Source organism: Glycine soja, chromosome 12 (assembly GCF_004193775.1).
Source record: "Glycine soja cultivar W05 chromosome 12, ASM419377v2, whole genome shotgun sequence".
Classification (NCBI taxonomy): Eukaryota; Viridiplantae; Streptophyta; class Magnoliopsida; order Fabales; family Fabaceae; genus Glycine; species Glycine soja.
Genome location: NC_041013.1, coordinates 19,060,952 through 19,133,040, shown reverse-complemented (window position 1 = coordinate 19,133,040; position 72,089 = coordinate 19,060,952). Strand labels below are relative to the sequence as shown.

General features: G+C 37.9%; 2 protein-coding genes across 2 annotated transcripts; both read left to right on the top strand.

Annotated features, from left to right (window-relative positions):
• The first annotated feature begins 38,630 nt into the window (after positions 1-38,630).
• Positions 38,631-42,599, top strand: LOC114380529 (G-type lectin S-receptor-like serine/threonine-protein kinase At4g27290). The gene is made up of 7 exons (XM_028339630.1): positions 38,631-40,082; positions 40,443-40,553; positions 40,857-41,032; positions 41,109-41,319; positions 41,441-41,678; positions 41,765-41,915; positions 42,013-42,599. The coding sequence occupies exons 1-7, from the start codon at positions 38,819-38,821 to the stop codon at positions 42,313-42,315; spliced, it is 2,454 nt and encodes an 817-aa protein (XP_028195431.1). The 5' UTR covers positions 38,631-38,818; the 3' UTR covers positions 42,316-42,599.
• A 15,068-nt stretch (positions 42,600-57,667) lies between these two features.
• On the top strand, positions 57,668-61,273 carry LOC114380531 (G-type lectin S-receptor-like serine/threonine-protein kinase At4g27290). Its single transcript, XM_028339631.1, has 7 exons — positions 57,668-59,146; positions 59,526-59,633; positions 59,754-59,911; positions 59,987-60,197; positions 60,314-60,551; positions 60,630-60,780; positions 60,864-61,273. The coding sequence occupies exons 1-7, from the start codon at positions 57,871-57,873 to the stop codon at positions 61,152-61,154; spliced, it is 2,433 nt and encodes an 810-aa protein (XP_028195432.1). The 5' UTR covers positions 57,668-57,870; the 3' UTR covers positions 61,155-61,273.
• Positions 61,274-72,089: the final 10,816 nt, after the last annotated feature.

Here is a 72,089-nt window from a genome sequence, read left to right as displayed (position 1 = left end):
TCTCTCCCTTGTAGGTCCCTTAAATAGGGGCACGAAGCAAACACGCTGCGTGCCATTTTTCACACTGCCATGCATGAGTATCATATACCCTTTTGCTTATGTTCGGTAAATATTGTCATACTGTGCACATTCCCGCATTGTGTCTTTTACATAGGCATTGCATATGGGTTCTGTCTTGATCCCTACTGTAAACAAACCAACGGAGGGTCCGTGTCGCCTTCTTAAAAACGTGCGTTGGGGCATTTCGCTACCCCTAGACGTCGTATCTAAGAAGGGGACAAATTCCCCGGACCCCCGCATTCCTAGATTGCATCTGTGTCATATGAATTCCATCATGCATTCATCCATCCCACCCATGAGATATCGGAGTTTTGATTTGCACCAGCTTTTGTCTCACTTTAGTAAGCATGGGAACAAATCAAACCGGCAAGAGGTTCTACCAAGTCAAGGTCAAAAGCCTAGATACCACCAGCATCAAGGAATTAGGGCGGTTGATGGAACCCCTCCAAATGCAAGCCTTCCGCAAGACTTACGGAAAGATCTTAGAGTTGACCATAGCAGAGGTGTCCATAGAAGCCATTGCATCACTTACCCAATATTACGACCAGCCTTTGAGGTGCTTCACATTCGCAGACTTCCAATTAGTACCAACCATTGAAGAATTTGAGGAAATTCTAGGATGTCCTCTCGGGGGAAGAAAACCATATCTTTCCTCCGGGTGTCTCCCCTCTTTGAGCAGAATTGCAACTGTGGTCAAGGATTCAGCAAGAGGTTTGGACCGCATAAAACAGACTCGGAACGGCATAGCGGGCCTACCACAGAAGTACCTAGAAGACAAGGCGAGGGGTATGGCCAATCAAGGAGACTGGGTCCCGTTTATGGATGTGTTAGCTTTGCTAATTTTTGGGGTCGTCCTCTTTCCAAACGTGGATGGTTTGGTAGACCTAGCAGCAATCGACGCTTTCCTTGCCTACCACCATAGCAAGGAAAGTCCGGTGGTAGCTGTCTTGGCAGATCTATTTGACACATTTGACCGAAGGTGCGAAAAGAGTAGCGCACGGATCATCTGTTGCTTACCCGCCCTCTGTGTTTGGTTGGTTTTACATTTGTTCCAACAAGACACAAGACATCCATGTCCGCTCCTGAGCCATCGCTCGTGTACTGAAAAGAGGAGAATAGATTGGGACCAGCTCTTGGCCGGGATAGGAGGTAGAACAATCAGTTGGTTCCCCCGATGGAAGGAAGGAAAAGAAGGAGTCCTTTTCTCATGTGGAAGATACCCAAACATTCCGCTAGTAGGAACGAGGGGTTGTATTAACTACAATCCCGCGCTCGCTATAAGACAACTAGGGTACCCCATGAGGGGAGCACCGACGGAAGAAAGCATGTCTCCTTTCCTTGTGAGGGATTTCGGCGCACAAAATTCCAAGACTATACAAAGAATCCATAAGGCGTGGGAAACCCCGTTAAAGAAAGATCAAGAGCTTAGAGGCATTCGTAATGGCATCATTGGTGGGTACCACGAATGGCTGAAAGTTCATATACGAGGTTTAGATTGGCTCGCCAAGTTAAAAGTCGTCAGCAAAGAGAGTTTTGAAGCACCGGAAGAGGACGAAGAAGTCCAAGCTCTCAAAAGCGAGTTAGGAAAGGCAAAACTTGCCAAGGAGAATTTCAAGTTGGCCGCTACACACGTTCGGAAGGAGTGTGCCGGGTTACGGGAAGAGAATGCAATTACCGCAAGAGCCCTTGAACAAGAGACCAAGAGGGCTCGCAAGGAAGAGTATGGCCGGAACAAATTTCGCGGAGCTCTATGGGGTAGCAATAGTGAACTCAAGTTGCGAAAGGAAGAAAGGGACCAGTCGCGAGCACATAGCATGGTTTTGAAAGAGGAGTTAGTTGCCTGTTCAAGGTCCAAAAGAAGCTTGTCTCAGCGTTTATGCGAGACGGAGACCAACATGCTAGCTATCATCGCCAAGTACCAAGAAGAGTTAGGTCTAGCTGCGGCCCACGAGCATAGGATTGCGGACGAATATGCCCAAGTATACGCGGAAAAAGAGGCTAGAGGAAGGGTGATCGACTCTTTACACCAAGAGGCAACCATGTGGATGGATCGGTTTGCTCTTACCTTGAACGGGAGTCAAGAACTTCCCCGATTGTTAGCCAAGGCCAAGGCGATGGCAGACACCTACTCCGCCCCCGAAGAGATCATGGGCTTCTCGGCTATTGTCAGCATATGATAGACTTAATGGCCCACATAATTAGAAATCGTTAGGAAACTTGTATGGTCTCTAAGACCTTGACTAGATACGACTTCCTTTTTGAAATAAAATGAGTTGGTCCCATGTTTCTACTCCAAAAAGCTTTTGCAAATCAAATCACTCCTACATTTCATCTCTAGCATGCATTTTCTTTCTTTACCCACTCCTCATGTTTGGTTTTTTAGGGGAAAAACACCATAACTAAACGCGCCGCAAGGGATCCCTATCGCACCAGATCCAAATCTAGAACGATGGGTGATCAAGAGGAGACGCAGGAACAGATGAAAGCCGACATGTCGGCTCTGAAAGAACAAATGGCCTCCATGATGGAGGCCATGTTAAGTATGAAGCAGCTCATAGAGAAGAACGCGGCCACCGCCGCCGCTGCCAGTTCGGCTGCCGAAGCAGACCCGACTCTCTGGCAACTACGCACCATCCTCCCTCAAACATAGTAGGACGGGGAAGGGACACACTGGGGCACGATGGCAGCCCTCACCTGGGATACAACCGAGCGGCTTACCCTTATGGATTGCCGCCCAACTATTCACCACCCGTCTTGCAAGAAGATGCGGGCCACATTGCTTCTCCCGTCCATGAAAGAGAGCCTCCTCAGCAGCCCGACGAAGTCCAAAAGACCCTCAAGATTATGCTCGGAGGGATGTCGAGTTCTATCCCCCGATCCCCGAAGGGCCGGCACCAGGCACGTTGCCTCAACCCAACATCGCAGCATCCCAATAGTTTGTCCATGGAAGGGCCGCCCCCGGCAACTGAAGAAAGGAGGAAGCTCGATCTCCTTGAGGAAAGATTGAGGGCTGTGAAGGATTTGGGGACTATCCGTTTGCAGACATGACGGATCTTTGCTTAGTACCCGATGTTGTTATTCCCCCGAAGTTCAAAGTGCCGGACTTCGACAAGTATAAAGGGACGACTTGTCCCAAAAACCATCTCAAAATGTACTGCCGTAAGATGGGCGCCCACTCTAAAGATGAAAAGCTGTTGATACACTTCTTTCAGGATAGCTTGGCCGGAGCTGCGGTAGTGTGGTACACTAATTTGGAAGCTTCCCGTATCCGTACTTGGAAGGATCTGATTACCGCCTTCCTAAGGCAGTATCAGTACAATTCTGATATGGCTCCTGACCGTACTCAACTGCAGAATATGTTCAAAAAAGAGGGTGAAACCTTTAAAGAATATGCGCAGCGATGGAGGGATTTGGCGGCACAAGTAGCTCCTCCCATGGTTGAGAGAGAGATGATCACCATGATGGTAGACACTCTGCCAGTGTTCTACTATGAGAAGCTAGTGGGTTACATGCCGTCCAGCTTTGCGGATCTGGTGTTTGCCGGGGAAAGAATCGAGGTTGGATTGAAAAGAGGAAAGTTTGATTACGTTTCCTCCACAAACGCGAATGCCAAAAGAATCGGGGCAACAGGGGCAAAAAGGAAGGAGGGAGATGCCCATGCCGTCTCTTCAACACCTGCGTGGGTCAAACCCAGCAAACACCTCATGGTACCCATCAGTACGCGCAACATCACCCAAGCTTCTCGGCTCATACTGGGAAACCTCTAGTTCAACACCCGTGCAGCCTAAGGCACCCACCCAGAGGGAAGCTCCCCAAGTTCCAACTCCGAACACGACTCGACGGCCGGTAATTCCAACACGACAAGGAACTTCCCTCCGAGGCCATTTCCAGAATTCACCCCACTCCCAATGACGTACAAAGATCTTCTCCATCCCTCATCGCCAATCATTTGGCCGTGGTAACTCCCGGAAGGGTCCTCGAACCCCCTTTCCCGAAGTGGTATGACCCTAACGCAACTTGCAAGTACCATGGGGGTGTCCCGGGGCATTCCGTCGAAAAATGCTTGGCCCTTAAATACAAGGTCCAACATTTAATGGATGCTGGATGGCTGACTTTCCAAGAGGATCGGCCCAATGTGAGAACCAACCCGCTCGCCAATCATGGAGGGGGAGCAGTTAATGCAGTTGAATCCGATAGGCCGCACAGGTCTAAACCTTTAAGGGATGTGGCAACCCCTAGGAGGTTTATCTTTGAGGCCCTACAAAAGGGAGGTGTGATTCCCCATAGTGGGTGTAAGGAGGATTCCTGTCTGCTACATTCCGGCGAGATGCATGACATGGAGACGTGTTTGGAAGTAGAGGAATTGTTACAGCGGATGATAGATCAAGGTCGACTGGAAGTCGGCATTGAAGGAAAAGAAGAGCAGCATATATGCATGCAATCTACGGAGGGGAGCGGTGTTGCGAAGCCCAAACCCTTGGTGATATACTTCACTAAAAGCGCAGCTTCGCAAAAGCCCGGACACCCCTTAATGGCCAAACCTGTTCCTTTCCCGTACCAAAATAGTCACGCGGTCCCGTGGAGATATACACCTCCGGGGAAGAAGGAAGAAGAAGTCACTGACGTCAGCTCGCTGTCAGCTAAAGTAACAAATATCACGGGACTGAGTGGTGTGACCCGTAGTGGTCGTGTGTTCGCACCTCCGGACCTACCAGTCCAACCCGCCGACGTCAAGGGAAAAGGAAAAGTGGTGGAGGAACAAGATGGCGAAGCACCCCACGCTTCGAATAAAGATATTCCAGCAAAGGGGCCCCCGGAGAAAAAGGATGGTAGAAAGGAGGTGTCGCTAGAGGAAGCCAGCGAGTTCCTTCGGATAATTCAGCAGAGCGAATTCAAGGTTATCGAACAGCTCAACAAAACCCCGGCTAGGGTCTCGCTGTTGGAGTTACTTATGAGCTCCGAGCCTCATCGGGCTCTGCTAGTAAAAGTGCTGAACGAGGCTCACGTGGCCCAAGATATCTCGGTAGAAGGTTTCGGAGGGCTGGTCAACAATATCACTGCCAACAACTATCTTGCCTTCGCCGAAGAAGAAATCCCCGCCGAGGGGAGAGGGCATAATAAGGCTTTACACGTATCAGTCAAGTGTATGGACCATATCGTAGCCAAGGTGCTCATCGATAATGGTTCCAGTTTAAACGTGATGCCTAAGAGCACTTTGGAGAAGTTACCATTCAATGCTTCCCACTTAAAACCAAGTTCAATGGTGGTTCGGGCCTTCGACGGCACTCGCCGAGAGGTTAGGGGAGAGATCGATCTCCCAGTACAAATAGGCCCTCACACCTGTCAAGTCACCTTCCAAATAATGGATATTAACCCCCCCTACTGCTGCCTGTTGGGGCGCCCGTGGATCCACTCAGTGGGAGTTGTGCCTTCTACACTCCACCAAAAGCTGAAATTCGTAGTGGAGGGGCACTTGGTCATCGTGTCAGGCGAGGAAGATATCTTGGTAAGCTGCCCATCCTCCATGCCTTATGTGGAAGCCGCAGAAGAATCGTTAGAAACTGCTTTCCAGTCTTTTGAGGTGGTCAGCATTTCCTCCGTGGACTCCCTCTTTGGGCAGCCTTGTCTGTCCGATGCAGCGGTAATGATGGCCCGAGTTATGTTGGGGAACGGTTATGAACCCGGGATGGGTTTAGGAAAAAACAACGGCGGCATAACTAGCCTGATAAATACCCAAGGAAATCGTGGGAAGTATGGTTTAGGCTATAAGCCCACTCAGGCGGACATGAAAAGAAGCATCGCGGGAAGGAAGAACAATGGTCAAAGTTCGCGTTGGAGACAAGAAGGTGAAGGAAGCCCGCCCTGCCACATAAGTAGAAGCTTTATAAGCGCGGGTTCGGGAGACAAAGGTCAAGCGTTCGCGATATGCGAAGATGATATTCCGAGTACTTTGGATTTGGTACGACCATGCCCTCCTGATTTCCAGCTGGGAAATTGGCGAGTGGAGGAACACCCCGGCATTTACGCAACAAGCATAATGTAAACCTTTACGGTTTTAAAAGCTCTATAGTTGGGCCTAGGCTTTAGAGTTTTTCCTTTTGTTAAGGCTTTGTGTCTTTTGTTTTTGAATTTATAATACAAGGATCTTTCTTCATCTGTTCCTGGTCTCTACCCATTCTCATTCATTTGCATGTTTACTTCTTTTTCTGAAACGGCAGATCCGATGACGAGTCCCCCGAAGGTACTAATACCTGGGACCCGTCTATCGACTTCGAGCAAGAAATGAATCAAACGGAAGATGAAGGAAATGAGGATGTGGGACTTCCCCCAGAACTAGAAAGAATGGTCGCCCATGAGGACCAAGAAATGGGGCCTCATCAAGAAGAAACAGAGCTAGTAGACTTAGGAATTGGCAGTGGAAAGAGGGAAGTAAAGATAGGTACAGGTATTACCGCACCTATCCGTGAAGAATTAATAATCCTTCTAAAAGACTACCAAGACATCTTTGCTTGGTCATACCAAGATATGCCCGGTTTGAGTTCTGACATTGTACAGCACCGATTACCTCTAAATCCCGAGTGTTCCCCGGTAAAACAGAAACTGAGGAGGATGAAGCCCGAAACATCCTTGAAGATAAAAGAAGAAGTGAAGAAGCAATTTGACGCTGGATTTCTGGCCGTCGCTCGGTATCCAGAATGGGTTGCCAACATCGTACCAGTTCCTAAAAAAGATGGGAAAGTACGAATGTGTGTAGATTATCGGGACCTGAATCGGGCCAGTCCCAAGGACAATTTTCCTTTACCACACATCGATATCCTCGTAGATAACACGGCCAATTTCGCTTTATTTTCCTTCATGGACGGTTTCTCTGGTTACAATCAGATAAAGATGGCGCCCGAGGATATGGAAAAGACTACTTTCGTCACCCTGTGGGGAACGTTCTGTTACAAGGTGATGTCCTTTGGACTCAAGAATGCCGGGGCAACTTATCAACGGGCCATGGTAGCTTTGTTCCATGATATGATGCATCAAGAGATCGAGGTCTACGTGGACGACATAATTGCTAAATCTAAATCCGAGGAAGAACACCTTGTCAACCTGCGGAAATTGTTCGAAAGGCTTAAGAAATATCAATTAAGGTTGAACCCCGCTAAGTGTACCTTTGGGGTCAAATCAGGGAAATTGCTTGGTTTCATTGTAAGCCAGAAAGGGATAGAGGTAGACCCCGAAAAAGTGAAGGCTATCCTTGAGATGCCAGAACCCCGTACAGAGAGGCAAGTCCGAGGTTTCCTGGGGCGCTTGAATTATATTGCCAGATTCATATCGCAGCTCACCGCCATTTGTGAGCCGTTGTTTAAACTCTTGCGCAAAAACCAAACTGATCGGTGGAATGAGGATTGCCAAGAGGCTTTTGGAAGGATCAAAAAGTGCCTAATGAATCCTCCCGTGCTTATGCCACCAGTACCTGGAAGGCCTCTCATTTTGTACATGACAATCTTGGACGAGTCAATGGGGTGTATGCTGGGGCAACATGATGAATCCGGGAAGAAAGAGCGCGCTGTTTACTACCTAAGTAAGAAGTTCACGACCTGTGAGATGAATTACTCCTTGCTTGAAAGAACGTGTTGTGCTTTAGTATGGGCATCCCATCGCCTAAGGCAGTACATGCTGAGCCATACTACCTGGTTGATATCCAAAATGGACCCGGTTAAGTACATCTTTGAAAAGCCAGCTCTCACAGGACGAATCGCCCGGTGGCAAGTCTTGCTATCTGAGTTTGATATAGTCTACGTCACCCAAAAGGCGATAAAAGGAAGCGCTTTGGCAGATTATTTGGCTCAACAGCCTCTTAACGACTACCAGCCCATGCATCCGGAATTCCCGGATGAGGACATCATGGCCTTGTTCGAGGAAAAGTTGGACGAAGATCGGGACAAATGGACTGTATGGTTTGACGGAGCGTCAAACATTCTAGGTCATGGCGTTGGGGCAGTGTTGGTCTCTCCGGACAATCAATGTGTACCTTTCACAGCCAGGCTAGGATTCGACTGCACCAACAACATGGCCGAATATGAAGCATGTGCCCTAGCCGTCCAGGCAGCAATTGACTCCAATGTCAAACTACTCAAGGTGTACGGCGACTCAGCGTTGGTAATCCATCAGTTGAGAGGGGAATGGGAAACTAGAGATCCCAAGCTGATACCCTACAAAGCCTATATCAAGGAATTGGCTAAGACTTTCGATGAGATCTCCTTCCATCATGTTCCCCGCGAGGAAAATCAAATGGCGGATGCACTTGCTACGTTGGCGTCTATGTTCCAGCTAACACCGCACGGGGATCTACCCTACATTGAATTTTGGTGTCGTGGCAAACCCGCACATTGTTGCCAAGTGGAAGAGGAACGGGACGGAAAGCCTTGGTATTACGACATCAAGCGATATGTCGTAAGCAAAGAATACCCGCCAGAGATTGCCGACAACGATAAAAGGACATTGAGGAGGTTGGCAGCCGGTTTCTTCATGAGCGGAAGCATACTGTATAAAAGAAATCACGACATGACACTCCTGCGGTGTGTGGATGCCAAGGAGGCAAATCACATGATCGAAGAAGTCCATGAGGGCTCGTTTGGAACGCACGCCAATGGACATGCTATGGCCAGGAAGATCCTAAGAGCAGGTTATTACTGGCTTACCATGGAAAGTGATTGTTGTGTCCATGTGAGGAAGTGCCACAAATGTCAAGCATTCGCAGATAATGTCAATGCCCCACCACATCCTCTGAATGTCATGTCCGCCCCTTGGCCTTTCTCCATGTGGGGAATAGATGTCATCGGGGCCATTGAGCCCAAGGCCTCGAATGGTCATCGCTTCATCCTCGTAGCGATAGATTATTTCACCAAGTGGGTCGAGGCGGCTTCATATACCAATGTCACGAGGAATGTGGTGGTCAGGTTCATTAAGAAAGAGATCATCTGCCGATATGGTTTGCCAAGGAAGATTATCACGGACAACGGCACCAACCTGAATAATAAGATGATGGCAGAAATGTGCAAGGAGTTTAAAATCCAGCATCACAATTCCACGCCCTACCGGCCAAAGATGAATGGAGCCGTGGAAGCGGCCAATAAGAATATCAAAAAGATTATCCAAAAGATGACCGTGTCATACAAGGATTGGCACGAGATGCTCCCATTCGCGTTACACGGTTACCGGACTTCAGTGCGAACGTCAACTGGGGCAACGCCGCTCTCATTGGTATATGGGATGGAGGCTGTGTTACCGTTTGAGGTAGAAGTCCCGTCATTAAGGATCTTGGCAGAATCCGGATTAAAGGAATCAGAGTGGGCTCAAACACGCTACGATCAGCTCAACCTCATTGAGGGTAAGCGCTTAACGGCCATGAGTCATGGGCGCTTATACCAGCAAAGAATGAAGAGTGCATTCGACAAGAAAGTACGCTTACGCAAGTTCCATGAGGGAGACCTTGTGCTAAAGAAAATGTCCCATGCTGTCAAGGACCACCGAGGGAAATGGGCCCCGAACTACGAAGGGCCTTTTGTTGTGAAGAGGGCTTTTTCCGGAGGAGCCCTGGTGCTTACCAACATGGATGGCGAAGAGCTACCTTCACCCGTGAGCTCTGATGTCGTCAAACAATATTATGCTTAGAAGCTGGGGCAATTAAGGATGTCGCTGCATGTTCTTTATCTTTATGCGTTTTCTGGATTTCCCCCAGGGATTTCCTGTCTGTTGTATCTCTCGTTACAATCTTTCAAAGAAATGAACGTGGATTCGAGGCTTTTAGTCCTCACGTTAGTTTCACACCTTGCGTTAATCTGTGATCACCTGAGCCCTTCCGCTCAGTTCATGGGATCCCCCAAGCGCTTAATTAGAATTGAACCTGAACCAACTTTCCCTAAATTTTCTGCGTTTGAAAACATTCATGCATACGCATACGCATACGCATGTATATTGTTGTGGTAAAACAGGGGCAGGATCACCTTGGGCTACCTTCTGGAGTAGAGACGAAACATGAACGGCAGAAACCAATCAAGGTAGGGTAATGACGCGGTCAAGATTGGCCATACCTGGTTGTTTATTACTTGCAGGTACTTAAGGACGAACGCAAGTGGGGATGGGGTCACGACCGACCGATCGTTGCCCTTCTCTGTGCGAAACAAGCAGAGAATGTCGCTGCAAGGCAGCCCCGTATCCTTTGTATTTTGCAGCTTTCTTTTACTTTTTGTTTGTTTTAAAAAGTAAAAAAAAATAAGTAATCAACGCCTAATTCTAACCTAAGTAAGTTCAAGTTAGGCAAGATGCTAATCCATGAGAAGGGAGGGGACATGGTTAATATTCCCCCCAAAAAAAAAAAATAAAAAAAAAATAAAAAATAAAAAATGTGCAGGTTAGCTCGCCTGGGCGACCTGGGCTCGCCTGGGCGAGCCACCCCTGCACCAAATTATAAGAATGATGAAAGGGGGGGCGTTTTAACATTCAAAAACTTCTTTTCCCCCCTTTCAAAAGCCATACCCACGGGATTGACGAGTTTGCAGCCCTAGGGCCATCCTTTTTCGCATTTTTGATTCCGTTTTGCGCTTTTGTTCATCACCAACAAGTAAGTGTTCCATCCCTAAGCTTTCTAGCTTTTCATTGGTGTATTTTGATCTCCTTTTGGTGCTCTAAATTATGGGAGTATGCTCAAATATATAGGGCAATTTTGGTTTGTTTTCTTGCTTGATTAGGTTGAATTAGGGGTGTGTATGGGATGGCCCTAGGCCTATAATGCATTTTTGAACAATGGGACATGCCACATTGTCCCCGTTCTCTTGCTATTGACGCCTAAACGCGCGCCCACCAAGTGTTCGGTGAAATGCCTCAATGGCATTAGCGCGTGACTTTTGTAAGGAAACAACCCATGGGGCATTTTGGTTTGTACACATTTTCTTTTTTTGGAATATGTATTCATTCCTGAAAGAGGCTAGAGTAATTGCCCCGCATATATCCTAGGCCTAGGAACTAAAATTTTATGCAAAAAGAACACAAGAGGAGGTGCATATTGGGTAAAGTTATCCTTTTTGGCCAGCAATCGGCTCTGGGCCACACTACAATATTTTCCCTACGCCTAGATGTTTAGGAATTGTGCTCGTCATGAATGTGTAGGTTTAGAATAGGTAGCAAGATACCTTTGGCAATTTACACTTTGGGTATGATAGCAAAATACTTGGATGTATGTATATATAATTTTTGGTAGTCAAAATGTCTCACAAAAAATATATATAAATGTGTTGCATGTTATGTGAAGAAAACATATTACAAAAAAATATATACCTTCTAATTTGAATACAATTTTAGTCAGCAAAGGAAAATATGCTTGAATTTGCATGTGGCTTTAGGTAGCAAAAACTTGAAAAAAAAAAAAAAAAAAAAAAGAAGCATGAAATGTAGCACCTTATTGCGTAGGTAGTCAAGATTCATCATGAAGTTTGTATATGTATAGGTATTAGAAATACCAAGATGAGCGCATGTGCAATTTTTGGTACCCCGAAATGCTTTGAGTATGCATGTATGTAAATTTAGCCAAGGAGGCGTGTGTGATGTAAATAACAAATACACCTTGGAAGTACATGTAAATAATCTAGGTAATGAAGCTACCTTGATTGTATATGGGTGCATTTTTCTTAGTTAATAGGATGTCTTGTGCAAGTGAACGTTCGTAGGGAAATATGCGCATAAGCTTGCTCTAAATTTACATTGATGTTTGTATTTATGGGAGGAGGTTGTATGTCATTTTTGTTTTAAGAGTAGTGTCCCACTGGTAAAACTAACTTTCCAAATGTTTGCCTTCGCAGGAAATGGCCCCGAGGAAGCTTGCCTCAAAGAGGTCCAGGAAGGACAAGGCAGCCGAAGGAACTAGTTCCGCTCCGGAGTATGATAGTCACCGCTTTAGGAGTGCTGTACACCAGCAGCGCTTCGAGGCCATCAAGGGATGGTCGTTTCTCCGGGAGCGACGCGTCCAGCTCAGGGACGACGAGTATGCTGATTTCCAGGAGGAAATAGGGCGCCGGCGGTGGGCATCACTGGTTACTCCCATGGCCAAGTTTGATCCAGAAATAGTCCTTGAGTTTTATGCCAATGCTTGGCCAACAGAGGAGGGTGTGCGTGACATGAGATCCTGGGTAAGGGGTCAGTGGATCCCGTTTGATGCCGACGCTATCGGCCAACTCCTAGGATATCCGTTGGTGTTGGAAGAGGGCCAGGAATGTGAGTATGGCCAGAGGAGGAACCGGTCTGACGGGTTCGATGAGGAGGCCATCGCCCAGCTGCTATGTATACCGGGACAGGATTTTGCCCGGACTGCTGCAGGGAGGCGAGTGCGAATCATGCGCACCAACATGACCACCCTGACCCAGATATGGATGACGTTGCTCCTCAGCAACATCCTGCCCACCGATCATAATTCCAACCTCCCCATGCCGAAGTGCCAGCTGGTGTACGCCATCCTGACACGGATGAGCATCCATGTGGCTCAGTTGATCGCTGATGCCATCTATATTTTTGCAGGTATGGCGCCCACTAGGCACCCTTTGGACCCAGATAAGTCCAATAGGGCCCTGGGATTCCCTGCACTGATCACAGGACTCTGCCAGTCGTTCGGAGTCCCCGTTGCACCTACCAAGGTGATTCGGCCGCCCATCACCCGGGATTTTATTGAGAAGTACTGTACCCAGAGACAGGCTCAGGGTGATGCTCCACAGGCCGCAGGCGCGCCCCCACCACCTCATCAGGCTGGCCAGGCTGGGGCATTTGACATGGAGCAGTATTTACGGCATTTGGTTCGCCAGCAGGCGGCCAACCACCGAGCACATGTACGGACCCATGATTGTCTGTACCAGATGAGCCTTAGCATGCAGAGCCAGGGCTTCGCTTCTTTTTCATGCCCTACTCCAGACCAGTTTAGGGCAGAGGTTGCATGGCCCGGAGATTGGCCCGAGGCCCAAGCAGGAGAGGCACCCCCAGAAGCTCCCGGCGATGGAGAAGAAGCCCACGAGGATGAGGAGATGGCCGATTTGCTTGACTTCTTGGGAGGGAGTGGAGATACGTGACTGGGAGATCCCCAGATTCATGTTTTCTTTCATATTTCTTTTGTCATTTTTATTCTATGTTATTGTTTTGACTTGAGAGACTAATGTTTGTTTTTGTTGTTTCGATTGTCATTTGTACAGCGCATACATTTTTGTTTAGATTGTTGCGTTAGTATTTATATATCATTACTATCGATGATGTTTGAAATTCTGGAACCGTGTAGAGTTCTTCGTTTAGGAACATCGTCCAAAAGTATATATGTAAAATAAACAAAAAAAAATCATGATAAAAATAAAAATAGAAAAAAAAAAAAAAAAAAAGAGAAGAGGGCAAGTAAAGAAAAAGAGAGCAAATAAGAAAAAAGAAGAGGGCAAGTAAAGAAAAAGAGAGCAAATAAGAAAAAAGAAGAGGGCAAGTAAAGAAAAAGAGAGCAAATAAGAAAAAAGAAGAAGGCAAGTAAGGAAAAAGGTGGAAAAAGAGAAAATAAGTTGTCTAGCTAAAAACCGACATGCTTTTGAAAAGAGATGATTTCCAACTCTTCTTCGAAAAAAAATTCATTGATCATAACCGATTTTTGAAGAGAAAAAAACGTGTCTACACCTGAAGGGTGAATGCTGTGAAATTTCCCCGGACGCCCGAAATGGACCCGGATGAATGCACAAATTGATAAAAGAATATATTTTGGAAACATTGGGTTGATTTAAAATAGAGGAAATGAATCCTGAGCCCTAGCATCACATGACCATAAAAGTTTGACACTTGAGTGTCCACGTAGGTGCATGCGTGGCCAGTTTTGCATAAAGTTTCTAAATCATCAGTTTTGCATTTGTGTCATGGAAATAATGTGGGGCATCCCTTTTATCCTTGAACCAAACCAAACCCCGACATGTATCATGTCTAGCCATTCTACAAACCTTGAGCCAAAATCCTGACTCACCATAAACCTTGACCTAGGGTGAGAATGTCAATCCTTACCCTCGGAAGCAAAAAAGAAAAGAAGGAAAATTTCCAATCAAAGAGAAAGCAAAAAAGAAAAGAAAGGAAATTCCCAATCAAAGAGTGGGAGAAAGCAAAAAGAAAAGAAAGGAAATTCCCAATCAAAGAATGGGAGAAAGTAAAAAAAAAAAAAAAAGAAGAAGAAGAAGAAGAAGAAGAAGGAAAGAAAGCCCCTGATCGGGGATCGAAGGAAAAACAGAAGAAATATGCAGAGAGGTCTTTGGACCGGACAATATCTGAACAATACAGAATTGTCACCAAATGAACGAAAAAAGAAGGAAAGGGAACCACGACCTAAAATAGTCTTCTCCCTTTGATTACCAACCAAAATCCCGTGCGCTAGCGACTTTTTTTTTTTCTCGCCCCGCACTAAACAAAAACAGAAAAAGAAAAAAAAAAGCCAGAAAAATCAAAAGCCAAAAACACACAAAAGCCGAAAGAAGAAACCACCAAAAGAACCCATTCCCAAGGGAAGCCCTATTGATCCATGATCACGCGTGTAATTTTTTATTTGATAGGAAATAATTTGCAAAGTCAAGTCATGACATATCTATGGTTCGGAATTAGGATGAAACACTTACCTGTGCGAGATTGATACACTTTGAGTGGATTTCTTCTATTTTTGTCGAACCCAGTGTTTCCTCTAAATGATCATTTAGAAACGAAATGCTAACATCCAAAATCTCATTTATGGTTATGGGAGATTTCATCAGCAGACTCTCCTTCCCCGGTAGACGCATTGTTTTTCACTCAAAAAAGCATATGCTGCTCTAAATCAGTTGGAATATTTGTCTCCTTGCTAAAGCATGTTTGCATTTTAGTGGAGAAAACACCGAGACTTTTTCAAATCTCACAAGTTATCCAGAACTACGTAGGTCTGAGTTCCTCATTGGAGGACACGTAGGAGCAAGAGCCTCGCTTTTGTCGACCACACCGCCTTTTGTTGCCATGACTCAAGAGCTGGTAGCCCGCGGAGACACCTTACGGTTATCCGCACCTCGTCATTCAGTGACCCCAAGTGTGATTCACGAGCAGAGACCAATATGGTCATCTGCGCCCTTTCCGGAGATGTCAGCATTTTCCGATGGAGACTTTTCAAGTCTCACGAGTAATCAAGAACTACGTAGGTCTGAATTCCTCATTGGAGGATACGTAGGAGCAAGAGCCTTGCTTTTGTCGGCCGCCCCATAATCTTTGTCATACTGACCCTGAGGTCATGTGACATGCATCCTTGTATCATCCAGAGGCGGCGAGCCCGATGATACGCGGAGATACCTTACGGTTATCCGCACCCTTTTGTCATCCAGAGGCGGCGGGCCCGATGATACGCGGAGATACCTTACGGTTATCCGCACCCTTTTGTCATCCAGAGGCGGCGGGCCCGATGACAAGCAGAGACCAAGTTTGGTCATTTTGCACCCTTGTATCATCCAGAGGCGGCGGGCCCGATGATACGCGGAGATACCTTACGGTTATCCGCACCCTTTTGTCATCCAGAGGCGGCGGGCCCGATGACAAGCAGAGACCAAGTTTGGTCATTCTGCACCCTTGTATCATCCAGAGGCGGCGAGCCCGATGATACGCGGAGATACCTTACGGTTATCCGCACCCTTTTGTCATCCAGAGGCGGCGGGCCCGATGACAAGCAGAGACCAAGTTTAGTCATTCTGCACCCTTGTATCATCCAGAGGCGGCGGGCCCGATGATACGCGGAGATACCTTACGGTTATCCGCACCCTTTTGTCATCCAGAGGCGGCGGGCCCGATGACAAGCAGAGACCAAATTTGGTCATTCTGCACCCTTTTATCATCCAGAGGCGGCGGGCCCGATGATACGCGGAGATACCTTACGGTTATCCGCACCCTTTTGTCATCCAGAGGCGGCGGGCCCGATGACAAGCAGAGACCAAGTTTGGTCATTCTGCACCCTTGTATCATCCAGAGGCGGCGGGCCCGATGATACGCGGAGATACCTTACGGTTATCCGCACCCTTTTGTCATCCAGAGGCGGCGGGCCCGATGACAAGCAGAGACCAAATTTGGTCATTCTGCACCCTTGTATCATCCAGAGGCGGCGGGCCCGATGATACGCGGAAATACCCGAGTGGTTATCCGTATAAACATTCTTTTGCTATCTGTAAGACAGAACGCTTGATAGCATGCAGAAGCTGACATAGTCTTCTGCACCTTTTGTTCCTCCGGGAACAACAAGTCATTTACATGCGGAAATTTCATGGTCACCCGCGACTCTCGTTAACCGAGAGGAGCGAAATTAGTGTCATACACTAATTTTCGTCCGGGTACCTTTGCTTGATGACATGCGACCTTTCTTTGGTCCTTGTGAGGTGCTTGGCACCCATCGTTAGGCAATTTGTGAAAATCCGGGAACAACAAGTCATTTGCATGTGGAGATTTTATGGTCACCCGCGACTCTCGTCAACCGAGAGGAGCGAAATTAGTGTCATACACTAATTTTCGTCCGGGGACCTTTGCTTGATGACATGTGACCTTTCTTTGGTCCTTGTGAGGTGCTTGGCACCCATCATTAGGCAATTTGTGAAATTCCGGGAGCAACAAGTCATTTGCATGTGGAGATTTTATGGTCACCCGCGACTCTCGTCAAATCGAGAGGAACGAAATTAGTGTCTTATCTTTACTTTCCTTTTATCTCCAATAAAAGACAAGTAAAGAGGGGCAACTGTCATACCCTAATTTCGTCCGGGGACCTTTGCTTGATGACATGCGACCTTTCTTTGGTCCTTGTGAGGTGCTTGGTACCCATCATTAGGCAATTTGTGAAATTCCAGGACATGCCGAAAAACCAAAAAAATATTGATGCACAATTCGTAAGTTTCCGTGACACACCGGAAATCAAATGGAAGCATCGTTGCATAATTAAGTGAGGTTTCGTAACATTCCGTAAGTCAAAAAGGGGATGATTATGTAATCCGCAAGGTTCCGTAACATTACGGAAAGAAAACGAGTATCGTTACAAAATTCGTAAGTTTCTGTAAATTTACGAAAAAAGAATCACCAAAAAAAGCAGAGGGGGGTGTACTTAGTAAAAATGGGGGTGCAAATAGCACCCAGACCCACTTGGGCCCTCCAGAATATTCCTCCAGAAGGCTGTTGCTTCTGGAGGAAGCAACCTGGCTCGCCTGGGCGAGCGGGGCGGCAACCACCTCCCCTATTTTGCTATAAATAGGGGAGGAAGTGAAGAAGAAAAAGGGTTCAGCCCCTTTGGCATTTCTCTCTCTTTCGAATTTGCTTGGAAAAATCGTTTCCGTGAAGAAAATCTAAGCCGAGGCGCTTCCGAAACGTTTCCGTAACGTTTTCCGTGAAGAATTTCGCAAAGGTTTCAACCGTTCTTCGACGTTCTTCATTCGTTCTTCATCGTTCTTCGATCTTCAACGGGTAAGTACCTCGAACCAAGCTTTTCGATTCATTCTATGTACCCGTAGTGGTCCACATTGTGTTTCGTGCATTTTTATTCTCGTTTTGTTTACTTTTTATACCCCCTGTTGACGTGCTTAAGCCATTTTACTTAAGTCATTTCTCGCTTAACTTAAAAATAAAATAAATTTCCACCGAACGTTTGAATTGTATTATCCATTAACTTCGGTTAAAATAAATTCCGACCGTTCGGTCGTGCCATAACCACGTTGGAAATCAAAAAGAGGTAAAAAATAATATAATAATCAAAAAGACATCTTTTAGTAAAATAAAGCGGAAAATCAATCGGACGTTTTCTCTTTGGGATTTCTCATTCTTAATCGAATTGATTAATAACTAAAGTGAAACTAAAGGCTAAAATCAATTCGCCTAGTCAAGCTCGTCCATAAAAATAGGCTTTTGAAGTTTGTCATTTCATTTTCTCACTAAGTAAAATGGATCATTTTTAAGGTCCAACGCCTTAAAATGATCACCTCTTAAAGTAAAAAAGAATCACTTGATAAAAAAGAACTACGTAGGTCTGATTTTCTCATCCCAAATTGAGGAATACGTAGGAGCAAAGGGAAACACCCTTGTCGACCACAAAAAGAGAAAATATAAAAATGGTATAAAGGATATAGAGACATAAAAAGGGAACATAAAAAATCAAAGTCATGTTTGCACATTCGATTAAAGGCTGCCGTCCCTTGGGGCGGACGTGTGGGGTGCTAATACCTTCCCCGTGCGTAAATACAACTCCCGAACCTTTCACTTAAAAGTTCGTAGATCGCGTCTTTTCCGGTTTTTCCGACGTTTTCCTCAAATAAACGTTGGTGGCGACTCCGCGCGTATTCCTTTCGTGGAACACGCATCCCGCGAGTCACGCGTCGCCCTCCCGCCGAAGGGTAGGTTGCGACAGTTGGGCTTGAGTTATACGTTGCTGCCAACTACAGTTGACTATATCTTCTCACAACAATTTTTGATAGACACAAATTTTGAACCCAAAATATCAGACTTTGGCTTCGCTTGATCATTTTTGGGAGATCAAGATGAGGCAAACACAAATAGGGTTGTTGGAACATAGTAAGTTTCCTTTTGATATTAATTCTTTGACTTTCCACTATCAAATTTTAATCAATCGGGTAAATTTTATTTTCAGCGGTTACATGCCTCCTGAGGATGCTACTCGTGGACATTTCTCAATGAAATCAGATGTCTTTAGTTATGGTATGATAGTACTAGAGATTATAAGTGGGAAGAAAAATAGGGAATTTTCAAACTCAGATAACTTCAATAATCTTCCTGGACATGTAAGCATACTGATCTTACTATGTTGCTAAGTAGCATGAAATGAATTATTTTCATCCTAGTCATTAAATTCTCATAATTAATCTTAGGCATGGAGATTATGGACAGAAGAGAGAGAACTGGAACTGTTGGATGAAGTGTTAGGAGAACAATGCACAACCTTCGAAGTCATACGATGCATACAGGTAGGTTTCTTATGCGTGCAACAAAGACCATAAGATAGGCCTGACATGTCATCAGTGGTTTTAATGTTGAATGGTGATAAATTATTTCCAAAGCCAAAGATTCCTGGCTTTTATATTGAAAATAAAGTCACATCTGAAACAAATTCTTCGTCAACAAATGCCAAATTGTGCTTAGTTAATGAACATGTCGTCACAACTTAGATGCAAGATAGGAAATCTAGGCAAGAAGATGTAAGGGTTTCACCTTCTAATGTAGTATATATGTGTTATTTGAGCATACATAATTAGTGATTGTTCTATTACTAACTCCTTCATTGCCTTTGTCATGTATTTGAACCTTCTCCAGTTTTTGACACAATTTTTTTACGGAAAGTGGATTGGAGAGTCACAATAGAATATGCTTGTGATGCTTCAAAACTTAAACTTTGTTCCCATTGACTGCTCAGAATGCTCTTTTGTTATCAGAAGAATGTTGTTAGAGATTAGGAAATTACAATTTTTCACACTTAAAAATCTTAAGTAGCTTAAAAACTATTGTATAAGTGTTCAAAAGCTAGATTTACAAATCTTGTTTGTTAAAAAAATGATTCTAGAAACTAATAGCAGCTAGATTGTTTTATACATAAACTTATGAAGGTGTTTCTGAAAGTTGAAAGCAATTCAGTTCTAATTGTGGGTGCGGATCACACTTTTTTTGGAATGATATTCAAGATCATCACTACTACAAAAGTGTGATTCAACATCGTTGAATACCAAAGGATATGGTACTTCTCTCCCTTCAGCTGAAGATGCTTCTTTCTTTTTCTCTCTAGCACAATCACTCTTGCTTTTTCTCTTCTCTTCTTTTCTCTCTTTTTCTTTTTCAATTTTCTCATTTTTTTCATTTTCTTTTTCTTTTTCATTTTTTTCATTTTTTTTTCATTTTCATCTTCTTTTTCTTTTTCCTTCTTTTCTTTTTCACTCAAAATTATTGGTGTCTCTCTCACTTGTTCATCCTCTTCTTCTTCTTCTTCTTCTTCTTCCTCTATAAGTTCACAAATGGGTTGCACTAGTTCAGGTGCTGGTTCAATTACTAGCTATTGTTTGTCATCCTCCACCATTTTCTCCTTCTTCTTCTCCTCCTCCATGGTTACCTTCCTTCCTCGGGTCACCACAGCCTTGCATTCTTCTTTTGGATTCTACTCAGTGTTAGCTCCAAAAGTACTAGAAGATTTTTCTGCAAGCTGTTTAGCTAGCTGCCCTACCTGGACCTCTAGATTTTTGATGGCTGACTCTGTGCTCTTATGATTAGTCAATGACACCTGCATAAACTAAGCAAGAGTTTCTTCCAGCTTTGTTGTTCTCTCATATAAGTTAGGCCCTTGTTGTTGTGGCCTGTTAGGTAGCCCACCCTGGTCTTTATTGAACTGATTACCAGGGTGAGTTCTCCATTGATTTTGCTGCTGGTAAGGTTGGCCATGTTGAAATCCAGAAAATCCACCTGCATTAAAATTTTTTCTAGGCTGGTTTCCCATGTAATTAACTTTATGAGATGTTTCTTTAGTGGGAATACACAAGCCTGACCCATGAGCTCCACCACAAAGTGTTCAACCTGTAACCTGCAAAACAGATGAAGGTAAAGGTTGACTAGTATGAAATTGAGTTGGCAACTTACTTAGTGTTTCAGTTAAAGCTTCAAGTTTCTTGGACATCAACTTATTTTGGGCCTACAAGGCATCCTGTGATGGAAGCTCCAATAAGTTCCTAGGTAGGAATATGAATTCTATCATGCAAAATTGCGTGGTCACTGGCAGACATATTTTCAATTAAGTCCATCGCTTCTTTAGGTGTCTTCAACTTAATTTTTCCTCCTGCAGAAGCGTCAAGTAACTGCTTTGACTACGACCATAACCCATCAATGAAGATGTTCAGCTGTATAGGCTCTGAAAAACCATGAGTAGAGTTTTCCGCAGCAAGCTATGAAATCTTTCTAATGCCTCACTCAAAGATTCATCGGGAAAACTGATGGAATGAAGAAATTGTAGCTTTTCCCTCTGCAGTTTTAGACTCTGGGAAATATTTTTTTAGAAACTTCTCAACAACCTCATCCCAGGTCTTTAATTTGTTGCCTTTGAATGAATACAACCATCTCTTGGCCTCCCTAGATAAAGAAAATGAAAGCGGGCTGGACCTAATAGCATCTTCAGGTGCACTGGCAAGCTTGACAGTATTACAAATTTCAATATACGTTGCCAAGTGTGAGTATGGATCTTCATTTGGTAAACCATGAAACAAATTGCTCTGTATTAGCTGTATCAATGAAGGTGGGTAAGTTAAGTTTTGTAGAGAAATGTTGCGGCACCGAAGTTCTTGAGTAATCTTCCAAGGTCACTCGTCGAGGTTGCTCTTCAGCCATGACTTCGGATTCAAATTCTGCTATTTCAGATTCCCTGGATGTAGGTGAATTAGAAGATGATGACTCAGAAAAGTGAACGTCGTCCAGGATTGGTGCTACTGTTCTGTCGTGCAAAAGCTTTCTTTTTCTTTCTGCGTTGTTTCTTCTAAAGGTGGCTTCAATTTCTAAATCCAATGGAACCAATTCACCTGCAGAAGATCTACGCATGCAAACACTAACAGGAAAAGCAGTTAATCAATTCAAGAAGAAGACAAATTCTAAACTAAACAAATATTAACAAAAACAAAAATTAATAAATCAAAGAATAATGAATTAATGCCTTTAAACTAAACTAGACTTTCCAAATGGAAAAAGTTCCCCGGCAACGGCGCCAAAATTACTTGTTCAACCAGAATACTTGTTTACTCCCTCTTCCAAATTGGTATTACTTGTTTTTATATGGGAGTGGTCTTACCGGCAAGCGCACTGGGTCACCAAGTAAAATAATTAAAACGGAATGAACCGAGTATCGAACACAGGGAACTTATTCATTTAGCAAAGTTGTGTTAAGTAAGCAGGCATTTGCAAACAGAAATTAATGATTGTGAATTAAAGCAAAAGTATGTTCTATCCTAAGTAAAAGCAATAAATGAGAACAAGTAAGTGTGAAAACAGATATCTAACGGCGTTGGGTCCTCCTACTGAGTAAGTTGATGCAATTAAAGATGTTTTTCTAATTAAAGATATTCATGTGTTCTATGCTAAGGACAAAAATACCAAACACCAATTCCTCCAGAGTTTGGACTAATTTAAATCAAACTTCTTTTACAGATCCCTCTTGTTGAACTTAGCCTAATTTAAACAGCATTATACTCACATCATAATAAAGAAAACTAAAACCCTGCGCACTATCCCTAGCAATGCAGTTATTCAGTCCCTGCTCTATCAAGTTCTAAGGAAACAATACATTTCCCAATGCTAAAGTCCCTAACAGCACACACAAATGGGTGATCAAGCCACAAGCATGCATACAATAAGCATAGATAGAAGTAGTGAACACATAAAACAACCTTAATTAGATATGAAAAAGAGTTTACATCAACTACTCAATAAGAATCCCCAACTAAGGATTTTAGCCATTCATGGCAAGGAAGCTCCTTTTACACTGAAGAAGAAGAATCAAGAGAAATTTCTTGCTTATAAAGGAGTGGGGCATGTCTCCTCCACCTCTAGCAGTCTCACAATCACTCAAAAACTCATTAATCTCCCTAAAAGATGAAAACTTGGCCCCTTGCTCTGCTCTACGCTTTCTGAAATTCACACTCTTCAGGCCTCTGAGTAGTGAATAGTTCTCTTGGCTCCCCTCTCAATTTTATGCAAATCGGGCTTAAAAAGGGCTTCCTGATAACGCCATTCTCGCATTTAGCACGAGTAAGTGAATTTGAGCTTAGCGTCAATCTCGCGCTAAGCCTAGAAAGTGACAGACGACTCGCTTAGCGAGCTGATAATGCGCTAAGCGTGCTTGCATAGCAGATGTCTTTCCAGATTCTCCTTTAGCCGTTGATGCGCGCTAAGCGCATTGAGCTCTCTTAGCGCGATGGCTCCTTTGGCACTTCATCAAAATAGCTCCTTTTTGCCTGAAATGAAAGAAAATTTAACATTAATTTCCATGTAAAAAGGCTTCTACTGAGCAGAGATCAAAACAAAGCAATTTTATTTACAATCCTACCAAAAAGAACCATAAATTGGGAGATTTACATACATTTTGGAAAAATTTTCTATACAAAAGTTAGTCGTAAACGACGACTAACAACAATTGTCGATGACTTTAGTAGATTCACTTGGATCTACTTACTAAAAACAAAAGTTGAGGTTAAATTTGTAGTTCCAAATTTTATTCTCCTCATTCAGAACCAATTTCCAGTAAAAATTAAAGAAATGAAGATCAGATAATGGAAGGGAGTTCTTTTTAACAAATTTTTTTTCCACACATGGAATCTTTCATGAGACATCTTGTTCTGAGAGTCCTCATCAGAATGGCATTGCTGAGAGAAAACATTAGCATCTTTTAAATGTTGGTCGTGCTTTGTTGTGTCAATTTAAACTCCCTATTCATTTTTGGTTTTATGCTATTAGACATGTTGTCTATATTATCAACAGGCTGCCATCCTCCTTTTTAAATCATAACAAATCCCCTTTTCAACTTGTTTATGGTTCTAAACCTGATTTTTCAAAACCTCAAAACTTGTAGTTGTTTGGCTTTTGCACATACTTTGGATTTAGGCAAAACTAAATTTGATAAAAGGGCTTCTGAATGCATTTTTCTTTGCTACCAGACTAGTACAAAAGTCTATCTTCTTTTTAATCTCTACTCTTATTATTTTCTTGTTTCAAGAAAGGTGATCTTTTATGAGAAAGTTTTTCCTTTTACTGTTGCCAACACTAATATTGGTACTTTCAATGGTGTTTCTTCTGATTTTTCCAATTTTGACTCTCTTGTTGATGTTGATATTTCTACTCAAACTCAATATTTTCATCAACATTTATCTGGTTAGAATCAAGTACTAGAACCTTTGTCTAATTCTTCTACTAAATATATTTCTAATAATGACATATTTCCAATCACTGCAGATCCTGTCAGATTCTCTACTAGACTCAAAACACCTCTCGGTTATTTGTGTGATTACTATTGTGGCACTATTTCATCTTATTCTTCTCCTTATTTTACAAATCCTTATCCTTTGCAATCCTTTTTTTCTTATTTTAAGTGTTCTTCTAATCATACTTCTTTTTGCTTGTCCATCTCTACTCATCGTGAGCCACATTCCTTTAAAGAGGCAAACAAACTTGATTGTTGGAGAGAGGCTATGATGACAAAACTATAAGCTCTTCAGGCTAACAGAACATGGTCTTTGGTTAAGCTTCCTTCAGGAAAGCCTTTTGTGGGTTGTAGAGGGGTTTACAAAGTTAAGTATAAGGCAGATGGTACTTTGGAGATATATAAAGCTAGGTTGGTGGCTCAGGGTTTTACACAAACAGAGGGGGTTGATTTTTTTGAAACCTTTTCACCAGTTGCCAAGTTGACTACTGTGCAGTTTCTTATGTTTGTTGTTGTTGCCAACGATTGGTATCCTCAGCAGCTTGATGTGGATAATGCCTTTCTACATAGAGACCTTCATGAGGAGGTTTACATGAAACCTCCACCTGGCATGAACATTTTTTATCCTAGCCTTGTATGTAAATAGTAGAAATCATTGTATGGATTGAAGCAAGCTAGTAGGCAATGTAATCAGAAGTTGTCTTCTGCTATCTTTCAAGTCGATTATGTTCAGAGTACTTCAAAGTATTCCTTTTTTTTCAAGCAAACTGCTTCTTCTTTTACAACATTATTATTTTATGTTGATGATGTTATACTTACTGGAAATAATTTAGCTAAAATCAATTCAGTCAAACAATAACTTCATGATCAATTTCACATTAAAGATCTGGGTGATTTGAAGTTTTTCTTAGGCTTTGAGGTTGCAAGATCTAAGGTTGGTTTGGTTCTTAATCAAAGGAAGTATTGTTTGGAAATCTTTTCTAAATTTGGTCTTATTGGTTGCAAGCCAGCCAATTTTCCTGCTAATGCTTCTTTTAGCCAATTTGGAAGACTCCTTTACTAAACCAAAACTTGACCAGACATTGCTTTTGTTGTTTAGCAAGTCAAACAATTTAATTCCTTGCCTAGAATTCCTCACCTACAAGCTGCTTTAAGGATTTGGAGATACGTGAAGATCCAAGCCTTCTCTGATTTAGATTGGGTAACATGTCCAATTAGCAGAAAATTAGGTTATTGAATTTTTCTTGGCAAATCCTTGATTTCTTTGAAAGCTAAGAAACAAACCACAGTTTCTAGGAGTTCTACTGAAGCTGAGTATAGAGCTCTTGCTTCTCTTGCTTGTGAATTACAGTGACTCAAGTACCTTTGGGATGATCTTTATATTCCTATTTGCACTTTTTCTGATAGTGAGTCTGCAATTCAGCTTGCCAAGAATCCCTCCTTTCACGAGAAATAAGCATATTGAAGTAGATTGTCATTTGATTCATATCAAGATTCAAGAAGGTCTCATTCTATTGTCCCATGTTCCTTCTCGATGTCAACTAGTTGATGTGTTCACTAAGGCCTTGTATCCTAATCCTTTCCAGCAGAATATGCGCAAGTTGGGCCTTGTTAATATACATGCCAACCTTGAGAGAAGGTATTAGGATTACACAAATTCTACAACAATTGTATTCTTTTTTTTCCATTTTGAACATTAGTTAGCAACTAATTTTGTTAGCTTAGTTATTAACTTTTTGTTTTTTGGTTAGTTTTATAGTTAGTCACAACTAACTCTAGTTTAGCTTGTTTATATAGCTAATCTTGTAAACATTCAGTGGATGTATGAGAAGATCATTCTTGAAACTGATTTTTCCCTCCAATTTTTGTTAGAGTTTCTTTCAGATAGATCAGTCTTCAGCATATATAGACTGGCTACTTCATGCGCTTTTCAGAATTTCTGTTGGACCACTCAAACACGTACATAGCCAACCATCACAACTGGGGGAGGTGGATCAATGCGAGAACTATGCCTTTTGTGGTGAAAATTCTATTTGCAATTATATGGTAGCCATCCAACTTGTGAATGCCTGAGAGGTTATGTTCCCAAGTCTCATGATCAATGAATTATAGGAATTTGGTTGACGGTTGTGTCCCAGGGAATAAATCAAATTGTGAAAACAGTTATCAGATGGCTTCTTGAAGTACACAAACTTGAAATTACCAGACACATCTTCATCATGGTTTATTAAGACTATGAACCTTGATGCATGTCCCAGGTCATGTCTTGAAAACTGTTGTTGTACAGTATATGCAAGGTTAGATATCCACGATGGAGGAAGTGGCTGTCTACTTTGGATTCATACATTAGATGACATGAGGAAATTCTCTCAATGGGGAGGAGACTAGTTTATCAAGTCCCTGCTTCAGAATTAGGTACTCGGTCATTTTATTAAAATTTTGATTTTTGCATTTGATTTCTTTGTTTTCTTTTCCTATTTGATATCTTGTTGATTATTGCATTATTCTAAGGGAAAAGCATGGAGTACGTAAAGCCATGAGAACATTCAAAGGTGAGTTAAACACACATTCTATTATGGCAGCTAGAAAGATTATGCTCAAGTGGAGAAAAGAATTGAAAGAAAGATCTTTGGGTTACAAGATTTTGTTAGCAACTGTAACCAAAGCTACTAGTAATACATGTTATTATATGGCTTTTATTTTCCAAATTAAATAATAATATAATGTTTTTCTCCCTAACTTTGGATATAGAAACTAGATTCACTTTCTAAGCTTCAATCAGTAAAGTTGTTGTTTATAGTAGTTGACTAATCATGCTTTTTCTTCCAGATCAAGATGGCAATGGAAATGAGAAGAAAAATGTAGGAATCATTGACGGTGTGAATAATTTTGGATTAATAAACACATGTGTATGCATATTGACAATTGAGAATCAAAGTAAGTATATACATGTTATTTATTATATGGATCAATCAACACATGCAATCGGGCTAAAAACATATTAAAATTGTTAAAATTGGTGTAAGCGTTTCAACATTATTCGTGGTATTGCTAGAGGACTTTTGTATCTTCATCAAGATTCTAGATTAAGAATTATTCATAGAGATCTAAAAACTAGCAATATTTTACTGGATGAATATTTTAGACCCCAAAATATCTGATTTGGCTTGGCTCAATCATGTTTTGGGGATCAATTTGAAGCAAAGACAAATAGGGTGGTTGGAACATTATAAGTATGTTTCTTTGATATTGCATCTTCTAATTATTTTACATTGAAAATCATGTATTTAGTGATTCTTAGCTATCCGACAAGATTAGGAATAGTTTCTGTTTGTTGTAACTACTTTCTGTTACTAACCGCCAACTTTCTTTCTTTCATCAGTGTATATATATCACCTCACCTTCATCAATAAAGCAAGCTGGTTTGGTTATTTTGCTGTTTTGACTTTTCAATCTCTATGGCTTTATTTCATTTTGTTATGGTATCTTTGAAGAGCTCTGCTGTACACTCGATATCTTCCCTTTATCCTCTTCTATCCTTTATCAACCATGAGTGAGAGAGTAGAGAAAACACCTAGCATGGATAGTTGCCTCTACCTTCATCCAAGCGAGAATCCAGCAGTAGCTCTTGTATCCCCAGTTGTACACTCTTCTAACTACCATTCAAGGAGCAGATCGATGATGACAGCTTTGAGTGCCAAAAATAAGGTGGAATTCATCGATGGAAGCGTACCTGAACCACCAAAAACAGATCGAACGCATGGTGCATGGCCTCGCTGCAACAACATAGTCGTATCCTGGATCGTGCATTCGGTATCTACATCCATTAGATAGAGTACTCTATGGATGGACAAAGCGGAAGAAATATGGCGTGATCTAAAATCCCGATACTCGCAAGGTGATCTCCTTCGAATCTTTGATGTTCAACAAGAGGCATCATCAATGAAACAAGGTGATCTTTCTATTACTGAATATTTCACCAAATTACGCATTGTATGGGATGAAATAGAGAATTTTAGGCCAGATCCTATTTGTTCTTGTACTGTGCAATGTACCTGTTCTGCTCTTGCTATCATTGCACAAAGAAAACTCGAAGATACTGTTGGATCAAGTGGCCTCAGAATAATTAAGAAGGAGGGGTTGAATTAATTATTCCTAAACCTTTACTAATTAAAAATTTACTCTTCTAAGGCTTTTACTATGTTGTTAAGTAAATGAAGGATAGAAAAGAAACTTAACCAAAAGTAAAAGCGGAAATTAAAGTGCACAGCGGAAATTAAAAGAGTAGGGAAGAAGGAGACAAGCACACAAGAGTTTTTATACTGGTTCGGCAACAACCCATGCCTACATCCAGTCCCTAAGCGACTTGCGGTCCTTGAGATTTCTTTTCAACCTTGTAAAAATCCTTTTACAAGCAAAGATCCACAAGGGATGTACCCTCCCTTGTTCTCTTTGAACAACCTAGTGGATGTACCCTCCACTAGAACTGATCCACAAGAGATGTACCCTCTCTTGTTCTCAGTCAACAACCCAAGTAGATGTACTCTCTACTTGTACCACAAAGGATGTACCCTCCAATGTGTTAAGACAAAGTTCTCAGGCGGTTAAACCTTTGAAACTTTGTGAATGGGGATACAAAATAATTCTTAGGCGGTTAGTCCTTTGAAATCTTTTGTATATGGGAAAGGGAAGAATCAAAAGAATTCTCAGACTGTGTCATTTTGAATTCTTTGACAAGGGAGAAGGGAGACACAAAAGAATTCAGGCGGTTAGTCCTTCGTTCTTTTGGAAAATGGAGAAGAGAGACACAAAAAGAATTCAGGCGGTTAGTCCTTGGCGAATTCTTTTTGGCAAAGGGAGAAGGGAATGAAAAAGATGAATAGCACAAGTTTTGTTTTCAAGGTTTGGAAAACTAGAAAACTTTAGAAAGCTTTTGACAAAGGAAGAAGAAAAAGTTCAAAGAGACTCAGAAATCAATTGGCAAAAGTTTGTTTTCTAAAGAATGAATTGAAAAAGTACATAGAAATGCAAATCAAAGCCTTGCTTTTATAGACTCTTCATGTCTGGTCAAGAGAACCATTAGAAGAGTTATAACCTTTAGAAAAACTTAAAAAACCATTTGAAAAAGTAGAAAACTATTGGAAGAGTTACATCTTTTGATTTGTTCAAAAACTATCACTGGTAATCGATTACCAAATCAGTGTAATCGATTACACAAAGCTTTTTTGTGAAAGGATGTGACTCTTCACAATTAAATTTGAATTCCAACGTTCAAACACACTGGTAATCGATTACCAAATCATTGTAATCGATTACAACATTTTGAAATCAATTGGAACGTTGTAAATTTAGTTGAAGGCTTTTTTTTTAAAACCATTTTGCTACTGGTAATTGATTACAACAATCTGGTAATCGATTACCAGAGAGTAAAACTCTTTGGTAAAAGGTTTTTGAGAAAAATTCATGTGCTACTCAGTTTTTGAAAAAACTTTTTAATACTTATCTTGATTGAGTCTTCTCTTGATTCTTGAATCTTTAGTCTTGAATCTTGATCTTGATTCATGGAACTTGAATCTTGAAACTTGATTCTTGATTCTTGAAATCAAATTTCCTTTTGAACCTTGAAGTGTTCTTGATTCAATCTTGAACTCATTCTTTGATTCTTGAGATCATCATGAAGTGTTCTTGACTTTTGAGCTTTTGTCATCATCTTTGTTATCATCAAAACTCTTTGAATTAATCTTGATTCATCATGAAGCTTGCTTCTACAAATACAGCGATGCAATTTCTACATGGTTTAAATGAACAGTATAGCAATGTTCGATCACATATTCTACTTATGGATCCATTTCCTATGATATCGAAGATTTTCTCGTATGTATCACAACAAGAACGACAATTATTAGGAAATAATCTCATGGCAGGTATCAATCTTGAACCTAAGGGAAGTCTGATCAATGCCGTAAAGTCCACTTGTGATTTCTATGGAAGAACTGGACACACAGAGAACGTGTGTTACAAAAAGCATGGTCTTCCTTCCAATTATGATGGGAGAAGAAAAGCAAGCAATATCAAAAATGAAAAGACATGCACTCATTGTGGGAAAAGCGGACACACTGTTGATGTTATAGAAAGCATGGATTCCCCCCAGGATACAGGTTTTCCAATACAAGGAACACTACAAACAACATAGTGATAGTTGATAGCAAAGTCATAGATGACCAAACGCAGCATCACGAGTCTCAAGAAGTTCGTTTTTCACCCGAGCAATACAAGGCATTGCTTGCTTTAATCCAACAACCATCTCATGGGAACTCAGCATCTACTTTGTCTAGTGTCAAACAAGTTGCCTCCGTTTTTTCATGCTCTATTGATCCAGCATCAATCACGGGTAAACCCTTGCCTTTTGTAAATCACACACACACACACTCACCTATTGGATATTAGACTGCGGAGCAACTGATCATGTATCATCTTCACTAACTCACTTTCACTCCTATAATCAAATCAACCCTCCCATTATGGTCAAATTACCAAATGGTCATCATGTTACTGCTACCCATTCAGGTGATATATATCTTTCAGCTTCAATAATTTTATCATACGTTCTTTACATTCCATCGTTTACTTTTAACCTCATTTCAATATCCAAACTTGTTTCCTCTAATAACTGTAAACTCATTTTCTTCTCCACTTCATGCATATTACAGGATACGAAAACTCAAGCGAGGATTGGTATAGTTGAAGTGAGAAACGGGCTTTACCATCTTACACCAAACCATATAGCAACACACACTATGCAATCTGCCATCACCCACCCGAAATATAACATCACTCCTATAGACCTTTGGCATTTTCGCATGGGGCATCCATCTTTTGAGCACTTACAATTCATGCAGTCCTCTTATCCTTTCTTGCGAAATAATAAGAATTTTGTGTGTAATACATGTCATCACGCAAAGCATAAAAAGATGCTTTTTCCTTCTAGCAATTCATGTGCATCACGTTGCTTTGATCTTCTGCATATAGACATATGAGGACCATGTTCAAAGCTTTCCTTGCATGGCCATTGTTACTTTCTCACCATTGTAGATGATCATTCTCAATTTACCTGGGTTCATCTCATGCATACAAAAGCTAAAGCACGTAAAAACATTATAGATTTTACTGCATATGTTGAAACTCAGTTTAATAGCAAAATGAAAACTATAAGAACTGACAATGATTTTGAGTTTTCCATGCATAATTTCTATGCCCTAAAAGGAATAATTCATCAAACAACTTGTGTTGAAACTCCTGAACAAAATGGAATCATGGAACGTAAACACCAACATCTTTTGAATGTAACCCGAGCTCTTCTATTTTAGGCTAATCTTCCACACAGTTTTTGGTTTTTTGCTTTGCTTCATGATGCATACTTAATAAATTGCATTCCTACTCCTTTTCTACAAAACATATCACCTTATAAAATCTTCATGGTAACCCATGTGATATTTCTAATCTTCCTGTTTTTGGATGTTGTGTTACATCAGCACACTCAAAGCCCATAGACAAAAACTTGACCCACGAGCTCACCCATTCATTTTTCTTGGTTTCAAACCTCATACCAAAGGTTATCTGGTCTATGATTTGCATTCCCACAATATTACCGCATCACACCGTGTTGTTTTCTATGAAAACCATTTTCCTTCTCTCCATGAAACATAAACTTCCCACACAAATAACTCTTCTCCCTCTCCAACACCCTTCACAAATAATCATACCATTTTTTAGCCTTTCCCTTCACCTGCTTCTTCCTCACCCGTACCCACTAACCACATTGATAATCATCAACCCTCAACCTTACGACGCTCATCCAGAGATAAACACCCTCCTACCTATCTTCGAGATTATCATCATTTTCTCACTTCAATGACTGCTACCACCTCGACCAATGTTTGGTATCCTCTCAACTCGGTTGTATCTTCTTCTCATCTTTCTCCATCTTATCGTCATTTCATTATGTCCATTTCTGTTCCTATCGAACCCACTTCCTATGCTGAAGCTTCTCGTCATGATTGTTGGCTTAAAGTAATGCAAGATGAGTTACATGTTCTCCAAATGATCAACACTTGGACTCTTACTACTTTACCACCTCATAAAGCTGCCAGCGAATGTCGCTGGGTATACAGGATTAAGTACAACGCCGATGGCTCTATCAAATAGTATAAAGCACGCCTTGTTTCTAAGGACTATACACAAAAAGAGGGACTGGATTTCTTGGACACCTTCTCACCCGTGGCAAAGCTTCCTATTAGCCCTAGCAGCCCTCAATGGATGGCATCTATGACAACTCGACGTCAACAATGCCTTTCTTCATAGCGAGCTCAATGAGGAGGTACACATGCAACTTCCTCTGAGTCTCTCTGTTGATAATCCACACCAAGTTTGTTGTCTCCAGCATTCCTTATACGGTCTAAAACAAGCAAGCAAACAATGGTTCACTCGCCTTTCTTCTTTCCTTCTTTCTTATGGTTTCCAACAAGCCTCTGTTGATCATTCCCTCTCCTTAAGATTCACTGGTAATTCAGCTATTGCCCTTCTTGTTTATGTTGACGATATTGTCTTAACAGGAAACAACATTGATACTATTCATCATATCACAACTCTTCTCGACCAAGCTTTCAAAATAAAGGATCTTGGTACTTTAAAGTTCTTCCTTGGTCATGAAGTTGCTCGATCCCAGCATGGTATTCACTTGTGTCAACGAAAATATGTAACACCCTGATATATATCTATATATTATTAGTAATTATGTTTGATTTTTGATTATATTTGTTGCGTTATTTTTATCCGTAATTATTTTCAAGAAGGTTAATTTAGTTAATAGAGGGGTGTGGGTAGATAAGGATCTAGCTTCTCAAAGAAGCCACGAGGAAGCTTCTTGAGGAAGCCTCTTAATGAAGCTTCTTGAGGAAGCTACATGAGCTGCCTCGGTAAAAACGTTGTCCAGCCTTCGTTAACCGTTGGATCGTTTCCAAATTTAGTCTGCAGCTTCAAAACACAATTATCCATAATCTGACCGTTGGGATCTTGGAGAGAATGTCTAGAGTGTGCACAACGTTTCCGTGTCCGAGACCATTTCTCACTTGAGCGTTTTCAGCCTTTGCTTTCGTGTAGCTTAGGAAAAACACCATTTCTTTTTCTTTCTTTCTTCCAAAGTCATTTCTAACGTCCCAAGAACTTTCTCCATCACCCACAGCCACCATTAGCCACCACAAACCGCCGTTGTTCTCCGTTGCAACCCCACACCGAGAGGAACCCTTCAACCGAAGCGAAATCTTCCAACTTGGCTCACGGTTTCAGTAGAGAACAAAAACCCTAGTCTGACCTTTCATTTTCCTTCGAGGTAACCATGGTTCTACGCTTGTTTCTTGTTAGTTTTAGCTTGTCTTTTCATCTTTTCTAACTTTGGAACCATCATTGCATGTCTTATGCTTCCTTTGAAAAACCCTAGAGAAAGAGACTTTGTAAATGTTATCTTTTCATGAAATGCATGTTATTTTCGTAACCTACACTGAACCCCAGTCACATTGGCATGGTCGGAATTTCCAAATGATATCCCTTTGTAAAACCCAAAATGCTCTCAGCTCTTTCAAGAAGTAACGTGGGTGTTTGACCCAGAGCATTGGTGTTAGCTTTGTTTTCTGAAATCCATATTAAGTCTCCTTCGTTTTGGCATGGTAGAGGCTTGCGTGGAATCGACGAGCAAGGACGAAAAGGAATCTTCAAGTGACACGACGAGGAACCCGCGGGGTAGCTCACGATAGGTGAGGGGAGTTTATTATAAAATTTACCGTTTTAACACCATAGTTAGGGTCAGGGAACCTAGCTATGAGGACATCTGCCTGTCCCTGTTGCATGCTGATTTTTCTTTCAAGAAAATTATGTTTTTAACTAATGGAACGTGATAAAATTGTTATTGATATGCATGCTGGTTTTTCAGGAGAAATCATGTTTTGACGAATGGGATGCAATATATATATATATATATATATATATATATATATATATGTACTGTAATGAATGATATTGTTGTGTTTGTCTGAATTGTGTTGTTTGAAGACCGTGAGTGTGAATCTCAGAGATTATATACATGTGTGCGAAATGCGATTTTTTATTGATGTTGCTATTGAGGATTTTAATTGATATGTGATGATAATGATGATTAGGATGATATTGATTTGAGATGACGTTGTTATTAAAGACCATGTCAACATGAATTGTTATTATTGATGAATATGTGAATATAAAATGAGATTGTTGTTGTTGTTGATAGTGTCATTGAGACGAGATGATATTTATGTTGAGAATGACATGGAAATGGAATGTTGATTGATGTTGGAAATGCATTGGCATGTGCATGATGTGTATGTTCATGGGGGGCACTGTACACTGACCTTTCAGGGTCTTTGGCACTAGCTTTTGGTCATGTTCATACGTTGGATGTTGTGTATGATTGTGGGGGGCACTGTGCACTGACCTTCTAGGGTCTTTGGCACTAGCTTTTAGCCACGATCATACGTCGTATGGAGTGTATGTCATGGGGGGTAGAGTGCACTGACCTTGTCGGATGGCCCAGACGCGGGTAACTAGCCTGGTTAGAGAATCTAAGCATTTTTGAAGGGATGCTTAGGCGTTTTAATTGGTCCATGGTCTTTGGCACTTACTTTTGGCCGTGATCATAGCTCATATGACACAAGAAATAGAGTAATTGTGGCCAAGTGTACTTTGTACTAGAGGGCTTGTCACCTGGTAGGGAACACCTTTGGGCTCCCAGGCTGATCACCTATGGGAGGGGGGATGTTACGTGCACACCCGGGTGGTCTCGACAAACTCAGCACAGTTCCCTAAGTGAGAGTGTCGTGTGGACACTCTTAGGCTATTTCCTGAGATTTTGTTGTTGTTGGTACGTACCACATTGCATCTGAGTGTTGAGTCAGGTGCATGCATCATTCTGTGCAATCTTGATTGGGTCTATGAATGAATGATGAGTAATTGTTGGATGTGGATGATGAATATTTGTTGGATATGAGTGTTGAATACTGAATGTTGTGTATGCTTATCATGTTTGCCTATGTTCCTTGCTAATTGTGGTTATTTGGTTTTGGTATTGGTTCTTTTTATAATGAACTCACCCTTGCAATTTTGTATCGTGTGGTTGATACCTGTGATGATCACGAACCTTGTTCGTGGGAGCAGAATGACAGTGGTAGGGTGCAGGGAGTAAGATTTTGGTGAGGAGCCGCCGAGTCGACGTGATGACGTTGGCGTTATTTTGGGAGAAAGTTGTGTTTTGTAATCAACTCCTCCGTAGTTGGTTTTGAAGTTTTATTTTATTGAATCAAAGATGTAAAACTTGGATTTTAATTATAGTTATGAACAGATTTAATTTTCGTTTATGTGTATGACGTGTACCGAGTTACTATTTCTATATAATTATGTATATTTACTTAAGTAATGGCGTGTTGTTGGATGAATGCATGTTGTGACAAAAATTACTTCGGTTTTCACAAGCAAAATTAAGGGAGTTCTTTTTTAAAAAAATTAAAATTATCGGGTATTAGAGTGTTGATATCGTAGCGACGAGGCGGGTCGTTACAAAATACACCCTGGATATCCTCTCCGATTCTGGTATGCTTGCTTCTCACCCCAACACCACTCCTATGGACTATGCTACTCGTTTGCATGCCACATTAGGTGATTCGCTATCTGCTGAAGCTTCATCTTCCTATCGTCATCTGGTTGGCCCCCTCATTTATCTCACAAACACACGTCCTAACATAGCCCATTCTGTTAAGCAATTGAGCCAATACATGGCTAACCCTACGGGGTTTAAGAATTTGTGTTCCAAGCTGGAAATGTAGAATATTCATTCCCAACTTGCGGGGGCCTCTTAGCTATCAAGCAAGAGGCCATTCGTATACAAAATTCCAAGGAGGTTCTAATATCAACAATAATAAATAGATAGATGACATTTCAAAATATCTTGACCAAATATCAAGAAGTACATCTAAATTTCGGGTGGTGAAACATCGAGGGAGAAATAATTAAGAAAATAAAAAAAGATTTTGTTTTTTCACTTTTGCAATATTTTGTGTGATGTGAAATATCATTTTTCTATTTTAACTTTTGTTTTATTTTTTCACTTCAGCTGAGATAAAGAAGGAAAAAAATATATTTTCTTTTCACATTTTATAAAGTTTTCCCACTTCTAATGAGAATTATAAACCCTAGCTTAAAAAATTCTATGATTAGGCCTTTTAGATCTTTTATAAAAATATTTTTAGAATTTTTTTATTTCACAGTATCTTCAAGACACATTTTCAGATATACATGAACAATATATATATATATATATATATATATATATATATATGAACCAATTTAAACTCATAGTATGAAAAATATCCTTAGGGAAAGACCAAAATCTTACTTTGAAACATGAATTAAAAAAACATATGATTTTATTTATGAACCAATTTAAACTCATACCATTTCTAAAACATTTGCTTTGTCATGTATTTATAAACTTCAAACCTATAATGAAATTCACATGATTATTTATTTATGTTAGTCTTATGTATGAATATCAGAGGTTGGTGGGTGTACAGTCACCAAGTAGAAGGAAGCCTACATGGATTTTATCCAATGTAAGTAGTTTTAAAATCAATCATCAATTAAAAATTAAAAAACTTCAATCGTTACTAATTATATTCAAATTTAATGTTTAATTGTAGTGTGAAACTCAACATAGGGTTATGAGTGTGGATATTATGTCATGAACCATATGCTTAAGATTGTCCCAAAAGTATTGTTGATTCATGGAAAAACATAAGCCAATAGTAATAGTTAAATTTGAGATTATAGGCATAAATTAATATCTTTTACCTACACATTTGAAATAGTAGGTGATACCTATAATAATAGTTAAATTTGACTGTAGATAAAAATATATCCGTAGGTAAAGCCTATAATGACAGACTATTAGTTGTCACTGTATACCCCTCAAAGTTGACGCAAAAAACGTCTGTAAGACAAAGTCCTTTATACATCTACCTATGAATTTTGGACTTCTAGTGATACATTTTGACTGTAGATAAAAGTCATTTTCCTTGTAGTGATAGTCAAATAATAACTTGGTTAAGATTAGATGAGCAAAGGAAGAGAACTAAGTTCCTTGACTTAGTTGAGGAAAGGAAGAGGCTAAGTTCTTCGACTCCACTATTAATTCTAATAGAATCATTATAAACATTAAAATTCTCCTTCTTGATCACAGATTAAACTGAATTAACTCTATACCGATTAATTTATGTTGGATAGGTGATTTCAATAACTTAAGAGACGGGGTGAATTAAGTTTAAAAAAATTTCGTTTAATTGACTTTTAAATCCTCTTTTAAATCTATATGTTAAGAATATTAAAGATGAAGATGAAAGTTATATCAACAGAATACTTCAAGTGTCCAAGATAAATAAAATATCCAAGATAAAGTAATCAAGATTGGGAAAAGAGAAATGCAAACTCAAATCCTAGTTCGGCCACTCCTTGTGCCTACGTTAAGTTCTCAAGCAACTCACTTGAGATTTTCACTAACTTTATAAAAATCTTTTTTACAACTTCTGCCCGAGGGATCCCTTTTCCTTGTGTTCAGGAAACTCACAATTCAAGACACAAACAACCTCTTGATTTCAATAAGTCTTTAAAGAAAGTATAAATGTTTTTCTCTCTTTTAGAGAAGAAGATACAAGATGACGTTCTTAGAAGAATCCTTAATTGATTTGCAAGTGTTTAACCAATGATTTATTTTTGAGAGGATAAGACAATAAGGTTATGAAAAACTCTCTTAAAATTTTTTCGTAGATAAATCACATATTTATAGGCCCTTGGTGGCTTTTCAAAAACTTATGAAGAGATGTGACTTTTCAGAGTAACTTTTAAAATTTTTTCTCACTGATAATCGATTACAACTCTTTTGGTAATAGATTACACAGCTATGTAATGAGGAGTCATGATTTTTCAATTTGAATTTTGTAGTTCCATTACAAGTAATCGATTACAAACAAGTGGTAATCGATTTACAGCTTTCAAATTTCAAATTTCAAACTTTCTGAAAAAGCTTTTTAAAATAATTTTTCATTTTTCAAAAAAATGTTAAAACTATTTTAAAATCAATTTAAAAAGTGTGCTGTGAGACCAAACTTCTGACATCACTACGAGACTCTTCTAATAAAGATAGACTAAGACTTAGTTTTTTTCTTGATATTTGTTTTCTTGATCTTGATTTGGACTTGAAATAAAACTTGTGTTGCTTTTGTTTTAGCATCATCAAAACCTTCATACACATGCATTGATAATTTACATGTTTAATAGAATTTTTTATGGTTTTAAAGTATAAAAAAACTAAACTATTAATTAAATTAAAAAATATATTTTAAAATAGGTGAAAAGTCAGAACCCTTAGAATAATCTAGTAGTCAAATTCAGGTCTACAAAATCCATAAAATAAAGGGGGCATGCGAATTTGGGTTCCTAGCGGCCATCAATAGTCTTCTCTGACAACGTCAATTTTGAGACTAATCACGGTTCAACAACGACTTCCCCGTCTAGATAACTGTTCATTTGATTTTTGTTCTTATTTTAATATATGGTTATCCCTCTGCATCTGCATAATCAAGATTGCCATCTTCTTAACATAGTAATGGTTATTTCTTCAACAACAAATTGGTTCATAGCACCATAATGTTATGTATTTGGTTCTTCTTATTTTCCTACTTCTCAGGAACTTGCACTTCACTACACAGTTTAGCAGTGAATCAATCCATCCGAGATGCTGAGAACGAGACTTTGGTTTCAGCGGGTGGAATTATTGAAGTGGGATTCTTTAGCCCAGGAAAATCAACAAGGCGATACTTGGGTATATGGTTCAAAAATGTTAACCCTTTAAAAGTGGTGTGGGTGGCTAACCGAAATGCACCACTTGAGAAAAACTCAGGAGTTCTGAAACTCGACGAAAAGGGGATTCTTGTCCTTCTGAATCACAAAAACAGCACCATTTGGTCATCCAACATATCAAGCAAAGCCGGGAATAACCCAATTGCTCATCCATTGGATTCTGGAAATTTTGTGGTGAAAAATGGACAGCAACCAGGCAAGGATGCCATATTGTGGCAGAGTTTTGATTATCCAGGTGATACACATACGCCAGGAATGAAGTTTGGGTGGAGCTTTGGTCTAGAAAGATCTATATCATCTTGGAAAAGTGTTGACGATCCTGCGGAGGGAGAATATGTTGTAAAAATGGATCTTCGAGGATATCCACAAGTAATTATGTTCAAGGGATCTGAGATAAAGGTCAGAGTAGGACCATGGAATGGTCTGTCTTTGGTTGGATATCCGGTTGAAATTCCTTACTGTTCACAAAAATTTGTATATAATGAAAAAGAGGTGTATTATGAGTACAACCTTCTTCATAGTTTGGACTTCAGCTTATTGAAACTTTCTCCATCAGGCAGGGCACAGAGAATGTATTGGAGAACTCAAACAAGCACCAGGCAAGTCCTAACAATTGAGGAGATAGATCAATGCGAATATTATGACTTTTGTGGTGAAAATTCTATATGCAATTATGATGGTAACCGTCCAACTTGTGAATGCCTGAGAGGTTATGTTCCCAAGTCTCCAGATCAGTGGAATATGCCAATTTTTCAAAGCGGTTGTGCTCCAAGGAATAAATCAGATTGCAAAAACAGTTATACAGATGGATTCTTGAAGTATGCACGCATGAAATTGCCAGACACGTCTTCATCATGGTTTAGTAAGACCATGAACCTTAATGAATGTCAGAAGTCATGTCTTAAAAACTGTTCTTGTACAGCATATGCAAATTTAGATATCCGTAATGGAGGAAGTGGTTGTCTACTATGGTTTAATAATATAGTTGACATGAGATATTTCTCGAAATCAGGGCAAGACGTTTATATCAGAGTCCCTGCTTCAGAATTAGGTACTCCATCAATTATTTTATTTGATTTTAACTATTTACTTTGGAGTCTTTGCTCTCTTTCGCTGCTTGATTCTTGATGCATATTGCATTATTCTAAGATAAAAGGTTTGATTAGGGTAAGACCATGAGAACATTCAAAGGTTAGTTAAACAAACCATCTATTATTGTGGCTTGAACTGTGATTCTTAAGTGTATACAATAATTGAAACGAATACATATGGGTTGCAAGATTTTGCAAATAACTGCAAAGAAAGTTATTAGTAACGTATGATCTATAGAAATTAGACTCACTTTGTAAGTTTCAACCGATTGAGACGTTTATTTTAAAGTTGGCAACTGATGTTTCTCTGTTCCTTTTAGATCATGCTGGCCCTGGAAACATCAAGAAAAAGATTCTAGGAATTGCTGTTGGTGTGACTATTTTTGGATTAATCATCACATGTGTCTGCATACTGATAAGCAAAAATCCGAGTAAGTATATATATAATCATCACATGTGTCTATGTTCTGCAACAAAGTTTTACAATAACTATTACAAACATATACAGTCGGTAACCATCTATATTAATCATGGGCTTGACAGTTCTTGGATGCACAACACATGTATTGAGAAAGATTTGAAAATTCTGTTACATATTATCAAGCTTGATTATGAAATTTCATCATAGATATGCTGGTATATATAAAGACTTCAAAAAATACAGAAGTAAACAAAATAAGGAAACTAATCATATTAATCAATGTTTTTGATGTTGTATATCATGCACATTTTAGTGGCACGAAGATTATATTGTCATATCCCACGATTTCAATGGAGGCAAGAATATCTTATCTTGAGGAAGGAAGATATGGATCTGTCAACATTTGAGTTGTCAACAATTGCTAAAGCCACTAATAATTTTTCCATCAGAAATAAACTAGGGGAAGGTGGATTTGGGCCAGTGTACAAGGTTAAATACCCATATCTAATGTATAACTTTATTTTCTCTAAAACATTTCATAATTTTTCCAAATGATGGTTTACAGGGTACACTAATAGATGGGCAAGAGGTAGCCATAAAACGACACTCACAGATGTCTGATCAAGGACCAGGGGAGTTTAAGAATGAAGTTGTGCTAATTGCAAAACTTCAGCACCGTAATCTTGTGAAACTTCTAGGTTGCTGCGTTCAAGGAGGGGAAAAATTGTTGATCTATGAATACATGCCCAACAAGAGCTTAGACTACTTCATCTTTGGTTAGTGCCTTTGAAAATCCAACTTTAACATCAAGAAATTCTTGGCTCTCCTTATGTGATTGCCTTTAAATTATGTTTAGAAAGCTATTCTTGTACTAATCATGTAAGTGAATTTAACTAGACAAAGCTAGAAGTAAGATCTTAGCCTGGAATCAACGTTTCCACATTATTGGTGGCATCGCTAGGGGGCTTCTCTATCTTCACCAAGACTCCAGACTGAGAATTATTCACAGAGATTTGAAAACGAGCAATATCCTGCTTGATGCGAATATGAATCCTAAAATCTCAGACTTTGGTCTGGCTCGGACTTTTGGCTGTGAACAAATTCAAGCCAAAACCAGAAAAGTGGTTGGAACATAGTAAGTTGCTTTCTTCTTTTTGTACTTATTGTATAGTTTATATATGCAATTGTTTTTCGTGACTGCTACAAAAAATTGTACTTCAGTGGTTACATGCCTCCAGAGTACGCTGTGCATGGTCATTACTCTGTGAAATCAGATGTCTTTGGTTTTGGCGTGATTGTACTAGAGATAGTTAGCGGAAGCAAGAACAGGGGATTTTCTGACCCGGAACACTCTCTTAATCTACTTGGACATGTAAGCACAATGACTATCCACTTTACTACCTAGTTGAATCTATTTGAGATTAGAATAGAATCAAAGTATGTAACTATTTTGATTTCCTTGGCTTTAGGCATGGAGACTTTGGACTGAAGACAGGCCATTGGAACTGATAGATATAAACTTACATGAAAGATGCATTCCTTTTGAAGTCTTAAGATGCATACATGTGGGTTTGTTGTGTGTACAACAAAAACCAGGAGATAGGCCGGATATGTCTTCTGTCATTCCTATGCTGAATGGTGAGAAATTATTGCCTCAGCCAAAGGCTCCTGGATTTTATACAGGAAAGTGTATTCCTGAATTCTCTTCACCAAAAACGTGCAAATTTTTATCACAAAATGAGATATCCCTGACAATTTTCGAGGCAAGATAGAATACTAACAATATTAATGATGTATTTTGTTGATGAGCAAAGGAAATGATATGGCTTCCCGTAACTAAAGTTGATATGAATTTAAAGTACAAATACGAACAAAGTCCGTTACAATTGGTAGATAACTCGGACTCTTCAGCAAGCTGTCATTGGATAGATTCCTGATGTATATAAAAGATTATCTAAGGAGAGAGCATAATGACTTCATGTATCTTTACATCTTGGAAGAATTAATCTCTAACTTTTGGGGAATGATGCAAATAAACAGAAAGGATTATAAAGAACCTATGGATAGCATGATCTCATTTGTCTTCTGACCTATTGCTTGATTCTGTAAATTTAAAACCATGGGTCAGTGGCTTATTCATCTACCACTCATGATTTTAATGCTATTTTTTGTTCTTGAAGTTTCAGTGGCATCCATATTGAATGAATAATTTATTATACAGCTGAACTCTTATATTGGGATAAACTTATATAAGACTTTTCTCAAAAAAAATTTGTTTTTTCACTTTTGCAATCTTTTCTCACTTTAGCTGTGAAATCTTATTTTCTATTTTAACTTTTGCTTAATTTTTTCACTTCAGCAGAGAAAAAGAAGGGAAAAAATATATTTTCTTTTCACATTTTTACTGTTTTCGCACTTTCAATTAGAATTATAAATTCTTCAAAAAAAATTCAATGGTTAGGCCTTCTAAACCTTTCATAAAAAGTGTTTTTAGAAATTTTTTATTTGAGAGTGTCTTCAACACACATTTTCATATATACCTGAACTATATATGTATATGAATCAATTTGAACAATATCATTTGGGAAAGAAGGAAATCTTTACTTCAAATGTAAATTAAAAAAATATGACCTTGGATCAAATTTTGTTCAAGATGTTGATAACATGTTAAATATAATATAACTTAGAGAAGAAGAGAGTTTAAAGAGAATAATAAATTGTATGTAACCATTCCAATAGAAGCAGTCTATTTATGGATACAAAAGGTAACTAAGGAGTTATAAAAGATAAATATAAATGAAGATATGAACATCACAAAAGATTATTCATGGCAGTACAATATTTTCCTTTCGTCATTCAAAATCAAAAGTTTATAAATTAAAAAAATATTTAATGTATAAATTTTATTTTATATCATTTTATATACTTTTATTTTGAATAGTTTACATATTTTTGTTTTATCTTTACCAATTTATAATTAAATTTGATAAATTAATATATAAATTATTTTGCAAATGATTTAGATACACATTAATTTTATTCTAATTATATAAATCAACATAATTGTATTAGTTAATATATAAATTATACAAATTTCGTAAACTTAATTTAATATATAAATTATTTTAATTCCGATTATATAATTTAATAAAATTTAAATAATTAATATTTTTGGGAATTTACATCATAATATTTTCATTTTAACTATAAAAAATTAATATTTAAGATTTTAATTACAATTATATATAAATTAATAGTTCAATTATTTTATATATTTTATTAAAAATATGAATCTTTTTTACATATAAATAATAAAATTTGTTATTTTAATTATAAAAACTAATAATTTTTTATTTTTAAATTATTTAAATACTATCTAAATTGTACATAATTTGTATGTTCAATAAAATAATTTTTCAAATTTGTACATAGTTTGTCAGAAAAATATAATAAAATAAGAACATATTATATATATACATATATATATAATTTATTTAATTTATATCAAAATAAATATGTCTAAAATTAAATATTAATGATATATAAATATTAAATATTTTGTTTTAACTTACAAATTTTTATAATTTGAATGCCATTTTTTGCTGTATGCCATTTTTATAAATTATTGCCTCTCATCATTTGAAAGCCATTTCTTGTTATTAATGTTTCAGTGGCGTCCATATTGAATGAATAATTTATTATACAGTTCAACTCTTATATTGGATTATACTAATATAAGACTTGAAAGCTTTCGTTCTACTGAGTTGTAGTGTTCAAATCTTTTATTATAAACGAGATTTGTAACATCCTAAGCTAATTTAAAAAAAAAGAATTTTTATTTATAAATAAATAAAGTTTTTAGAAAAATGATGAGATTTTATAAATAAATAAATAAGGTGATATAATTATTAATTAAAATAAAGATTTGAGAGAAAATGAAAAAGGTATTTTATTTTTTGTTTGATAGAGAATAAAATAGAGTTTATTTTTATAAAATAATAAATAAATAAATAGATTAAGCCTAGCTATAAATAGCGTTAGGTCAGTTTTCCCCTTCTCCTCTCAAAACCCTTTCTTTTCCCGTAGCCCACCAAACATGTCTCAGAAAAACAACCATCTCGGGCTGATTCACCGTTGGATCATTGTGAAATTTCAGCACCATGTTCGCAACCAAATTCCGAGAATCCTCACGGTTGGGAATTGCAAACCCATGTCAGAACTAAGATAAATACCCTTCGCACCGTACCTTTCTCTTTTCCCGCAGAAACCCAAAATGATCTCAGTAAAACTACGATCCCGGTTTCGTTAACCGTTGGACTTTCATGAAAGTTTGGTATCTGGTTCGTGATTCAATTTCGCACACTTTCACCGTTCAGATTTGCGAGATAATATTCAGGGAGATAGAAAAAGGAATCGCACCAAGACAGTACATATGAAAGCTTCAATTCCTTCTACGTCTCATTGATGTTTGGGAACTCTATTGGAGTAGTCGGAGGAAAAACTAGAGGAATCTCAGGAAATCGCTAGAGATGCCGCTATCGCTGTCGGAAGACATGTGAGTCCGCTTAGAGGTAAGGGATGAGTTATTCACAATTGGGGGTTAGTATTGAGAACATGTGTAGGGATCCTTAGAGGATTAAATTGGGGTTTTATTTTGGGATGTTTATTAAATTGCAATTTTTCCTTTATGATCATAAATAAAATATTGATGTTACGATGAGAATTTCTTGATAAATTGTGCTCTTGATATTTGTATATTTTGACCTATGATTTTGATATAATTGTGTAATATTATTTGAGAGGTTTTAGTCCCCAAGTTGTGATAGTCTTTTGTATAAACTGTTACATTGAGGATATGAAATGATGATTCAAATTGTGAGTATGTGGTGAATTGAACATGTTATGAATGATGGAATACATGTATATTGAGATGTGTATTGTGTTGTGAGCTATGAATTGTGCAATCACACAACTATAAGACCCTTTAAGGGCGACGAGTTTTGCGTGACGAGTATTGTGATGCGATCCATTGTGGGAACCCGACGAGTTTAATCACAAGCGCGATGGGTTAAAATGATTTTGAACATAATTGAGTAGTTGTATGTATTGCATGGTTCATAGGTAAAGTGAATATGGTTCACGAGGTGTGATAACATGCTATTCTGATACTATACCATTGTAATTGAAATCGAGTGTATGTAATAAACTGAGTATGCACGTGATTGAGATATTGTGTGCATTGAGTTGTAAACTGTGGATTGTACAATCACATGACTATAAGACCATTTAAGGGCGACGAGTTAATGCTAAGTCTCTTTTAGGGCGACGAGTTAATGCTAAGTCCCATTTAGGGTGACGAGTTAATGTTAAGTCCCTTTTAGGGCGACGAGTTAATGCTAAGTCCCTTTAAGGACAACGAGTTAATGCTAAGACCCTTTAAGGGCGACGAGTTAAAAATATTTGAGAACAATTAAGAAGTCGTGTGTTTTGTACAGTTCATAGATAGAGTCTGTGTGCTAAAATGTTTTTTGGGTTGGACCTGAATCAGGAGGGAGAGGCCCTGACGGACTCTTCGGGGTGTAGGTCTTGGGGATCACCTGGTTTGAGTACTCCTTTAAGCCTATGTTGATCCTAAATGGTTGGAGCATTCTCGCAAAGCACTGTGACCCTGACTGGTCTCCCTATGATCTTACCTAGTGAGAGTGACCTGACTTACTAGTGTGTGGTTTGTCTTGTCATGTACTCCTAGGCACCCGACGTGGTTTTTCATTGACATGGTACCACATTGCATATAAGATTGACTCTTAGCATAACTGTTGCATAACGCTTGTGTATTGATCGATATTGATTGACTTGATGATATTGTGTTTTGATCATTGAGTACGTGAATGTTGTGAAAATGAATGAAATATGTGATATTGCAATGTAATGTTGTGCGACAAAGTGGTGAAATAACATGAGTGATGCTTAAGTAAGTTGTATTTTGTTTATATGATATTTATAGCTACATGTTATCTTGTTTCTCTCCGTTAGTTTGGAATGTGATAACTCACTCCCTATGTGTTGTTTGTGTTTGGATCCTGTGATGATCTTGAACTTTGTGTTCGGGGAAGCAGATGAATAGGTAGATAACTATGAAGAACCTCATGCTAGAGGACACAGGAACACAACTCTCTGATAGGATGTGACATTAGGATATAGGTTCTATATTAATTGTTTGAAGCTTAGACGACCTTGTTTGAGCTGAGATGACTTTATTATTTATTTGGAAAAGTTTGAGTATGATGTAGAAGAAAGTGAATGTGAGCCTTTTACCCCTTTTTAAAGGCATGTATTTAAAAATGTTTTTTTAAAAAAATACTTTTAATACATATTTGAATTTTTTATTCCTTTATTAGTATAATGTGAGGGGTAAAGGGTGTCACATTTAGTGGTATCAGAGCAGGTTGAACCTTTCGGCTAGTGTGTTATGTGCTTATCATATTCTGGTGTGCGCTCTGTGTGGTTACTTATGACTAGTTTTGTTGAACATGCTTGAATTATTAATTGTATTTTCCTTTGCATGATTAAATGAGATTGAATGATGCTTGTAATGTGTGTTGCATCCTTAATGTCTGCTATATCATAAAACCATTGTTGAGTCATGAGTTATGAGACTGACCCTCTCTATAATTCGTGAAGTGCGGTAGGATGTCATGGCAAGCCGTTAAGTGATACAAGTGGTCTTGAAAACTTGATGTGTGTGGTAATGTTGTCAAAAACCTTGAACTTGCGGGTGTGTTGTGAATAAGTGTGTTTAACCGATGTGTTAACATGTGTTGGCTAATCCCTTTTTTCCTTAGTGTGTTATCATAAACGGGATTGTTGAAACTTGTGATTTGTTAAATACATTCTTAGTGACTATTCAATTCTTTATTCATATATGTATGTTATATACTGGTTATAGGAACCATATAATTATGTGTATGCTTGTAGTATGGTGTTCTACCTTAATTGCATAGATAGTATGGTTGTTTGTGATTTCTTGTTCTTAGCGATGTTGATGCTCTATAGTTGGATGACTCATATCAAGATATATTTCATAAGGAATACTCTTTTGACCGTACCTTTTGATTCTAGTGCAACCTATTCTTCTGTTGCGTGCTTAGGTCAATTAATTTGATTACACTTGAAAGCTTGAGTATAATTCATTCTTTGTGTTATGAGCCTACATCAAACAATTGAATTACTGATGTTTTTGTCACAATCAAGTTATTGTCAACATCTCCATATGGTTGTACATTGCGATCATGTTTTCGTTTCTAGAATTCATTTGAAATGCATGTTGTTAATTCTAAATAAGTGATCCTTCTTGATTTAAAACTTACCGTCTCCTAATCATTTAAGTGTTCATTTTGTTATGGGTTGCTCATCTTCCAATCATGTCTAGTTAAACTGCTTGATAATCTATCTTGTTGTTACTTCTACTACGAATAGAGAGAGACTTCATCCTTGTCAATCACGTTAAGAAGTTTCGAAATGAAATACTTGAGTGGGCATTATCCTTGCGTAAGTCATGTACTTGTGTTCCTTGAGGATATACTTAGTTACCACCTAAGTGCAAGATTGAGAATCTTATAAGTGTAGTACCCATAGAAAATTGTAACCATAGTTCCTAGGAGATAACTGGGAAAGAGTTGTTTAAGAATATAGAGTAGTTAGAAAAGTTGTGAAGAATAGTTAAGAGGTTTAATGTGGAACCTTAAGAAGAGTATAAGGTAGTTTGTAAGGCATTAATTGTTAAGCATAGAAGGATTCAAGAGTGAGTGTTCTTGCGTAAGGTAGGTGACCTAAAGGATTATTGATGATAGTTGTATAATTAGCGAGATAAATATTAGTTCTTTTTACCTTAATATGGAAAAAGTTTGTGGATTCTTCAAGAAATACCTTAGTACCTATTGTGACCTCTATGTGTACCTGGTCATGTCATAATATGATTGATGCCCATGTTTGTTCATGGAATACGTGACAAGTTCTCCCACCCTGAGTTAGATCTTGTTGTGGTTTCGATGATTAGTGTTTAGTATGTTTCCAGTTAAGTTGAATTATGGTGTGTATCATAAGGTTGTTATAGACCCTTGGGAATCATGTTTCGTGCTAGGAGTTTTGTTATGCGTTTTAGTTAGATGAAGATGACCCTTAAAGTATGCTATGTCTAGGTGAAAGATAAATACAAATCCTTCTTGAGCAGAAGTTGTTTTGAGATGAGAGGAAACCTAAGATTAAGATAAAATTCCCTTAACTAGTAGTCGAACCAAAAAGTTATTTTAGGATTCCTTGAATTAACCTTAATTCTTGTTTGAGATTACTCAAGTAAGTTTAAGTTTTCGGGTGAGATCCTTGTAAGGAGTAAGTCATAAGTTCATGGAGAAGTCGACCACTGTAAACCGTTGAGTGCTATCTTAGCCGCGTAGGTCCTTATTGGAGTAGTAAAATATTTGAAATAATTTTTAATTTTAGAGGAGTGCTTGTATGAGGACAAGTAGCGGCCTAAGTTTCCTCGATAAATCAGTATTCATGAAAGGATTTATCATACGTATGACCTAAAGTTTGTAGCCATGGTTTTCGCTTCCACACTTTAGAGGCATTACTGTTAGTTTGATACGTTGTGAGAACCTTAAGAGTTAAATCCGAGGTAGAAGAGATGGGTAGAATTCTTAACAATCTTGTTGTAAGTTTAGTTTCAACCGTTAGAACTAGCTTAGTAGTTGGAGCTTGAGTAGGAAACCCTTGGTATGACCAGTGTCCTAGTTATAGAGTTAGACATCATAAACTACAGTTGAAACCTCAAATTCAAGTGCGAAGTTATAGAGTGGCATGAGTATAAATGTGTCAAGATTACCCTAAGTTGAACAAGTTTACAGAAGTGAGAAGTGGTCTGTTTTGCTTATTCAATTAGCACCCAGTAAGTATCAAGTAGCAAACCTTAGAGTGGAACCATTGCAATTTCTTGAACCTAAGTAAGAGTTATGAGCTAAGTATACCAAAGTGAGAAAGATCGTATTGAAGTAAGTGGCTTAGACTGGAGGGTAGGCAAATCATGTATTCTCAATAGCCATTTGTGAACTTGGATTGATAGAATGTGAGAGTCTCGAAACTCTTTTTTTTTTTCCTTGAATTGTCCAATGTTCAAAAAAGAGTTGACTATGTGGTCAGTCGCGTTATCTTGTGTATGTTTGTTTGTTTCAAATTATCATCAGTGTCTCCCATGATATTATCCTACTCTAAATAGTATGTCATTCACATTCTATTGTTGTTGAGATGTCACTCTCGTGAGAAGACTTACTTATGAAATACTATCATTGAGTAAACAAGGATTGCCGGATTTAGTTGCTAAGTGTAGATGAGTCTTATGATCGAAGTCACGGAAAAGGGTTTCAACTAGGCACACTGCTTGGTATTAAGAATCTGATGTGTAATCTCTTTCTTCTCAATCTTTCGGAAAAGTTTCGGGAACGAAACTTCTTTAAAGGGGGGTGAAATTGTAACATCCCATTTTTTGTAAGCTAATTTAAAAAAAAAAGAATTGTTATTTATAAATAAATAGAGTTTTAGAAAAATGATGAGATTTTATAAATAAATAAATAAGGAGATATAATTATTAATTAAAATAAAGATTTGAGAGAAAATAAAAAAGGTATTTTATTTATTTGTTTGATAGAGAATAAAATAGAGTTTGTTTTTATAAAATAATAAATAAATAAATAGACTAAACCTAGCTATAAATAGCGTTAGGTCAGTTTTCCCTTCTCCTCTCAAAACCCTTTCTTTTCCCGCAGCCCACGCAACATGTCTCAGAAAAACAACGATCTTGGACTGATTCACCGTTGGATCGTTGTGAAATTTCAGCACCACGTTCGAAACCCAATTCCGAGAATTCTCACCGTTTGGAATTGCAAAAACATGTCAAAGATAAGATAAATACTCTTCCCATCGTAGCTTTCTCTTTTCCCGTAGAAACCCAAAATGATCTCAGTAAAACTATGATCCCGGCTTCGTTAACCATTGGACTTTTATGAATGTTTGATATCTGGTTCGTGATTCAATTTCACACACTTTCACCATTGAGATTTGCGAGATAATATTCAGGGAGAGAGAAAAAGGAATCGCACCAAGACAGTACTTATGGAGGCTTCAATCCCTTCTCCGTCTCACTGACGTTTGGGAACTCTATCGGAGTAGTCGGAGGAAAAACTGGAGGAATCTCAGGGAATCGCTAGAGATGCCACTATCGCTGTCGGGAGACACGTGAGTCCGCTTAGAGGTAAGGGATGAGTTATTCATAATTGGGGGTTAGTAGTGAGAACATGTGTAGGGATCCTTAGAAGATTAAATTGGGGTTTTATTTTGGGATGTTTATTAAATTGCAATTTTCCTTTATGATTATAAATAAAATATTGATGTTCTGATGAGAATTGTTGATAAATTGTGCTCTTGATATTTGTATATTTTGACCTATGATTTTGATATAATTGTGTAATATTATTTGAGAGGTTTTAGTCCCCAGGTTGTGATAGTCTTTTGTATAAACTGTTATATTGAGGATATGAAATGATGATTCAAATTGTGAGTATGTGGTGAATTGAACATGTGATGAATGATGGAATACATGTATATTGAGATGTGTATTGTGTTGTGAGCTATGAATTGTGCAATCACACAACTGTAAGACCCTTTAAGGGCAACGAGTTTTGCGTGACGAGTATTGTGATGGGATCCATTGTGAGAACCCGACGAGTTTAATCACAAGCGCGACGAGTTAAAATGATTTTGAAAATAATTAAGTAGTTGTGTGTATTGCATGGTTCATAGGTAAAGTGAATATGGTTCATGAGGTGTGATAACATGCTATTATGAGATTATACCATTGTAATTGAAATTGAGTGTATGTGATAAACTGAGTATGCACGTGATTGAGATATTGTGTGCATTGAGTTGTAAACTGTGGATTGTACAATCACATGACTATAAGACCCTTTAAGGGCGATGAGTTAATGCTAAGTCTCTTTTAGGGCGACGAGTTAATGCTAAGTCCCTTTAAGGACAACGAGTTAATGCTAAGACCCTTTAAGGACGACGAGTTAAAAATATTTGAGAACAATTAAGAAGTCGTGTATTTTGTACAATTCATGGCGATTTCCGGTAATTATACATTTTGTATATAAAATGTGTCTCTACATGAGTTTGATTATGATTCTTAAATAACAGCCAATATTACTTTATATATATATATATATATATAAAGAGGCCATGCGTATACGAATTTCCAAGGAGGTACTAATATCAACAATAATCAATAGATAAATAAATTTCAGGAGGTGAAATATGGACGGAGAAATAATTAAGAAGATAAAAAATAATTTTTTTCCCTTTTGCACTCTTTTCTCACTTTAGTTATGAAATATTATTTTTCTATTTTCACTTTTGTTTTATTTTTTCCCTTTAGCTGAGAAAAAAAAGAAGAAAAAATATACTTTTTTTTTATTTTTTTATTGTTTTTCCGTTTTTGGTGAGAAAAATAAACTCCTAAAAATAACATCTTTGATTAGACCTTCTAGATCTTTTATAAAAGTATTTTTAATTTTTTTATTTGATAGTGTCTTTTAAGACATATTTGATAGTCTCTTTAAATTCATAGTATGAATAATATGATTAGAGAGAATGATAATTGTATGTATTGATTCAAAGAAAAATAACACATATATATAGATACAAAAAGTAACTAAGGAGTTATAAAAGATAAATACAAATTAAAATAAATAATAAAGAGGAAGGAAGGTACCAACATCCAAAAAAATATTATTCATAATATTAATATATTTCCTTCCCTTAATTGATCAAAGTTAAAAATTTACTTTAATGTGGTTGGTGCTTAAGTACATAATTGTTGACATGATATTTATGTACAAAAGATTAGATAAAATAAAAAAATAAAAAAAGATCTTTGTTATATTTAAACTCATAATCATTTATTTAAGGAAAATGTGTATGAATTATTTTTATTCTAATCATATGAATTAATAAAATTTTAATATTTAATTTTTTTTGGAAAGTTACGCATTAGTATTTTCGTTTAAACTATAAAAAATTATTTAGCAAATAAGATTTTAATACCAATTATATAAATCAAAAAATTTACATGAATTAATACGTAAATTATTTATACATTTATTTTATGTAATTTATAAAAAAAGTATAAATGATATATTTTTTAAATTTAATTATAAAAGCAGAAAATTTTATATTTAGATTATTTAAATATTATCTTAAATTTATGTAATTTGTATAAGTTACATAAAATAATTTATATATTAGTTTATGTGATATTTTAAAAAATTATAATAAAAAAAGAACATATTTTACACATATTATAATTTATTAATTTATATCTAAATAAAATAGATAGTAAAAGTATGTACATATAAAATTAAATATTAAAAATATTTGAGAACAATTGAGAAGTTGCGTGTTTTATACAGTTCATAGATAGAGTCTGTGTGCTAGAATGCTTTTTTGGGTTGGACCTAAATCAGGAGGAAGTGGCCCTGACAGACTCTTCGGATATGGTTAAAGCCTATGTTGATCCCATATGGTTAAAGCATTCTCGCAAAACATTGTGACCCTGACTGGTCTCCCTATGATCTTACCTAGTGAGAGTGACCTGACTTACTAGTGTGTGGTTTGTCTTGTCATGTACTCCTAGGCGTCCGACGTGGTTTTCATTGACATGGTACCACATTGCATATAAGATTGAGTCTGCATAACTGTTGCATAACGCTTGTGTATTGATCGATATTGATTGACTTGATGATATTGTGTTTTGATCATTGAGTACGTGAATGTTGTGAAAATGAATGAAATGTGTGATGTTGCAATGTAATGTTGTGCAACAAAGTGGTGAAATAACGTGAGTGATGCTTAAGTAAGTTGTATTTTATTTATATGATATTTATAGCTACATTAGGGATGTGATAACTCACTCCCTAAATGTTGTTTGTGTTTGTGGATGACTAATCTCATGCTAGAGGACACGGGAATACAACATTCTAATAGGATGTGACATTAGGATATAAGTTCTATATTAATTGTATGAAACTTAGACGGTCTTGAGCCGACTTTATTATTTATTTGGACAAATTTGAGTATGATGTAGAAGAAAGTGAATGTGAGCCTTTTACCCCTTTTGAAAGATTTTATTTAAAAATGTTTTAAAAAAATACTTTTAATTAATATTTAAAATTTTTTTATTCCTTTATTAGTATATATGTGAGGGGCATAGAGTGTCACAAAATTGGTAATTGTCTTTCTTGTTGGGTTTCATGAATTTGTCCCCATTGACAATGAAACAAACCTTCTTATTTGTTTCTTAATAAACTTTTAGACTAACCTCTGATAAGAACCACGAACTCACAGAAAGTCAATATTTTCCACCAAACATTTATTTAATACTCAAGGTTAAGATTCCAATCTTGGATTATTTGATTAAACGGAATACATGCTAACTAATATTGATGTCAAATGATGATATAATACCTCTATAATTTAACATCTTTTCTATTTTATTAGTTGTATCAATTTTTTAAAATCTCTTTATAATTTTTTATTTAATTTACCAATTATAATATTTTTTTAAAAAATAGCAATCGCGCAACACGCGGAAATATTTCTAGTTCTCTCTTACAAATTTAAAAATATTAATACATGTAAAGGTTGGTCAGGATCATGGACACAATAATCTTTTGACTACTTAATAATTTTTCCGGTGCTAATTCAGCTTCGATAAACGGAAAACAAAAATGAAAACGAGAAACATTGGGAAATGGTGTAAAACAGAGGGAGCATGTCAATTTGGATTCCCCCAGCCACGACGTTGATTAGTTGTAACAGCAATTGATAATAATCAGGATGCAACAAATACGACTCCGCACACCCAGCAGTTAAATTCATTAATTATTTTATTGTTCTTATTTTATTATATTGTCATTCTCTGCCTCTGCATAGTTTCTGTTTACTTTTCGCTACTCAAAGTCTCAAAAACTCATCTTCCCCGATTTAGTAGTCATTAATTATTGCTTCAACAACATAATGGTGCATAGCATATCTTAAAGTTATCTATTTGGTTTTTCTTATTCTCTAGCATATTGGGAGCATGCACTTCACTAGACAGTTTGGCAGTGAGTCAATACATCCTAGATGGTGAGACTTTGGTTTCAAAAGGTGGAATAACGGAACTGGGTTTCTTTAGCCCAGGAAATTCAACAAGAAAATACTTGGGTATATGGTTCAGAAATGTGTTCATTTTCACAGTTGACCTTAGAGGATATCCTCAATATGTTATGCTCAAGGGATCTGAGATTAAGATCAGAGCTGGGACTTGGAATGGACAATCTTGGACCGGGTATTCTCGTCAAACTCCAAAAATATCACAAACTTTTGTTCAATGCTAAAGAGGCGTATTATCAGAACAAGCTTCTTGATAGATCGGTCTTCAGCATATATAGATTGGCTGCTTCAGGCGCTTTCCAGAATTTCTTTTGGAGCACTCAAACACGTACATGGCCAACCATCACAACTAGGGGAGGTGGATCAATGCGAGAACTATGCCTTTTGTGGTGAAAATTCTATTTGCATGTATCCAAATATTGGCCTTCTGTTTTGTTTGCTTGTTTAAGCTTTTTGTAAGAGTCGGCTTCATATATAGCGATTTCCGGTAATTATACATTTTGTATATAAAATGTGTCTCTACATGGGTTTGATTATGATTCTTAAATAACAGCCAATATTACTTTATATATATATATATATATATATATATATATATATATATATATATATATATATATATATATATATATATATAAAGAGGCCATGCGTATACGAATTTCCAAGGAGGTACTAATATCAACAATAATCAATAGATAAATAAATTTCAGGAGGTGAAATATGGACGGAGAAAAAATTAAGAAGATAAAAAATAATTTGTTTTTTTTCCCTTTTGCACTCTTTTCTCACTTTAGTTATGAAATATTATTTTTCTATTTTCACTTTTGTTTTATTTTTTCCCTTTAGCTGAGAAAAAAAAGAAGAAAAAATATACTTTTTTTATTTTTTTATTGTTTTTCCGTTTTTGGTGAGAAAAATAAACATCTTTGATTAGACCTTCTAGATCTTTTATAAAATTATTTTTAATTTTTTTATTTGATAGTGTCTTTTAAGACATATTTGATAGTCTCTTTAACTTCATAATATGAATAATATGATTAGAGAGAATGATAATTGTATGTATTCATTCAAAGAAAAATAACACACATATATATATAGATACAAAAAGTAACTAAGGAGTTATAAAAGATAAATACAAATTAAAATAAATAATAAAGAGGAAGGAAGGTACCAACATCCAAAAAAAGATTATTCATAATATTAATATATTTCCTTCCCTTAATTGATCAAAGTTAAAAATTTACTTTAATGTGGTTGGTGCTTAAGTACATAATTGTTGACATGATATTTATGTACAAAAGATTACATAAAATAAAAAATAAAAAAAGATCTTTGTTATACTTGAACTCATAATCATTTATTTAAGGAAAATGTGTATGAATTATTTTTATTCTAATCATATGAATTAATAAAATTTTAATATTTAATTTTTTTGGAAAGTTACGCATTAGTTTTTCGTTTAAACTATAAAAAATTATTTAGCAAATATGATTTTAATACCAATTATATAAATGACAAAATTTACATGAATTAATACGTAAATTATTTATACATTTATTTTATGTAATTTATAAAAAAAGTATAAATGATATATTTTTTAAATTTAATTATAAAAGCAGAAAATTTTATATTTAGATTATTTAAATATTATATTAAATTTATATAATTTGTATAAGTTACATAAAATAATTTATATATTAGTTTATGTGATATTTTAAAAAATTATAATAAAAAAGGAACATATTTTACACCTATTATAATTTATTAATTTATATCGAAATAAAATACATAGTAAAAATAAGTACATATAAAATTAAATATTAAAAATATTTAATATTTTTTATTTTAAAAAATTCATAATTTGAAAATAATTTATAAAAATTTTGTTTGAGTTGAGTCCCTTATTGAATAATTTTATTTTTGTTTTTTTATATTTCTTTTCCTCTATAAGTTAGAAAATTTAGTACTTGCTCCATAATAAATTAGAAAATTTTATTTTATTCACTATTAACAAATAAAAAAATTTATCAGGAAATAAACATAAAAATTGAATATTTATAAGAAATATAAAACCTATTTAAATCCCATTTTAATTAATGCAAATATTTAAAAAATGTTAGAAAATGATGTTATTAATATATTTAATAAATAATTAAAAGGCATTTATTTAGTTACTCGAATGCTACCTTTGTCTGCGCTGGCTGCCGTCAATATTGTCAATTAGCTGTCGTTGTAAGTCCATTTATTAACAATTTTAATATTTAGGTTAGTGTCGTATGGATCAGACTGAACCACGAAGATGAAGGACAATGTACAGATACCAAAAGAGTCATAATCTCAGTCAGGTCAATGGTATCCTCGGTCTTGATCAATTTACCGCTCTATGACATGACACGTACGTGTATTTATGTCATTCATCCGAGAAATTAAGTTATAAGGAAAAGTTTGTTAATGCACCTTTCTTAGTGGAAAAAATATTGAAGTATGATATTGTTGATATTTTTTGTGTTCTTCGTTACTAAAGGTTGAAGTTTCACTTTAATAACTTAACTCAAATTTTAATGCCGTTAAACTTTATGTCAGTTTCACTTTAACTATTCCTACAAGTACGACTAATTTTGCTTCACGAGTGTTAATAATATCACGAGCTTATTGGAAAAATTAATTGTTCCTCAAAAGTGGATGATATTAAACGTACATTGACAGTTATACAATCATATCCATTTTTCATAACCGCTTGTGAAACAGAATTAACCACGAATGTGGATAGATGGTGAGTGAACATTTTGAATTGGACGATAATGGTAATTACTCTAATTAAAAGATATTACTTGTCCTCTCTTCAGTATGTTGATAATGTAGAGAATTCTAGGCCTTCTTTCTACCAAACTAATAAATATTAGTTTTGCAAAAAAGCCGTCTTCTCTTTTAACAACAATTGAAACTATTCTGCACATCTCCACAACTGTTCAATTGAATTTTTCTTATTTTATTATCCCTCTGCTTCTGCATAATCAAGAACGCCATCTTCCCTAATACAGTAATCATATTGCTTCAACAACATAATGATGCATAGCACCTTAATGTTATGTATTTGGTTCTTGTTATTATCCTACTTGTCAGAAACTTGCACTTCACTACACAGTTTAGAAGTGAATCAATCCATCCGAGATGGTGAGACTTTGGTTTCAGCACGTGGAATTACTGAAGTGGGTTTCTTCAGTCCCGGAAATTCAACAAGACGATACTTGGGTATATGGTACACAAATGTATCCCCTTTCACAGTAGTGTGGGTGGCTAACCGAAATACACCTCTAGAGAATAAATCTGGAGTGCTGAAACTCAACGAAAAAGGGGTCCTTATGATTTTCGATGCTGCAAACAGCACCATTTGGTCGTCCAGCATACCAAGCAAAGCAAGGAATAATCCAATTGCTCATCTCTTGGATTCTGCAAATTTTGTAGTGAAAAATGGACGCGAAACCAACAGTGTTTTGTGGCAGAGTTTTGATTATCCAAGTGATACATTGATCCCAGGAATGAAGATTGGAGGGAACTTGGAAACTGGTGAAGAAAGGTTAATAACATCTTGGAAAAGTGCTGATGATCCGGCCGTGGGAGAATATACCACAAAAATTGACCTTAGAGGATATCCTCAATATGTTGTGCTCAAAGGATCTGAGATTATGGTTAGAGCCGGGCCTTGGAATGGCGAATCATGGGTTGGATATCCGCTTCAAACTCCAAATACATCACAAACTTTTTGGTTCAATGGAAAAGAGGGGTATTCTGAGATCCAGCTACTTGATAGATCAGTCTTCAGCATATACACACTGACTCCTTCAGGAACTACAAGGAATTTGTTTTGGACAACTCAAACGCGTACACGGCCAGTCCTTTCATCGGGGGAAGTGGATCAATGCGGCAAATATGCTATGTGCGGTACAAATTCTATTTGCAATTTTGATGGTAACTACGCAACTTGTGAGTGCCTGAAAGGTTATGTTCCCAAGTCTCCTGATCAATGGAATATAGCATCTTGGTCCGATGGTTGTGTTCCAAGGAATAAATCAAATTGTGAAAACAGTTATACAGACGGCTTCTTCAAGTACACACACTTGAAAATACCGGATACATCTTCATCGTGGTTTAGTAAGACTATGAACCTTGATGAATGTCGCAAGTCATGTCTTGAAAACTGTTTTTGTACAGCTTATGCAAATTTAGATATTCGTGATGGAGGAAGTGGCTGTCTACTTTGGTTTAATACTTTAGTTGACATGATGCAATTTTCTCAATGGGGTCAAGACTTGTATATCAGAGTCCCTGCTTCCGAATTAGGTACTCCATCAATTGATAGCTTATTTTGATCTTGATTTTTATTTTTGACTTGAATTTCTTTGTTTTCTTTTCGCGTTGGATTTCTTGCTGATTATTGCATTATTTTAAGAGAAAAGGTGGAGTAGGTAGGGCTGTGAGAACATTCAATGATGAGTTAAACACTTTCTATTTTTGCGGCTGATTGTTGCTTATTTTTGTCTTGATTTTTATTTTTGACTTGAATTTCTTTGCTTTCTTTTCACGTTGGATTTCTTGTTGATTATTGCATTATTTTAATAGAAAAGGTGGAGTAGGTAGGGCTGTGAGAACATTCAAATTAATCTCTAGGTAGGGCTGATTACTGCTTATAGTTTGTGACTTGCTCTACAATTTCTTTCAGATCATGTTGGCCATGGAAACAAGAAAAAGATAGCAGGAATCACTGTTGGTGTGACTATCGTTGGATTAATCATCACAAGTATATGCATATTGATGATTAAGAATCCAAGTAAGTATATGTTATTTATTATAGAGATTAATCAACACAGACAATTAGGCACAAAAATAAAATGTATTAGGTCAATATTTAGTGTGAATGTTTATATACTGTTATTTTCCAACAAATCAGGGGTTGCAAGGAAATTTTCAAACAAGCATTACAAAAATAAACAGGGAATAGAAGACATCGAGTTGCCAACTTTTGATTTGTCAGTTTTAGCAAATGCCACTGAAAACTATTCAACCAAAAACAAGCTTGGAGAAGGTGGCTTTGGACCAGTATACAAGGTGATGAATGAAACTGATGTCTAGAACTTATATTTTCCCTAGAAACTGTCTATCTTTAGCATATGATTTTTTCAGGGCACATTGAAAGATGGACAAGAATTAGCGGTGAAAAGGCTTTCAAACAACTCTGGTCAAGGGTTAGAAGAGTTTAAAAATGAAGTAGCCTTGATTGCCAAACTTCAGCACCGTAATCTTGTAAAGCTTCTTGGATGCTGCATCGAAAGAGAAGAAAAAATGTTGGTCTATGAATACATGTCCAACAAAAGCTTGAACTACTTTGTTTTTGGTTGGAGCCTATACAATTTATTCTAAACATCTTTGTCAATGTTCTTATTTCGTATATATAGTTTATGAAATTATGGAGACTATAACTATGCTAAATATGTGTGTCTATTTTACTAGATGAAACTAAAGGCAAGTTACTAGATTGGTGTAAGCGTTTCAACATTATCTGTGGCATTGCTCGCGGATTATTGTATCTTCATCAAGATTCAAGGCTGAGGATTATTCATAGAGATCTTAAAACTAGCAACATTTTAGTGGATTCAAATTGGGACCCCAAGATATCCGACTTTGGCTTGGCTCGATCATTTTTGGAAGATCAATTTGAAGCAAAGACCAATAGGGTGGTTGGAACTTAGTAAGTCACTTGCTACCTGATTAAGATTCTTTGATATTTCATTTTATACTTATTTTGCTTTGAAAATCATATATGTAGCGGTTACATGCCTCCTGAGTATGCTGTACGTGGGAATTTCTCGGTGAAATCAGATGTATTTAGTTTTGGTGTAATAATACTAGAGATTGTTAGTGGGAAGAAAAACAGGGAATTTTCAGACCCAGAACACTGCCATAATCTTCTTGGACATGTAAGCATAATGGTTTGACTAACTTGCTAGTTAGCCTGATTTGAATTGTTTCCAATTCACTAATTTTATTCGCACCATCTTAGGCATGGAGATTATGGGTAGAAGAGAGGGCACTAGACCTATTGGATAAAGTGTTAGAAGAACAATGTAGACCATTTGAAGTCATACGATGCATACAAGTGGGCTTATTATGTGTACAAAGAAGACCAGAACACAGACCAGATATGTCATCAGTGGTTCCAATGTTGAATGGAGAGAAATTATTGCCAGAACCAACGGTTCCTGCCTTTTACAATGAGACAATTATAACTGAAGTAAATTGCAAATTATGCTCATCAAATGAACTTTCGATAACGCAATTAGATGCAAGATAGAATATAGAGGCAATAAAATGTCAACTCTTTTATCTTTCGTCATTGGTTTAATGAATATGAGCTCTTATATATCCAAACATTTGATTGAGATAAATAAAAGATTCTACAAGTTACACTAACATCTTGTTGAGATTTCGTCAAGTTGGGATATTCCTCCTTTTTCCGTACCCATACAGTTACTCCTTTTAATTGTGTAAAAAATATTACAATTCACGTTAGATAATTGTTTGAAAAACATTATACCGTAGACTCTTATAAGGGAGGTGGTTGTAAATATTAAAAAACCAAAAGACATTTTGTAATCTCGAGCAACCTTAGGGTGTAAACATAGTTTACGATTGAGCACATGAATCAACTGGTATGATATCATTTTAGCTTAACCAAGGGTCTCAGCTTTGAGCCCTGAACAAGTATGCAACTGCATTAAATACTCAGAAGGAAGAGTTTTGACACCCATATTACCAATGTCGAAATTCACAATATCCTTCCACAAAACAGACACATGCCTGGCCATGCTACATTTAAAAATAAGCTAACATCAGTTTTTTCAATAAAACTGATGTTAGCGTTTACATCAATTGGTTAACATTGGTTTTGTATTGAAAACTGATGTTGAAGCTTTGAAGCTACATTTAAAAATATTAGAACGCGAACCCTATTTTCCTCGCGCTCTCTTCTTCTCCGTCTTCACAACTCTGCTATCTCCTTCTGCAGCCATCGTGACAGCTCACCACCGTGACACCTCGCCACTACACCTAGGTATTTTGCTGCAACCTTATTTTTTGAAACTCTATCTTCCCTACATCTTTTTTGTATTCAATACCATGGCTGAGTTTTAGCTTCTTGCTTTTATTTTATCCATATGTTGTTCCAGCATATGCAATTGGGGGGGGGGGGGGGGTGGTTTGGCTCACCTTGCATGGCTATGTGTAAGTATCATAGGAATTCTTGACTCCCTCCTTCAATGTGGTTGAAGCACCTCTAAAACCTTCTGTTTAGCCAACCATTGAGATAAAAAAATCTCGCACCAACATTAAAAATAGTACTTTAGCATAATTTGAAGTGTTTGTAGATATGCTTATAAGTTTGTTTTTGTGTGTGGTACGTGTTGTTTCAGTTTTTTGTCTATGCCGATAATCCAATCTCATTTTGAAGTAGTTGATGTTTTACATTACATGTTAAATGTGTGAACTGTGATTCGGTTACCATTTCTGAGCTACGATCTGTGATAGAAAGCTTCCAGTTCAACTCAACGGTGAAAGGTAAGTTTCTTATGCTCTCTATTCCATTTCACTGATGCATTTAATTTGAGTCTTGCTGTTAAAATTTCTATTTGTGTTTTGTACTTTTCTGTAGTATAGGATTCGCAATCCGACATGGTGGTTTAGGGTACAATCTAGCAACTTAGCATGTTATAATCCTAAATATTTCAATCAAATGAATCAGGCATCTGGGAAGAGTACTAATACACCAGAATGCAAAAGTAGTTGCAACTACTTTTCAACTAATACACCATTTTTAATTAAAACTGGCCTTTGATGATGCAATGCATTTTGTCATGTGAATGGGGAATTGAACATGCTGTTAAGGTATCTAATGAACCTTTTTTATACTATTATTGTAACTAAGCTTTCACTGATACATTAATTAATCACCAAAGTCCATGTTGAGACATGACTGAAAATATTTTAGTAAGAAACAAAGTATGCGTGGTCAGAATTTAATAAGAGCATGCAAGGATATATCAAAGTGGCATGGTTCATTCCTTTTCTACTTCATTTTGTGAAGCAACAAGCTTCTAGTATGTTGTTCATATACAACAAAAGATCTGAGTTCTAAACTCTATCTAGCTCCCTTCTATTGTCTCCAATGTGAATAGGGGGCATTTTATGGAATATCATGGTGTTTAGTAATAAAATTCCAGTGTCTTGTTAGGGAACTCTAAGGTAGAATATTTATATTATATAGTGGTCCCTTTGCCCTTGGTTCTTGAAGGAATACATACATATTATGTAAATTTGTTGCGTAATGGATTTCAAAACGACATTGGACTCATGAATCATGATAATAATTAAGCTAAACATTTATTGAGGTTGCCAATCAAATCTCTCTTGCGTTTCAAATGTGTTTGTAAATCATGGCTTTCCTTCATTTTCGATCCTCATTTTGTAAAATCTCACTTAGCTGCTGCACCCACCAATCAAACTCTGATTGATTATGATTTCTCCATCTACCCTAACCCTAGTAGCATGCATATTTGGGGAATCAATTTTTTCTCCAGCAAAACCAATTCAGAGGGGAGAAAGTTGAGGGTAACTTTGGGTATACATTGACACCACCTAGGCCATTTTTGAATGGGGCGCTTCATTGGTTGGCTTTGACGTCTAATAAGAAGCATTTTGATGCAATTATTGCTTATGTTTTGAGACAATGAAGCTTATTAGAGATTCCTTTGCCACATGATTTAACCATGGAAGTTAAAAGTAAAATATTTAGTTTAATGTTGACGGAAATAAAAGGATGTCTATATTTATGTCATAACTTCGTTGATAATGAAAGGGTTGAGGTATGGATGATGAAAAAATATAAATTACAATCATGTTGGACTAAGTTCTTGATTGAATAAGCTTCTATATATGTAAGACCATGGATACTTATACATGTTGTTTAGTGTCTTTATCTTTGTCATACCCTAATTTCGTCCGGGGACCATTGTTTGATGACATGCAACCTTTGCTTGACCGCTTCGAGGTACTTGGCACCCATTGTTGCACAATACGTAAAGTTCCATAACATGCAAGAAGTCAAAAAAGAGCATTGTTACACGATCCGTGAGGTTCCATAACATTCCGAAAGCCAAAATAGGAATGATTATGTAATCCGTAAGGTTCCATAACATTACGGAAGGAAAACAAGTATCGTTACGGAATTCATAAATTTTTGTAACGTTATGGAAAAAGAATCAGCAAAAAAGGAAGGGGGTGTATTTAGTAAATAGGGGGGTGCAAATAGCAACCAAGCCCACTTGGGCCTTCCAGGGTGTTCCTCCAGAAGGCACCGCCTTCTGGAGGAAGGAACCTAGCTCGCCTGGGTGAGCTGGGCGGCAAGCTCTTCCCTCATTTTCCTATAAATAGGGGGAGGAGGGAAGAAGAAAAACGTTCAACCCTCCTGGTATCTGAGGATCACTTGAAATTAGTGAAAAAAATCGTTTCCGTGAAGAAAATCCAAGCCGAGACGCTTCCGTAACACGTGCGAAACGTTTCCGTGGGTGATTTCGTGAAGATTATCTGCCGTCTTTCGTTCGTTCTTCGTCGTTCTTCGGTCTTCAACCGGTAAGTTCCCGAAATCAAACTTTTTAATTCATTCTATGTACCCTTGGTGGTCCCCACTTGTTTCGCTTACTTTTATTTTCATCTCATTTACTTTTCGTACCCCCTTTTGACGTGCTTTAGTCATTTATTTAAGTCATTTTCTCGCCTAATCGAAAAATAAAATAAATTTCCACCGATCATTTGAATTGTAACATCTGTTATTTTCTGTTAAAATGAAATCCGACCGTTCGGTCATGCTGTAACCACGTTGGAAACCAAAAAAGAGGTAAAATAATAATATAATAATCAAAAAATATCTTTTAGTAAAATAAAACAAAAAAATCAATCAGACGTTTCTCTTTGGGATTTTTCTTTCTTAATTAAATTGACTAATAACTAAAGTGAAACTAAGGCTAAAATCAACTCACAAAATCAAGCTTTGTCCGCAAAAATCACCGAGTAAAATGGATCATTTTAAGGTCCAACGCCTTAAATGACCCCCTTCCAAGTAAAAAGAATCACTTAATTCGCCCCTTTTGAAAGAACTACATAGGTCTGATTTCCTCTTCGATGGACGATACGTAGGAGCAAAAGCCCCGCTTTTGTCGACCTCAAAAATAAAAAGAGACAAAAAATTTAGATACATGATTTCACACAACTCTAATCTAAGGTTGTTGTCCTTTGGGACAAACGTGAGAGGTTCTAATACCTTCCTCGAGCATAAAGATAACTCCCGAATCTGGAATATTCTTTATGACCGGTTTCCTTTGGTTTTTCTAACATTTTCCTTTCAATAAACGTTGGTGGTGACTCCGCGCATTTTCCTCCCATGGAAGATGCACCCGTGAGCCTCGCCTCGCTCGCCCGCAAAAGGGTAGGTTGCGACAATCTTCTTCTTCTTTTTGCTCTTAATGTCATGATGTTTGCACTATATTTCTCTGAGGTTCTTTTATATAGTTTTCATATTCAACCCCTGCTTATTTGATTATTTCCCTCTATTCTCCCAGCCCTAGTCTCTAATTAATAACCCCATAACAACTACCTACCTTGGTATAATGCATGGTATCATTGGAATATTATCAAATTATTATAGAGCATGGAGAAACTTGGTATATAATGCATATTGAAAGATTTTATTGTCGTTATCTTGTGGGTCTGTTTTACACTTTTGAAAGGAGAACATCAAAACAACATTTTATGGTTGTGGCTTTTGTAAGTTTAATAATTTCATTAGCTCTCTGTACATACAACGTAACTTAAGGTCTACTTCTTTCACTCTTTGTACATAAAATTTGTTAGCTATGTGTCATACCCTAATTTCATCCGGGAACATTTGTTTACAACCATTTAAATTCTTGCCAGTCAAGTTGAGATGCTTAACACTCTTCACCATGTAAGCCGTAAAGTTTCACGATGTTTCGGAAGGAAATGAGCAAAATACGAAAAATGGGGGTGAACTGGTCAAATTGGGGTAAGCATCTAGCTCGCCTGGGCGAGCTGGGCGGCAAGCATCTCCCCATTTTTTTTATAAATAGGGGAGGGGAGCTGAGTTCAAAGGGTTCAACATCTTAGGCATTGAGTTTTCACTTAAAATTGGTGAGGAAAAGAAGAAAGAAGGAAAAAATCCAAGCTGAGGTGCTTCCGTAATGCTTTTGTGATGTTTGCATGATCAATTCCATGGACATTCTTCCTCATTCTTCGTTGTTCTTCACCATTCTTCATCGTTCATCGATCTTCAACCGGTTAGTTTTTTATTTTGAAGCTTTGAATTCATTCTATGCACCCTTAGGGGTCCATTCTTGCTTTGTATGTTTTCATCTTCATTCTTCTACTTTTGGTATTCTTTTTCTTTGTTTTAAGCGAGTTTCGACCGATTTTTTAAGTCATAACCTCACTTAATTAATGTTTAAATGAATATAAACTGATCGTTTGTGTTGTAATCTCATCTAATCATCTTTAAAATAAAATCCAATCGATCGTTCATGTCGTAACCTTGGTTAAATCAGAAAAATAATAAAATAATAAAATAACTGCCAACCAAACATTTTACTTTGAAAGTCCTCTTTAATGAGTTGAGAAATAATCAAGTGAAACCAATGTTAAAATCAACTCACAAATCAAGCATTTGCCCGCAAAAGGGTCATTTGAAACCGTTTCAAGGCCCAACGTCTTAACGGTCCCTTTTAACTTTTATCAGTGAAAACGAACCATTTAAAAGTCTAAAATCAACACCCCGCATACCTTTCTTGCTTTTCGTAAAAAACTACGTAGGTCTGATTTTCTCATCGCAATTGAGAAAAACGTAGAAGCGAGTGAAACACCTTTGTCGACCACAAAAAAGTAAAAAACATAAAAAGCCAAAAAAGATAACATAAAGATGGAAAATACATAGTTTTTTGAACCCTCGATTAGAGGCTGCCATCCCTTGTGACAGACGCGTAGGGTGCTAATACCTTCCTCGTGCATAAAAACAACTCCCAAACCTTTCATACATAAAGTTCATAGACCCATTTTTGGTTTTTCTAACATTTTCTTCAAATAAATGTTGGTGGCGACTCCGCGCGTTTTCCTCCCTTGGAAGACACACCCGTAAGCCTCGCGTCGCCCTCCCACCGAAGGATAGGTTGTGATAGTTGGCGACTCCACTGGGGACTATTTTTAGAGAGTTAGGCCTTCTAAATCTTTTGCAATATCATGACTTTCCCTTTTGTCGGTTTCCTTTTATTTCTCTTATGTTCTTCTATATAAATCTTGAATGTTTTTAGTGTACTTTTTAATGTATGCATGGGATAAATATTTATTCATTTGAGGCACACAAATACTTACACTTTTTCGCACACACGGTGAGTTTGCTAAAGGCCCTACACCCGGGTCCGTGGGAACATAGGAAGCAGAGGTGAATCTGTGGTCATGCTAAGTCTTCAACTTGCTTGATGATAGTGAAGCCTCATCTAGAGTTTTTCTCTTTGATGATATGTTGTCGCTGGTAGTCCTTACTGCCACAATATTGATATCAAAGGAAATGATATCTCTAGAAACCATTGAAAGCTAGATATGACCACCTTGGGGTTTATCACTAAATGTGTTTTAGTTCCTCCCATTTAGGTTCCTGAAATAGTGGCACGGAGCGGACACGCTGCGTGTTTCATTTTCCTTAACACTGCCATGCATATCCTTTTAATGTCATACTCATGTGCGTCTCTGCAATATGTTTGTTTGATGATTTTTCCATGCTTGTACATTTCTCTTTCGTGTTATCTACGCGTTTATGTCTGTATTGCATCGTCACACATGTGATGCATTTGGTCTCATCATTTTGCCACAGGGAGTCAAAAGATCCATATCACTTTCTTAAATGTTGCAAGTAAGAAGAGATAATCTTTCGGGCTTTCATGTTCGTAAAACACATTTGTGTCATGCACCACATAAGCATCTCTCCATGCATTCGTCCAATGATAGATGTCGGAGTATGGATTCAAACAAGACTTTTCATTCTAGTAAACATGGGATCAAATCAAATACCTCTGTTCAAGAAAAGGTACTATCAAGTCAAAATCAAGAGCTTAGAGATCACCAATTTACGAGAGTTGGTGCAATTGATGGGTCAAATTCAACGGCAAGCCTTCCGCAAAGCCTATGGTAAGATTTGGGACCTAGCTACGATAGAAGTCTCTGTGGAAGCGATTGCATCCCTTACCCAGTATTATGACCAACCCCTGAGGTGCTTCACATTTGAGGATTTCCAGCTAGTGCCTAGGGTGGAAGAGTTTGAAGAAATCCTGGGATGCCCGCTGGGAGGGAGGAAGCCATATCTTTTCTCAGGGTTCTATCCCTCCATGGCTAGAGTTGCCAAGGTAGTGAAAATCTCAGCACAAGAATTGGACTGGGTAAAGCAAAACCGAAATGGGGTAGTCGAAGTACCATGGAGGTGTTTGGAGGAGAAGGCAAAGGCCTTGGCAAATCAAGGCGAATGGACTTCCTTTATTGACATGTTGGCGCTTTTGATCTTCGGAGATGTGAAAAGAGCGGCGCAAGAATTGTTTGTTGTACATCGACTCTCTATGAGTGGCTGGTTTCACACTTTTTTCGCCAAGAAGGTAGGCCCGTTTGTTTGCTACAAGGTCATCGCTCGTGTGCCGAGAAAGGAAAGGCGAATTAGGACCAACTCTTGGCTAGCATGGAAAAGGCATCCATTAATTGGTTCCCTTGTTGGAAGGAAGGAAGAACCGAGATTTTGTCCTCGTGCGAAGGATTTCCAAATGTTCCCTTGATGGGAATAAGGGGTTGTATTAATTATAATCCCATCCTCACCATAAGACAGCTTAGTTACCCCATGAGAGGAGGGCCCTTGGAGGAAAACAGCACGCATTTCATCGCACAGGGTTTCAGTGACCCCAACACAAGGGTACTTCAAGGAGTTCGTAAGGCATAGGATGCAGTGTGAAGGAAGGACAAAGAGCTTAGGGGAAGCAGTAATGGGATCATCGGTGGCTATCGTGAATGGCCGAGAGTCCGGACACAAGGATTGGATTGGCTCCCAAAGCTAAGGGCTGCAAGAGACGAAGAGGCTGAAGCTCTGGAAGAAAGCGAAGAGGTACAAGCCCTAAAGGTGGAGCTTGAAAGAGCCCGGGCAGTCAAAGAGAAGTTCAAGTCAACAACCATCAAAGTCTGAAGAGAGTACGATGAACTAAAGGACATCAATATTTCCACCATCGAAGCCTTGGAATGAGAAACCATGAGGGTCTGGAAGGAAGAACACGGCCAAAACAAGTTCCGAGGAGCTTTATGGGGCAGCAACAATGAGCTTAAGCTCCGAAGAGATGAAAGGGATTAGTCACGGGTCGAAGGCATGATCTTGAAAGACGAGTTAAAGGCATGTCTTATGTCCAAAAGAAATTTGTCCCAACAGTTAAGTGAGACTAAAGGAAATATGTTGGCCATCATTGATAAATACAAAGAAGAGCTAAACCTAATGGCAACTCATGAGCAAAGGCTAGGGGATGAGTACGCCAAGGTATCAACGGAAAAGGAAGCAAGGGAAAGGGTGATCGACTCATTGCATAGAGAGGCAAAGATGTGGATGGACAGATTTGTCTTTACTTTGAATGGAAGTCAAGAGTTTCCCTAACTGCTAGCTAAGGCCAAAGAAAAGGCAGACGTGTACTCGGCCTCCGAAGAAATTCATGGGCTCCTCAACTATTTCCAGCATATGATTGATCTAATGGCTCACATAATTAGGAGCCCTTAAGGCAATTGTATTGTCACTCTGATTTTGACTAGTTAAAACCTTGTTGTTCTCTAATAAAATGAGGTTGGTTTAAATCCATGAGTTTACTTAAAAACCTGTGTGAATCCAATGCATTCATCTTTGAATTCCTTGTTGCATACTCACCATATTTTGTCTTTTTAGCTAGTAAGCACAATAACTAAGCTCGCTCCAAGGCACCCTTATCGAACCCATTCTAGATCTAGGGCTATGGATGACATAGAGGAAGCGCAAGAATAGATGAAAGCTGGCATCTCGACTCTGAAAGATCAAATGGCCTCCATGATGGAGCCATGCTAGCTATGAAAAGATTAATAGAGAGTAATGCAGCCACAGCTGCTACTGCCAGCGCCGCCGTTGAAGCAAACCCGATCCTTCCGTCTACAGAAAATATAGCACATCAACTTGCCCCGGATATGGTGGGATGTGGAAGAGACACATTGGGGAATACCAACAGCCCGCATTTGGGGTACTACTGAAGTGCTTACCTCTACAGTCTACCCTCTAACTTTACGCCACCTGCCATGCATGAGAACACAGACCATGTCGTTCCTTTTACCTTCGAAAGGCGGCCTCCCCAGCCTATAGGGGCACCCACGAAGAGCCTCGGGAGCGTGCCCAAGGGGACATCGACTCATACCCCTTTTCCCCACTGAGGGATGACACCCAATGCCTTGCCTCAGCTTAATATCGTGGGAGTCTCTCAACCCCGCCCGATGCAACCACTACTCTTCTCTGTAGGGGGACTGTAGTGGAAAAAAGAGAAAAGCTTGATCTCATCAAAGAGAGATTGAGAGTTGTTGAAGGGTTTGGTGACTACCCCTTCGCCAATATGACCGACATATGTTTGGTGTCTGTCGCAACCTACCCTTCGGCGGGAGGGCGACGCGAGACTCGCGGGATGCGTGTTCCACGAAAGGAATACGCACGGAGTCGCCACCAACGTTTATTTGAGGAAAACGTCGGAAAAACCGGAAAAGACGCGATCTACGAACTTTTAAGTGAAAGGTTCGGGAGTTGTATTTACGCACGGGGAAGGTATTAGCACCCCACACGTCCGTCCCAAGGGACGGCAGCCTTTAATCGAATGTGCAAACATGACTTTAATTTTTAGTTCCCTTTTATGTACTTATATCTTTTATACCTTTTTTATATTTTTTGCTTTTTTGTGGTCGACAAGGGTGTTTCCCTTTGCTCCTACGTATTCCTCAATTTGCGATGAGGAAATCAGACCTACGTAGTTCTTTCTTATCAAGCGATTCTTTTTTACTTAAGAGGTGATCATTTTAAGGCGTTGGACCTTAAAAATGGTCCATTTTACTTAGTGAGAAATTGAAATGACAAACTTCAAAAACCTATTTTTGTGGACGAGCTTGACTAGGCGAGTTGATTTTAGCCTTAGTTTCACTTTAGTTATTAGTCAATTCAATTAAGAATGAGAAATCCCAAAGAGAAAACGTCCGATTGATTTTCCGCTTTATTTTACTAAAAGATGTTTTTTTATTATTATATTATTTTTTACCTCTTTTTTGATTTCCAACGTGGTTACGGCACGACCGAACGGTCGGAATTCATTTTAACCGAAGTTAATGGATAATACAATTCAAACGTTCGGTGGAAATTTATTTTATTTTTAAGTTAAGCGAGAAATGACTTAAGTAAAATGGCTTAAGCACGTCAAGAGGGGGTATAAAAAGTAAATGAAATGAGAATAGAAATACACAAAACACAATGTGGACCACTACGGGTACATAGAATGAATCGAAAAGCTTGGTTCGAGGTACTTACCCGTTGAAGATCGAAGAACGATGAAGAACGAATGAAGAACGTCGAAGAACGGTTGAAACCTTTGCGAAATTCTTCACGGAAAACGTTACGGAAACGTTTCGGAAGCGCCTCGGCTTATATTTTCTTCACGGAAACAATTTTTCCAAGCAAATTCGAAAGAGAGAGAAGTGCCTCAGGGGCTGAACCCTTTTCTTCTTCACTTCCTCCCCTATTTATAGCAAAATAGGGGAGGTGGTTGCCGCCCAGCTCGCCCGGGCGAGCCAGGTTGCTTCCTCCAGAAGCAACAACCTTCTGGAGGAATATTCTGGAGGGCTCAAGTGGGCCTGGGTGCTATTTGCACCCCCATTTTTACTAAGTACACCTCCCTCTGCTTTTTTTTGGTGATTCTTTTTTCGTAAAGTTATGGAAACTTACGAATTTCGTAACGATACTTGTTTTCTTTCCGTAATGTTACGGAACCTTGCGGATTACATAATCATCCCCTTTTTGACTTACGGAATGATACGGAATCTCACTTAGTTATGCAACGATGCTTCCATTTGATTTTCGATGTGTCACAGAAACTTACGG

Bases quoted from the DNA above. Each gene is read 5' to 3' on its own strand.
- LOC114380529 (XM_028339630.1), top strand. From the start codon at position 38,819: ATGTTATGTATTTGGTTCTTCTTATTTTCCTACTTCTCAGGAACTTGC. The intron at 41,033-41,108 runs GTTAAATACCCA...GATGGTTTACAG, and splicing joins GATTTGGGCCAGTGTACAAG to GGTACACTAATAGATGGGCA. The intron at 41,916-42,012 runs GTAAGCACAATG...CCTTGGCTTTAG, and splicing joins CTCTTAATCTACTTGGACAT to GCATGGAGACTTTGGACTGA.
- LOC114380531 (XM_028339631.1), top strand. From the start codon at position 57,871: ATGATGCATAGCACCTTAATGTTATGTATTTGGTTCTTGTTATTATCC. The intron at 59,147-59,525 runs GTACTCCATCAA...AATTTCTTTCAG, and splicing joins AGTCCCTGCTTCCGAATTAG to ATCATGTTGGCCATGGAAAC. The intron at 60,198-60,313 runs GTTGGAGCCTAT...CTATTTTACTAG, and splicing joins CTTGAACTACTTTGTTTTTG to ATGAAACTAAAGGCAAGTTA.